The 67,243-nt window shown below is 37.7% G+C and overlaps 2 protein-coding genes across 2 annotated transcripts; both read left to right on the top strand.

Moving 5' to 3' along the window:
* The first annotated feature begins 432 nt into the window (after positions 1-432).
* LOC135735527 (uncharacterized) lies at positions 433-4,489 on the top strand. Its single transcript, XM_065253948.1, has 3 exons — positions 433-457; positions 1,978-3,151; positions 4,277-4,489. The coding sequence occupies exon 2, from the start codon at positions 1,989-1,991 to the stop codon at positions 3,126-3,128; it is 1,140 nt and encodes a 379-aa protein (XP_065110020.1). The 5' UTR covers positions 433-457; positions 1,978-1,988; the 3' UTR covers positions 3,129-3,151; positions 4,277-4,489.
* A 2,608-nt stretch (positions 4,490-7,097) lies between these two features.
* On the top strand, positions 7,098-53,150 carry mtnr1aa (melatonin receptor 1A a). Its single transcript, XM_065254558.1, has 2 exons — positions 7,098-7,486; positions 51,068-53,150. The coding sequence occupies exons 1-2, from the start codon at positions 7,303-7,305 to the stop codon at positions 51,934-51,936; spliced, it is 1,053 nt and encodes a 350-aa protein (XP_065110630.1). The 5' UTR covers positions 7,098-7,302; the 3' UTR covers positions 51,937-53,150.
* Positions 53,151-67,243: the final 14,093 nt, after the last annotated feature.

Genomic DNA, 67,243 nt, shown 5'->3' with positions numbered 1-67,243 from the left:
TGATTGAAGTTGATTTTTTTCTGCACTTTTTGTTAACCTGAGAGAGATGTTGACACATTTGTAGCTGTCACAATGAAGTTATCCAAAGTGTTTGTATGGAATGGGCAGATTTTATCTTTACCATAAAAATGTAAAAAGTTAAATACAATTTTACATTAAATAATGATATTGTGTATTATGACAACATTAACAAAGGACTAGAATACAAAGATAATTTACTTACATTGTTGGCAATTTTATATACATAAGCAAAATGTTTTTATTTATCGTGTTTATAATTTTATTTGATTGCTTTTTCTTCACTGAAATTGTTAAAAAACAAAAATATGATAAAATTGCTATATTTTATATTGTAGTGTTTTTGCTATGCTATGTTCACTTTCTGTTACGGTTAAAAATTAAACGCATTAGTGCGCATCATATGCTTGTGAGTGGCGTGCGCACGAGCAGGTTGACGGTAAGCTCTGTCTGTGTTGTTTATTTGCTTTTTTTAGTGTTTTCCCGTATGTGATTACGAATGAGCGTGATATTTTGAATCTAAATATCAGTTTTATTGTTTCAGATGTAATCGGTGATCCGTGAAACTGTCGCGATGTAAGAACAGCAAACATACTGAAAGTGGAACTAAAATGAAAGCGTTCTGCAGGATTTCTCGCTTTAAGTTAACGCAAAGTACCCCTATATTTGTCAATATAGAGGTCTAATGGTGTATTATGTTCGTTTTGTGGTGTATTATGTTCGTTTTGTAGTTATTTATCACTCCGCAGGGTGTGGTGTGCCGCAGAGATGACGTATTTTGTAGACAACACCCAGAAGCGAGAGCCATAAAAGTCTCTTTAGGGAAGCCTTTAGCCTATGCTTAGCTTAAAGCACCCATTAAATTAAAAATAAGTTTTTTTTTCTTTTATTTTAATAAATACGTTAGGCTTAAGAGTAAATATAAAGTGGTATGGTCCAAAACACTGACAAAATTCTCATACAGAAGATAAGCATTCAAAACATACAGTTTGGCATTATGTGCAAAAATAGTCTAGAATTTTTATGACATCACCTACACTTCAAATTCTCTTCCTGTCCAATCAAATGCTGTTTAGATGCGTCCTGCACCCCTACATTTTGTTACAATACGCTATTGGTTATTTTACTATAAGGGGAAAGGTCTTCTCGATAGTTCCAATGTTTCAGTTAAACTGACGTCAGCTCATTAAATAATGCTGCAAATTCCAAGGCACTTGAGTGGCCCTTAAAAATACTCCAGTACGCAGGGAAGGAGACCAGAGTCTGCTTTTAATGAAAGTCAGTGGAGGCTTCAGTAAGCTAAATAAACCACTTTTGTGAGTCAAAACCACATCATTTAGTGAATTGACAGCCAGTTTGTTAATCTTAACATGTTTTCCACTAAACAAGAAAATTGTTGGAAAATGTTTTAGGCTTAACTGCGGGGGGAACTTGAATTTGCATGCAACCTCTAAATCAAAACATTCATTAATCTGTTACTTCTCTTTTTATCTGTTTAATATGCACAAAGTTTCTGATAGGGTTTTGATCGTGTTAAAAAAATCACAAGAGAGATACAACTATGCAAATGATAAAAATCGAAAGGTAAAAATTAAGAAACCGAATCCCACATTAGCTGTGATGCATGCGGCTGCCACATTCATGATGTATACCGGTCCAAGTACTCATAATGGACCCAATTTTGAATGTGATCCACAGTCGTCTTCTGTGCACTTTGAGGACTTTGTGGCGTTTAATGGATTCTGCCAAGAAACCGCTATTTCTGAATGGCCTGAGGCTAAGATTAAACAGATTTTAATTTAATGAACATATACGAGCCAAAAGCATTTGGTTAGTATCATCATTTCAATTTTGACAGATGTGATGTTTATTGGCTTTTATTGGCTTTTTCTGAACTCCTCATATTTTACTTATATAAATAATAAGCTCTGAATATGTCTGTGTTTGATTGTGTTGCAGGTAAAGGCACAATGGCAGGCATTATCCCCAGGAGCAAAACTAAAGGTGTTGACATCTGTGCAGGGAAAGAGCACTGTTATATAATCCGCTCTGATCTCGGCTGCTATATGCAGACAAGTGATTTAAATAAAGGTTCAAACATCAGTATTTTCAGTCTGCATCCCTCCTGCCAGAATGGAGAGCATTATTTTGCTGATATGGATGGCTACTTTTACATCATTAAGGGAGAATCGTACCGCAGAGTCAAAGACCTGTCAACAGATGCCGATGCTGTAGTTAAAGACCTTCATCCTGAGTTGCAAGGTGGAGACCACTACATGTCGATTAATAACAAATTTTTTATCATCTTCCAAGAAAGTTTAACTATCAAAAAAACATATCACCTGAATAGATTTAGATACATGTGGCATAAAATATTATCTAAGTCTTTCACTATTATTTTCCCTGAGTCAAACCCTAAGTTAAAACCTAAGTTAAACCCTAAATCAAGGGATGGTCTTTATTTCTGGGGTCTGTCAGATGACTGCTGCTTTCTGAAGCCGGTCTCAGAGTGGGGAGTTGAATACGGCAGAATCATTAACTTAGAGGAAAATGGCCATCTTCAAATGTTTTCTGTTCACCCTGATGTTGTAAACTTTCTGCCTGGTGGTCTGTCGATAACTAGAGGCCCAGCCTTTGGCAGGTGGGAGATTATTAAAACTATACGAAATTACAGTGACGCAACAGGGAAATGGGGGCAGAAGATCACTACAAAGGTTGGATACAATGAGGAGACAATAAAACAGATCACAAACAACTGGAAGATAGAAACGTCTCTCTCATCGGAACCTACAAGTCTTGCAGCATTAATTACAAAATGTCAGCTCTCATTTTCTGCAGAATATGGAGGTTCACGTGTGGACACTACGCAGAAAAGCTGGAATAAAGCAATTGAAGTGGAAGAGGAACTAACATTGGAGCTGAAGCCCAGGCAGTGTATTTATCTTTGGCAGTACATACTGGGTTTGGGTGATGAACCGGTGTTGTTCTGTCGTGATTTAATAATTGGTGATCAGCCGACCCCTCCAACTGATGTCCCACTGCCACCTGCAAAACCACAAGAAAACCTCAAATCTGAAATATCTGCACACATTGCTAAAACAGACAAATAGAAAGGCTGTTACTGAATTGAACTGTAAGTGTTTATTTAAATTACAGTAGATACACTGGCATTAACAAAACATTAAAGGAATATTCCATTTTCTCAAAAGAAAAATCCAGATAATTTACTCACCACCATGTCATCCAAAATGTTGATGTCTTTCTTTGTTCAGTCGAGAAGAAATTATGTTTTTTGAGGAAAACATTGCAGGATTTTTCTCATTTTAATGGACTTTAATAGAGCCCAACATTTAATAACTCAACACTTAACAGTTTTTTTCAACTGAGTTTCAAAGGACTATAAACGATCCCAAACGAGGCATAAGGGTCTTATATAGCAAAACGATTGTCATTTTTGACAAGAAAAATAAAAATATGCACTTTTAAACCACAACTTTTCGTTAAGTGTTGAGTTGAGTGTTAATTGTTGGGCTCTATTAAAGTCCATTAAAATGAGAAAAATCCTGCAATGTTTTCCTCAAAAAACATAATTTCTTCTCGACTGAACAAAGAAAGACATCAACATTTTGGATGACATGGTGGTGAGTAAATTATCTGGATTTTTCTTTTAAGAAAATGGACTATTCCTTTAATGAGTCTCATTCACTGATTATTGTGTACATAATTCATATTTATGAGTACACTTAAACATTTAATTAAACATTCTTCTTAATTTACAACTCATGCATACACACACACACGAATTTGCCCTTAACCTCGTTTAGAAAAAGGACAATTTCAAGGGATTTTTAAGATTATAATCTTGTAAGCGCACATGGATGATTACACCAGACAGCGAAACCACATACTAGTAGTGATATTACAGTGGCATGAGATCTTACGGAAACACGTCCCAGCTAACATGCCTGTGCGGGCCCCTGTGGGTTTACTGTGGGACAGTGTGGACCCAAGTTATGGTTATGGGTTAGTTATCTCATGCTCACTGTAAGCTTGGCACAAAAAAACACACACTTGCTCCATATGGGTTAGCCAATTAGGACCCCCCCCCCCATACTTTTGCTCTTTCCATAAGTGTTTTCTATAAAAGAGAATCTAATATATAAGACCATTGCATATTATAGTTGTACAAGTCAATATTCTTTGTCACTACTCTACAAATTTTGTAATACATACTGACCTGTTTATGGCTTTTTTTCAGGTATAAAAGCATGCAACGTTCGGTTGGTGAAGCTTGCTCTCTCTCATTGGCTGACACTGGAAGCATCCTAATCAAGAGTCTTGATTATCAAGTTTGATATTTATAATTTGGGATTGGGATGCCGTAATGCATTCAGGAGCAGTACAATTAGTATTACAGAGAAAAATATTGCTGTTTTTATTATAATTGTCTTGGAAAATGGATAACCAAATAAGCTGCACATTTGTTATAAAGATATCAGTTATGTGCTATGTACTGTACTGAAATAAAAGTGTTATATCATGTTATATTTGTATTTTGTTAAATGGTTAGTTCCAGTCCTTGATTCTGATTGGTCAATAACAGTGTTTCTTTATGATAAAACACAGCTACAGCCGCTGCACCCTTTGATTATGTGTATCACGGTGCAGAACTTTTAGCAACGTAAACATCTAAATATTCTGTTGCTGTTCACAGTCTGGACAATTTTTCCAGCAAAAGAAAGGCTTTAAAGGTGGTCTGTGTACATTTTTGCGGCATCTAGTGGTGAGATTGTGATATTGCAATCAACTGCTCACCCCTCAATTTTAAAGAGCACCTATTTCACTGCTAAAATTTTTATTTTGTGTATTTGGTAAAATACAATGTGTTTGCATGGTTTATGGTTAAAAAACATTATTTTCCGCATACCGTACATTTTTGTAGCTCCAGATCTTCTGAAACGCATGGATTTAAAAAGCTCCATGTCCCTGATTGGCCAGCTAATCTGTATGTTGTGATTGGCCTGAATACCTCTGACGTCAGCCGGAAATGTGACGCTAGCATGTTTGAAAGATTCGGTGGCTAAAAGGAGTTACCTTACAGGCTGTGAGTCCGAAGCGGGAGGATTTATGATAATGTCGGTCTTGTCTACATCACCAATCCCAGGAGGTAAAATGTTGCCTACAATCCGTGTGTATGTTGTAGTCCAAGAAAAGAGATTTATGTTGGAGATGATAAAGGAAATTTAAAAACATGAATCGGACAATAGGTGCTCTTTAAAATGCATATGGTAGCAGCCACAGGACAAACATGTCCCAAATGGTGATCTTCATGTTGACTTTCGGACTTGTGGCCTTAAATTGTTGCCTTGCTGCCTCATGAGGCAATGACTTCAGAGGCATGAAGGCAGCTCGGAGAAACATATTCGGACAGACTTCATAGGCAGCAAATTAAATTCTGAAATATAAACAGAGAGCGCCTTTGTGATAACTATTTCCATATTTGAAAGGTGTATAAAATGAAAATCTAACTTTATTTACACTCAATTTGTGCTCCAGCCGCTACCTTGGCCGCTACTTAATTTTTTCGAACTGCAACTTTGGGGCAGCTGCAATCTGTGTAAAAAGTGTGTAAAAGTGAAAAATAAAAAGTTGAAAACATTTCCATATGGGTTTAATCTTCATAAAACAAAAGATAACATGTTAGTTTTATCCCCCTGAAACATTAAACTGTCCAAAGCTGGAAAAACTATTTAAAAATTAGGGTTTTACTGTTAATAGTTGAAGGGTCAGCAATAAAGACCTAAAAAGAGAATGAGATAAATGGTTGTCACAAATGTAAAACATTAATCCAATTTGAATTATTCTTTTTTGTTCTCGGGCCAAAATGTCCTCTTTTAATGTAGTCTGTTCACTGTAAATGTGGTAAACCATAATAGGACCACCTGACAGTTCTGGAGAGGGAGAGAGAGAGAAAGAAAGAAAGAAAGAAAGACAGAAAGAATGAATGAAAGAAAGAAAGAAACAAGAGAGTGAGGTACAGTAATTAATTAACTGTTTTCATGACTGGAGCCATTAAAAGCATTTCATTATAATGGCTGGAGGCAGACAGCGGCTCAAGAAGTGAGAAATTAATCTAAGTTCGGCTGGGGATAAAGTGCTGATGGGACATCTCAAGCTCAGGTCTTTTAACTAAAGGTGAGGAGAAAGTATTCCGGTTAAACAAATTAATGAGGCTGAGAATCTTCTTCTCATCCTTCCACGGACCAATTATTATTACTCTGCATCATACAGTAAATCTCTGTCCTTGATTTGACTGGACAATTGGCATTCAAATAGTGATGATATTTTCCACTGGCACTAGTTTACTGTAGTTTATCTTACTTTAGATTTGCTCAGAACTACAGTAACTTTGTTAGCGGAAACTGGACAAAATAACCATATTGCAACTAATGTAAGTTACTAAATATTAACTTTTTGTGTTATAGATCTACTGTACTGTATACTGTAAAATCAACATGAGCATGCAGCCGTATGCAAGAGTGCTGTTGTGCCGAATAACTATTATTACTTTTTCAAATCATACTTAAAAACCTTTTCTATTCTACAACTGCTTGGTTGTTTCAGGCTATGGTTTGGTAAAATATGGACATTGTAAATTTAATTTAACCCAACGTTCGGTTTTTGTCGATTTTTTTAAGCAACCTATAGGCTGAAACAAAACTATAATTTATGATTTTCTATTTTGCATTCAAGTTAATATTAGTTAACTTTTAATATTAGTTCAAGTTAATTATAGACAGAATTTCTGCTATAAATTAAATTGTAAATAAATATCAATAACCTTTAGTGTCTATCACGAACGAAACGACGATAAACTGAATAAAGCTTTTTTTAAGTGTAAGAATAATGAATGAAGACATGAATTAAAAAGCGCTCACGGAGCAACCACGGGTGAATGAAAGCGCAAAAACTGCACTGCTGATCACGACCACAGGGTGGCAGCAAACACAACGCTGCCGTGAATCTCGTGCACACAGGAGCTTTGAAGTTGCCCGTCGATGACATGCAACAGCATCGTGATGGGCACGCACATAGCCATAAATGTGCAGACCCCGACACACGAAAGCTTCAACGAGAGCGCGGACGAACAATGTCCAGGGCGCACAACTTATCCAGTCCTGACGGAGAGATGAGAGTCCATCGGCGAGACGCGCGCCATCTGAACTACACGAGCGGCATGCGCGCTTATTTTGTTGATTGAGAAAAGTTTCATGAAGAGATACCATGTTTATGAATGGGAGTTCTTTGAACAGTTCTGCACCGGACCCTAGCGAGCAAACGCTTCATCGGCCGCCCTGGGTCACCACTACTCTCGGATGTTTCCTCATATTCACTATAGTAGTGGATATTTTAGGAAACCTGCTGGTGATTTTCTCCGTCTACAGAAACAAGAAACTTCGGAACGCAGGTAAGTCGCGCGCGCGAGCGGGTACAGGTGCGTTTCCGTTCCGCACCTGTGTCGCGTTTATTTGCATTTGCTGCACAAAGGTTGATGTTTTAGCGATACACCAAACAACATCACAGAGAGACAGCAAAGATGAGGAGACCGCGCATCCGTGACGTGATTCCATCTCATGAAGTTGTGCGTTGGGTTCGCGGTTCTTTAGTCGCCTCGACGGTTTATAACGCATAACGCATACATTCAAGATTTTGTTTCTTTGCCGTATTTGATTTCACATGCAAACTGTTTAAACTCCAGATGTGTCCTTGTTTTTACGCAGGACGTTTTTACGCAAGGTAGGCTACATTAAAATAATCCAACGTAAATACCAGCACTGAAGTTTAGGAAATAAAAAGTCAGTGTGTTTGTTGGTGACAGCTACTACATGAACATTATTTTACATCAGCAAAATATTACGAGATAGATGTTTACTGTCAGCCCAGCCTTACTAGCTGTACACCTCTTATTTGCAATAATCCGTGACATAATTGTAATGTCAGTTGTTGGAGCATTACGTTAGCAAGGTCTAAATATATAGATTAAATACATTGAATTTTCATATTACAAAGTTTTATTGCGTTTGTATTTATATGAGTTTTGCTTTAAGTCAATAATTTTGGTAGTTTACTTACACATCTGTGTAACTGTCACTCACCAGATGTGACTGGACCGAGGGGCTGCTTAAGCTTTATTAGAAAAAAATGAACACATTCGTTGTATTTGATTGACGTGCGTGCCCGTTATATGGAAGTTTATTTTGGCATTCATCCAACTTCAGAAGGGCCATGGGACTGTATCTCATCTCATGTCAATCACGCAGTGGAAAAATAATACGGACATGCGGAGGGTATACCTTTCGCGTCATTTTTTGACGAACTGGGGACTTCAATACTATTAAGTCCGTTGCATTCTCTTTCCTATTTTCTTACCATTTTCGCCTATTTTCTTACCATTTTCGCGTCGGTTTAGGGTTAGATTTACATAATGACATCCCTACCCAAACCTATCCCTAACCCCAACGTCAGGTGACAACTGTTTAATTTCGCGTACCTAATAGTATTGAAGTCCCCAGTTCGTCAAAAAATGACGCGAAAGGTATACCCTCCGCGTAAACTGTTGACGCATGGTCAAGTGTCGTCAAATATTGACGCCATGGGATGAGGATGTGTTGCAGCATAACGGTCAATAAATAATGGAAAACCTGATTCACATAGGAGTCTTAAGAAAAACAACGGAGTCGACTTAATTAAACTTTGACCTACATTGTGGAAATTGACATTTATCCCAGGCGCTCATAAGCATGTGAATAAATAATCATTTTTGCGCGTGAGCATCTAGGTTTGCCTGCTCGCGTGCATTCAAGTGCTTATGCGCTAACCGCGGATCACAACTTTCACCATGATTCCATTTATTAGTAGGCCTATTTTAATCCTTCATTTCATTATTCATCTCATTTTTAAAACACCCTCTTATGTAGGAGAGCGCTTGAGGGATTTTAAACATTAAAGTGATGGATGGATTGATTTGTCAGGCTGTATTGTTCCACAAAAAAAACCTTTAACATCCACAATACCTTTTTTAGTCCAATACATCTTTTTTTTACATTTGTCAAATACCTATATTTTTATTGTTTTGCTGACTAAAAAGCATGTTTACAAATAGACCCAATATAGTCCGGCTATGAGAACCCCACTTCTACCCTAAATAACCTTGAACTTGGTTACATACCTGTTTTGCCAAAATAACGTGGAGAAGTACTTTATTCCATCATGTAAGCAAAATCAACAGGTGTTCAAGGTGTTTGCTTTCATATCTTTTACATGTTCTAAACGTATACGCCTCATCTATTGTTGGGCTATGGTTAGACTTCTATTAGACTCTCTGAAAGCCCAACTTTTGTCTTGTCTTAGCCAAAATTGGATGGGTTTGCGCTTGGAAGTTTTACCTTAAAGGAATATTCCATTTTCTTAATAGAAAAATACGGATAATTTACTCACCACCATGTCATCCAAAATGTTGATGTCTTTCTTTGTTCAGTCGAGAAGAAATTATGTTTTTTGAGGAAAACATTGCAGGATTTTTCTCATTTTAATGGACTTTAATAGAGCCCAACATTTAATACTTAACTCAAGACTTAACAGTTTTTTTCAACTGAGTTTCAAAGGACTATAAACAATCCCATACGAGGCATAAGGGTCTTATCTAGCAAAACGATTGTCATTTTTGACAAGAAAAATAAAAAATATGCACTGTTAAACCACAACTTCTTGTCTAGGTCCTTTCCTGCGTGACCTAACGTAAATGCATAGTGACGTTGAGAGGTCACGTGTTACATATATGAAACGCACATTTGCGGACCATTGTAAACAATAAACTGACACAAAGACATTAATTAGTATCATTCGACATACAACAACGTCTGAACGGTCCTCTTTCTTAACACTTGTAAACACTGGGGCGTAGTTTCGCGTTCGTCCTCTGTGACCTCTTGACATCATGACGTATTGCGTGGGGTCACGCTTGGCGCATCATGACCGGATCTAGACGAGAAGTTGTGCTTTAAAAGTGCATATTTTTTATTTTTCTTGTCAAAAATTCTAGATAAGACCCTTATGCCTCGTTTGGGATCGTTTATAGTCCTTTGAAACTCCGTTGTAAAAAACTGTTAAGTGCAGAGTTAAGTATTAAATGTTGGGCTCTATTAAAGTCCATTAAAATGAGAAAAATCCTGCAATGTTTTCCTCAAAAAACATAATTTCTTCTCGACTGAACAAAGGAAGACATCAATATTTTGGATGACATGGTGGTGAGTAAATTATCTGAATTTTTTTAAAGAAAATGGACTATTCCTTTAATATTGGAGTCACACATGGGTTTACACAGCAGCTCAAAAATAACATTTTACCACTGGCCTTTCTGCACTTGCTGAGATTGCTTCACATCAATGGAATGCATGGTAACACCATGAGGAACACTCACACATGATAAAAAAATCACCTTAGAGACAAGCCTCCAATCACAAAGTCCCTCCTTCGAATTCCCAATAATCACAGCAGCAGTAACCGCAACTGCCGGACATACTGTATGGCTGTCCTCCAGCACCAGATGAATAGGTTTATACTGTTGGGAGTGAAGTGGCACTATCTGTGATTTCAGGTTTCGGTTATCTGGGCTGTCTCTCACTTGAGTCATTGTACGTGTAGCTGACAACCAGAGTCTTGTTTTTGGGTCAGAAGAGGAAGTCTGCGGTGTGCGGTCACAGAGAGCTCTTACTGTATGCAACCCACAGGCTAAAGCACATGGCTCAAGTTTGTTTTTACAATTGATGCCCTATCCACAAACACACTTTTACTGTGGCAGAGTAATAGAAATTGCGGAGTGAAAACATTGGTTTGTTTTAATCGAATGTCAATACTTATGTATTGCTGTTCTTGTGTGTTGCTATAATTGCTTCTATTGTTTACCTCATTTGTAAGTCGCTTTGGACAAAAGTGTCTGCTAAATGACTAAATGTAATGTAAATGCAATACATTTGAAACATTTTCACAGTGCTGTTTCAAAAATAGCAATAAAATGATTGATTTACGCTTTTAAAAAACTATACAGTATCGTTAAAGAGACTCCCTTTCTCTTTTTGATAAAAGGATGATACTGCTTTTTTATGATTAAAAGAGCATACTGTAGATGTACTGTATTAGCTTGGGTTGTTGACAGTGTCGTCCTACTGGTATTCATACTATTAAACTTGGCATAATTTGTTTGTCACATATTTTAGCTGTTTGTCTTGGACGACTCATATCCTGTTTATCTTTTCTTTGCTGGTGTACAGCTTGGATATTTGTATAAACAGCATTTAGATTACTGTCACTGACTCTATTGTAGATGTTTAATACTGTTGAATGTTGCACTTGTGTGTGTGAGTGGCTGCTTTGTGTGTTAATTGTGGAAGGGGTTTGCTGGCTCTCATAACATTAGTGTATAAGCGTTGTTTAAATGAGTTCAAGTATTGGGCATTTTAGTGTAGTTTATTAGGTACAACATGCTGCTAGCAATGTTAAGGTCATGGGTTTGATTCCAGAGTACTGATATACCTTAAATGTTCTCTAAGTCCCTTCAAACACATCAATCAAATGTATAAATGCAAATTTAACGCTGTCTGGAATACTTTATTCTGATATTTTTAAATATCCACCGAACTGTATATGTGCCCATTCTTGACAAAAGCAATAGCTATGTTTACATGCAAATATAAATACGTTTTAATTGTATTGATGGCTCACTCGGATTGAAAAGCCTTCATGTAAACACTATAGTCAATACGATTGAGGTCGATCGGATGCAAATTTTTACCGTATTGAAAGTAGTGGTGTAGTCCGAAATGTGATCCGATCTTTGGGAGAATGCATGCAAACCCGTGAATCATATTTTCTCAATCGGATGCAAAAATACCTTTAGACGAATTGTGCATTCGTTCACGTCTTATATTTTCCTCTTACTTACTTATCACATGATTCTTGTCACAGAAACACACATTATGCGATGGCAAGACAATGGCAACACGCATTATTAAGGTAGTTGAGTCCCTCGCTGTACATTTTGCAGTTCATGTGTCCTTTCATAACATTACATAAAGCAATAAAATAGCGTTGTGCCTTTAAAAAAAAAATCATTGCCTATATCTGAAAACAACTTAAGAACAACTTTCTCCAACACAACTTTACATTTATCCAAAGGCAAAGTGTGATCTCAACAAGAGATGCTGTGTTCAGCGTAGCGTTGCCAAGTCCTCTGCTTTTTTGGACTTCAGATTTGGGCAACTTTTAAACTGTTAAAGTTAATTTTTGTCTGCAGGTTAAAGATGAAAGGATTTTGTTGATAAGTTATTGATATTTGGGCTGTGGACAGTCATTGGAATGCTTTGGCTAGTTTTGAATGTCCATTGGGAAAGTTTTGATATGCAAATTTGGCAACACTGGCTGTGCGCTTGTGCAGACGTTTGGTTCGGATTATGTACGAACGTAGATTATAGAATGTATGTAGATGTAAACAAACATTTTAAACAAATTGCAATGTTTAGGGTGCATGTAAACTGCAATCGGAATAAATTCAGTCAGATTGACAAAATGTTGTGCATTTATACTAAACATAGCTATTGTGAGTTTAAATGGTCTCTACAGCTACTGTCTTGTAAACATGTCCTTGGTTGGAGGGCAATGTTAATTTTAATGTAGAAGTAAAAAAAATATATTTGAGAAAGACATAAAAGTATCAGTTAAACGTTTTGTTCACCTTCAGAAAAAAGGATGAGCACAGTCGCATTAGATGGATGTACTGTAAGCACTAAAGTTTACACACTGACAGGGCTTGCAATGACAAAGTGACCACAAGGTGTCAATTTTAATAGGATTTGGCAATTTCTGCAGGCATGAGTGACAGTGACTGTTGGAAAAAAGTTGAACTTTATGCAAAGTACATCTCAGCTTAATTGTGTCCTGTGACTCAAAATAACTTTGAAACAACTTTCTGATAAACTGACCACAAGTGGCCTTCAATTGAGGAACGGAGACAAAACTGATGATGCATTTTTATCTCTTTTTTTTAAGTTAAAATGAAAGGCAATGTGTATAAACATTTGTTAAATTATTCCTCGCAACATTTTAAAGCCATGATATACATGTACATCACACAAAGATATAACAAAAACATTTTTGATAACTAAACCTAAAAAATAACAAGTGTGATCCTGCCTGGAAATTCCCGGCTAAGTTCATTGATATTATTTAATTTTGAGATTTAGCGCGCCAAAGTAGTTATGACAAAAAAGACAAATGACATATAATTTGTTATTGTTACTGTAAATAAAAAACCTAAGCTTTATATACAATTCTGTTAATGTAATTTATAAAAAAAGAAAAATCTGATTTTCAGCCCACCAATAACAATGTCAGGTAGCAACCCACAGTAACATCTCCAGTAAGTATCAGTGGACATGTAAATGTTTCGCCCTTTAAAAATTGAAGTTAGAAACTTCAGAAAGTGCCCTGACACCATCAAACTATTTTTGTTTACCACAGTAATATTGCAGTGGGAAATCTACCAGAAAGGCTCCAAAAATACAGAATCTCCATTACAAAGCTGTTTTCTTTACTGACAGGTAAAAATATTACATTACATTTATTTACTTAGCAGACACTTTTATGCAAAGCGCCTTACTGTAAGTTACAAATGAGAGTGCTTTCAACATTTTGTCAATGAACTAACAATAGGTGTAGTCTACGATATATAGGGAGGGCACTCGATCCGTCAATGTACTCTTCCTTTTTGTTTTGAATGTTTGTATGTAACACTAGTAATGAGCAGAGGTCATTAGATTTTTAGCAAGCGTGTGATGTGCCCTTCTGTTATTTCACATCCTGCTGCGTTTTTGTGTCTGTGTTTGTACACACAGATGCATCTGTGAGTCCCTTCAGAGCTCAGGTGGTCTGTTTTACACATGCAGTACAGTATGTGTACACACACATATGGATCAAAGAAGCATAAATTAAGATGCTTAAAAAGTACACTGTCAAAAATAAAGATAAAAAAGCTGTCACTGGGGTTATACCATTTCAAAAGAAGTACACCTTTGTACAGTAAATATATGGTGCATATTAGTACCGGGGAAAAAAACTAATGCAGGGTTAGTTGTAACACGGACTGTTTACTTTGTTGCACGAGGTTGAGCGTTTTATTTTTCTGGTATTTTTTTCATGCTGGCAAATTATTGGAAATGTATAATGTTTTTCCAGAGAGTTATTGATGAAAGAGTGTTTCTGTGGCATGTAAGTAAGTTTTTTCATCATATGTTTTTTTTCGGTTTCTAAGTTGGGTTTGTAAGATACCAAATCTAATGCTATGTCATATTAATCAGTTTAGTCAGTTGACTAAAACATAGCATCATTTTGAAATATGTCTGCAGCTCTTAGCAAAATTTTTGGTGGGCTTGAAAATATTTTGACCCAGCGGGGTTAATTGTAACGCTGTGTTACAACTAACCCCTCAGCACTTACGATATGAAAACAGCTAACGTTAGCGTATTTCTTGCCGTTGTTTTAAATAGGCTACACACAAATGATTGCTGGCTACAAACAAAATAAATGTGCCTGTCTTATCAAAAATCGAGTGTCACATTTATTTTTGTTCATATCTTAATATTGATTGAATAAGGTCACGTCAAAGATTCAAATCATAATGAAATGAATGGGTAAAATCAGACTTTGATGCTCATTATCTCAGAATTTGATTTTTGAAACTGTAGTATGGTTATTACAGACTGGGTCACATATAAAAAAAAAATTCATAATTTTTCTCACATATTTAGACATTTGTATCCATTTATAGTTGAACCATTGTTAGAAAAGGACTGGATGAATAAATACAGTGTGGATACCTGTCTATTATAGACAGATATATAAACAATATCCACTTCAACAATATAGACAAAATAGTATTGAAATATTTGCCTGCAAACTTAATTTTTAGCACATGTTACAACTAACCCCCTGTCTGTTACAATTAACCCCAACTATGGGATAAGTTGTAACGTTTGCACTTCTGGCACGTTTGGTGTATTTGTCCAAGAATGGTAAGTACTAGAAACAAATTTCAAATGGTCATATGTAGCAGAGATGTGTGTAAAAATATAATAAAGCAAACTCAAATATTTTTTGAATGATTGAGCCAAAACCAAAAAGCGTTAGGTTGTGCTTTCTCTCCCCTACTTCAAAGATACATATTGGTACCTCAAAGGTACCGTCCCAGTGACAGCATCTATACTTCTATTTTTTGTTCTAGAACTATCTATAATACAGTTGATTTGCAGTTGATCTTTTGCTGCGTTCCAGGCAACATGTAACCCGTAAATCACGACTTCAAAACCACGACTCACGACTCTGAACTGGGAGTACATCGATCTAGTACGAGTTCACGGGTGGGAAGTCACGGGTTTGACTGCCGTTCCAGTGCACTTTCACAGGTAGAAGGTTGTAAAAACACGGGTTACAGGCTGCCTGGAACGCATAGAGTCGTGAGTCGTGGTTTTGAAGTCGTAACTCACAGGCTCAAAAACCTACCTGGAACGCAGCATTAATCTGATACTGAGTTTAGGGTCCTTCGGGACACTTATGCATATCCACCTTTTGCAAGCCAAATTTTACCTGTTTTTTCACCACAGGGGGACTTTAATATATACAGTATTAAGCACAGGAAATGATACATAATTTATTTAAAGCCTTTGGCTATATATAACCTTATGCTAAAACTATATAATGATATCTGAACCTCTGTATTATGGTGTAAATTAATAAGTAATTAATAATGCGTTAATGTGTTAAGTCAATAACAATGCAAACCTGAAAATAGGAGGTCATAAATCATAAATTAGTGCACTGACTAAAATGTACATTGTTGTCATAAAACAAAGGAAACATTTTAGATTATATAAAATAAATCTCAATATTTTAATTATATAAATGCAGTAAAACACTTAAAGGAATAGTTTAAAATGTAAAAATCAAAATTTGCTCAGTTTAATCATTCCTTTTGCCTTCCCAGATGCATTTGACTTCCTTTCTTCTGGTGAACACAAATAATCAAATGTTAACTCTTTCCCCCGCCAGCGTTTTTAAAAAAAGTTGCCAGTCAGCGCCAGCATTTTTCATGATTTTCACAAAAGTTTAATGCCTTCCAGAAAATGTTTTTCTTTAAATATATAAACAAACAATATATCAAATGAAAGAACAGACCCTCTGCTTTAAAAAAAAAAAAAAATTCATCCTACCTTCATTAGTTCATTACTTTTTATCACCTCTCAAATATGGGTAGGTTTCTTCAAAAACACCAAATTTTTAGCAAAAAAATTAGATTATTTCCTTTTTTTTTGAAAGACTTTTGATAGAGATCAGATGCAGAGTGATCTTTAAAACATACAAGAAGTTCTTTCTCTTTCATGTGAGGCGCTACTTCCGGGTTGTATAAGTTGCGGAAAGCCGGAAATTCTCGTCATTGGCAGGGAAGAGTTAACTCTTAATTGACAAGTTATCTCATCAATAGCGGCGAAAGAGTTGATGGGTTTCATATTTTGATCTTATTTTAACAGTCAGTGATAATACTTTGAGCTTGCAAAACTTTCATCTGGCTTTCTACTAAAGTCGTTCAGATTATTTTTATGATGAATGTATGAGCTCTAACATTTTGGGTCCCATATAAGAAACTAAAAGGATGGCATTTTAATATAAATTAATTCCTCTGTGTTCAACTAAAGAAAGGAATTCATATATATCTTGGATGGCATGAGGGTAAGTAAATTATGAAATATTATTAATTTTTCATATTTCAGTGAACTATTCCTTTAAGACAACATTAGTATTCATGTATAGGATCTCTGACCTATATTCCAGTTGCCGGGTCCATGTTGTTAAGATCAACATGATTATCTCTCCTAATGTGCTCTTGGTAATACGTCAGTTATGGTTTTACTCCCGCTTTGAACAGCGGCTTGATGCGATTAGGTTTTTGTACTTGGCAAGGCCCGAACTTACAGTATGAATGAAGTGCATGTCTGTGGCATAATATGATTAGTGCTAATGGGGCAGTGTGTGAATTTTTGAACGAGTACATGCATCCTAATGGTTGGGGGTGTGCAGTAGTAGACTTTTGTCTTTGTGCATACATTTGTGTACAGTATACAGCTGAATCAGGAAAATAATATGTGTGCGTACAGCGGCCAGAATGTGAGAGACAGTGACCCGTAAAGCAGTCAACATGACAGGCGGTGAAATCACTCATGCTTGCAGTGGGCATCACTGGATGTGATGTTCTTTAAAAGCACAAACACGTAACACATTGCCGAGTGTGTTCTCAAAGACACTGCTCTGACATGCACGCTTGTTTACTTGTCCTCAGGACCCCTCGCAGTCTTTTGGCTTGCATTTGTTCTTCCACGAGCGCCTGTTTGCCTCTCTCTCTCTCTCTCTGTTTTTACCTTTTTGTGACCCCCCCCTCTCCATTTCTGTCGCAGCTCAAGCATATTTTAGTTGGGGTTTCGCTCATTCTTTGTGACATCTTTGTCTTTGTGCATCACTCAGTCTGTGCCCCCCTGCTGCTGTTGAAAGTTAATGTGTTCGCATGTGCACGCACACGGATGCACCTGTAGAGGAGTTCTGCCAATTGCATTTGCCATCAACACGATCTTCCCCACAAGCTGTTTTAGTTAGGAAGAGTTTAGTTTAGGTCATATTCAAACTAATGAATAATTTGCACACACTCACTCTCCCTCTCTGTCAACCCCAGCACAACACTACAGATCAAAAGATAACTCATTTTTTTGTCTGAGTCGTGGCCGTGTGGTTGGTGCTACAGACATTTAGGACTTTGGGTGACCCAAGCCCCAGTTTACGGTCCTTTTTTGATTCTACTGCCCTCTTTCCTCCATTGTCACTTCCTGTCTTTTTCTACTGTCCCCTCAAAAATTAAAGCAAAAGAGCTAAAAAATAATATACCTTAAATAAACCTTACTTTAAAAAATGTTTCTTTAAAAAAATCTCAGAAAAATGTACAAGAAGGTAAAAACGTTTTTCAAGTACACTTTTGTATCTAAAAGGTTCATATTGGTACCTCAATGGTATCTTAACCAAAATGCCAAAATGCTACACTGTCCCAGTGACCACTTTTGTACTTTATTTTGGAGAGACAACAATGTACTAAAACAGAAAAGTTTTTTATTTGCATTTGTCGAATACAATCCCTCTTCACAAAAAGCCACAAATACTAAAAAGGCTGTATTATGCATGCCAGGCCAGTAGTTGGCGATGTCACACAATGTCTGAAAGCGTATAAAGGCATGGGCAAAATGTCACTGTTTTCACAAATCTGTATTCCATTCAGCCAAAAATAGCAAAAACAACATTTCGGTGTTTGGGCAAATAACCAAAAACATTTCACCAAACAATAATGTTTTTGTTGATGCAATTAACAGTCCCTCCAGAAAAACGTGATTATGCGATTGCATGATTCAATGCATAATCAGCCAAAGTCTGCATATGTATGCGGGTGCCGCATATTTTCAAATATGCCACACTTTCGCAGCATAAATTGCAGATTTCCGTGCACAAAATATGCGGGGCCTGCATGATTTCATAATCCCCAAATTTTTGTAGCAAAAATCACATATTTAGCAGAAAGTTACAAATGTTGCATTTACTTCACACAAGCGCAGTAATGTCCCCTGTTGCCATGGGAACGTTATGGAGTGACGTGATTATGTGACGTGAACATCATTGCAAAAGCTGCAAACAGTTTTTGCAAGTTCCCGCAGTTTTTGCAAGTTTGCGCAATTTTTGCAAGTTCCCGCAATTTCATCGCATAAAATTGCATAAATATCCCACATATTCCATCGCATTTTTTAAGAAAACGTGCCGCAAGATTAAGGATTTTTGCCCGCAACAATCACAAAAAAACTGTGCGTTACTCTGGAAGGACTGGGTTAAATGAAGTCTTAAACATAAGTTCGGGTGGAGCCTAAACATTTAGTCCTGTCAATCACTTTTGAGTGTATATAAGCATGTTAGTCTCCAAGCATTCCCAGTGACGATTTCTGTGGCATTCCTCATGCTCCCCAATCCCCTCCTTTGTTGCTCTTTCCCTATTTCTGTACAGCCCTACTACGAGGGGGTTGGTTAAACTTGGGGTAAGCATTACTTATTATTACTTATCAAGACTGAATGCTCAAGCAAACTAGTGAAATATCAACCAGCATAGCGTGAGACACGTGCACGCTTTGTAAATGCAGCAAACATGTCAGCAGTCTGAAAGCATTTAAAGCGTCTGAGAAAGATACTATATTCCGACATGAGATAGGTGCTATATTCGGCCGAATAGTTTTGGCTGCCGAAGATTATGAGCATCCCTAGTTTACACAGAGACATGATTTTCATAGACTTGCACTTTTGGAACAAATATGGAACCTATTTTAAAAAGTTTGTGTTTTCAGGTCCCCATGCCACCGTTGTGTAAATGAATGACCAAAATGCATAACATTTTTTCAGTTTTTAGTTGAAAATGGTGTTTTGCAAACGACCGGTATTATTTAATTCCTGTAAAGTCTTAAAGGTCTCTTGGCATAGATGAATAAAGAGAGTTCTGTACATGGTAATCACATATTGTAAGCCTCAAACACTATTGTTTCCTCCTTCTTATGTAAACCTTGTGCATCCAAGACCGCTGGAAAACAGGTCAACTGTTGCTGTTCTCAAAGAGGGAGCTCAGTCTCAAGATTGCCTATTCTCCTAGGTAACTTTTAACAGTTTTTAGTATTTTAGAGTGCTTGTGGATTTTTTGTCCATAAGTCAGAGAGAATGGCTCACAAGGTTAGCCAATGGGTGGGAGATCAAGCTTGATTATGAGGAACCAAACACAATAAACATGCTCTGTGTCTGCACGTTTGAGTCTGTTTTTGGCTCTGTGATCCCAACCTGTAAACAGACTCAGTGTTGAGGAACTGCTCATTAGTTATTTTTCCAGCCATTTATTCATCTCTCCAGGATTTTGCACAGAAGGAACATGGCGTTCGGGACGCATGTCAAGTTTTGCATCTAAAACTGTATTCTCTGTAGTGAATGAGGAATGAAAATAGAAGCATAAGAAACAAAGTACCTGTATTTTTCTATAATGGAAAGTTGTTGGGATATTCAAGTTGGGTGCTCCTGTTAAGTTGTTTCTGTCATTTCAGCAGTATGTATGTGTGTATAAGTGTAAAGGCAAACTTGTTTCTTCACAAGCTGTAAAATGTCTGTTCATTATCTGTGAATGTGAAATTGTAGATGTTGTTCTCATCTTTATTCATGCTTTTACTCTTTTTATTCCATTAGTACTAGCTTGCTTTATTTTTGGCTTTTTATGGTTTCTGTATAGGTCACATTACTAAAGACCTTACCAAACACTGCACAACACTAAGAGATTCTTAAAGGAATATTCCATTTTCTTAAAGGAAAAATCCAGATAATTTACTCACCACCATGTCATCCAAAATGTTGATTTCTTTCTTTGTTCAGTCGAGAAGAAATTATGTTTGTTGAGGAAAACATTGCAGGATTTTTCTCATTTTAATGGACTTTAATAGAGCCCAACATTTAATACTTAACTCAACACTTAAGTTGAGTTTCAAAGGACTATAAACGATCCCAAACAAGGCATAAGGGTCTTATCTAGCGAAACGATTGTCATTTTTGACAAGAAAAATAAAAAAATATGCTCTTTTAAACCACAACTTTTCGCCTAGGTCCGGTCCAGCGTGACCTAACGTAAATGCGTAGTGACGTAGGTATCAGTTGACATACAACAACATAGGAACGGTCCTCTTTCTCCACACTTGTAAACACTGGGGCGGAGTTTCGCGTTCGTCCTCTGTGACCTCTTGACGTCATGACGTATTGCGTGGGGTCACGCTGGCGCATCACGACCGAATCTAGACCAGAAGTTGTGGTTTAAAAGTGCATATTTTTATTTTTCTTGTCAAAAATGACAATCGTTTCATTAGATAAGACCCTTATGCCTCATTTGGGATCGTTTATAGTCCTTTGAAACTCCGTTGAAAAAACTGTTATGGACTATTTCTTTAAGAGAAAGGATTATTTTCTTCCATTTGACCCAGATTTCCCTCATCACCTTTAGTTATTACCTGTTTATCTTAATTTTCATCATAATGGTGGATTGTGACATAATTTCCTATTCATCCTCAAAACAAACAAAGACATACAGCTGTTTGCCCTAGGGGGATACTTCTGGGTTTTATAAGTTGCGGAAGAGCGACAATGACGAGTATTTCTGGCAATCCACCTAGTAGCGGTACTACGGATTACCGGAAATACTCGTCATTGGCGCTTTCTCTTAACTCTTTCCCCGCCATTGACGAGATATCTCGTCAATTAAAGGTGCTCTAAGCGAATTGATGCGTTTTAGACCATAAAACATTTTTTGTTACATACCGGAAACATCTCCTCACTATCTGCTTGCTGCCTGTCCGCTGATCAAACTGTAAAAAAACGCGATCTCTGTAGACAGCCCAGGCTTCACAAACGGCAATATCAACAAGTGGCCAAACCTAGCATCACAAAACAAAACAAAGTATTCCAGCCAATAAACGACAAAAAGGATTTGGGGGTGGGGGTTGGGCGCGTTCATGAAAGCACGGAAGGGAGGGGGAGGGGGAGGAGTTAGCTACGCTCCGTCTGTTTGAAAACAGTTTCAAACGTCAACAATAACTAACGTCTTGCAGATTCGCTTAGAGAGCCTTTAAGAGAAAACGCTTCCCCGCCAATGACGAGAGTTTCCGTCTTTCCGCAATACCGCTATTATCCACCCTTCTGCAACTTTTTAAACCCGGAAGTATTGCCCTATGGCAAGCAGCTGCATGTCCGTGTCTGTTTTAAAGATAGCTCTGAATGGGATCTCTATGAAAAGTCCGTCACAAAAATGGAATCATCTCTGCTTTTTGCTCAAAATGTGGTGTTTTTGCAGAAACCTACCCATATTCAAAAGCTGATTGCAAAAGAACCACTGAAGGTAGGATGAAACGTTTTTTTTTGTTTGAAAGCAGAGGGTCTGTTCTTTCATTTGGTTTATTGTATGTTTATATATTTAAAGAAGAACATTTTCTGGAAGGCATTAAACTTTGATGAAAATCATGAAAAACACTGGCGCTGGCTGACAACTTTTTTAAAAAACGCTGGCGGTGAAAGAGTTAATTGACGAGTCAATGGCGGGTAAAGTGTTAAATGCAGTTTTCAATTAATTGCTTACTCTCTACTTTTTGTCTCTCGCTCCTTTTTGTATCTTGCTCCTGTTTCTTCTTTTGGGATTTTGAAGTACTTACAACCTGGTTATAAATCACTAGTGCAAAATGTGAATACTTGTAAAAATTTTTCTGGTCTTAAGATTTTGTTCAGGAATGTATATGTCTCTCATGGTAGTGCTAATGAAGATGCCTAATGGTTTTGTTAGGATAGAGCTGATCTGGAAACAGTAGTAATCTCTGGGTAAAGCGTTTTTCGTACGGTCTGGTGAAGGATGTGTTTGTGTTGTGTCTCAGTGGAAGATCTTTATCCTGACTGTACACAGAGTGGGAGAGAGACATTGAGGATGAATGATGTCTGGTGGGGAGAGAGAGACAGATTTGGACAGTCAGATGATGAATGAATGGAGGGAGGGAGGATGATAGAAAGATAATGAGAGAGAGCACTAGTAATGAATTGCAGACAAATGTGGTATCATTATATTAATACAAGCTTTTCTATTCTCAAAATTGTTCTTTTCTCTATATTGCAGATTTGCCTTTTATCTCATTTCTAAATCAGAAAATTGTTGATGTTTGTGACTTTTTTTGCTTGTCTGTCACTGTCAGTGCTTGTCCAGATCTAGGCACATGTAAAAGAGGCCGAGATAAGCAGATGCGAGGGAAAAACGTATGAGCGAGAGGGATTAAGAGTGAGAGAGAGTGAGGGAAACTGTGATATTTCTTAAAATGAATCATGTGGTGACATATCTGAAGAAACGTAGGGACTTTAGTATAATAAAACATATCACTGTCAAGCTTCTGGGAATTTTTAAAATATTAAAGCATAAATTACTGTCGTTTATTCCAATGTGTCTGTCTGTCTATTTGTTGGTTGGTCTGTCTGTTTATTATTTCCTTTTTTCTGTCTATGCATTGCGTTCTCTTTCACTCTTTGTGTTGCTCCATCTGTCTGTCTCTCTTACTCTCTTGCTATCTTAAGCCCTATAAGGGGTAGATGAAGTAATGTCATTTTACCACAGAACGTCTGTAATATTGATGGTCAATTCGCATGGGATTAGAAATCTCAGCAAAACATTCAGAAGTGGGAGGGGTAACTAGATTACGCAGTGCGTCACTTCCCTTGCACATTACCTTGCTTCCTGATATCACATGTGCAAACACGCAACATGACGAAAACGGAAAAAAATTCAAAATCGGATCAATAGGGAAATCCCAGCTATGTTTACATGGACAATTCTAACCAGTTTAAATGTTTAATCGGAATAAAAAAGCTCCATGTAAACACCTCAATCGGAATAAAAAGAGGCAAACCGATTAAAAATTTAATCTGTTTGAGAGGATAAGTTTATACCTTTTGTAATCGGCTCAAAACGACATGTAAACACTTGATTGGGTTGATAACTGAAACTAGGACCCTCTGCGCATGTGCGTCTTCTCCTTCTTGTCTTTTTTAATGGCGGTTGGCAAACCCACTTAAAGGTGCCTTTCCGCCACCTTCTGGACTGGAGTGCGGAGCATGTGCAATGACTTAAGGGGGTCGCACACCGGACGTGTCTCGAGTCTCGTATAGGACAACTCAGAGGTATCGTACACCGGAAGTGCACATTAAATAGCGCAAGCTTAGTCAGATAGCGTCTACTTCAAAATGCTAAATATACGTTAGCAGCCAATGTTAATTGCTAGCGATTTTGGACAAATATGATGTTATTTAATGTTAAACTATGTGAGTGGCGCTCTGTGGTGCGACAGGGATTTGAACAGTGTCCTGAGTCACAGCGGACAGGCGCCACCTGCGTACACTCATAGAAAACAGGTTCTGTTTTTTTAGACTGGCACGGCGCTGAGCCTCAATTCAATGAACAGCACTAATAAAGCCCTATTCGTATAGACCATTAAATAAAAAAGTTGGTTTAGGGTGTAGTTACTCTTTAACTCTTTCCCCGCCATTGACGAGATATCTCGTCAATTAAGAGAAAACGCTTCCCCGCCAATGACGAGATTTTCCGTCTTTCCGCAATACCGCTATTATCCACCAGGTGCAACTTTTTAACACCGGAAGTATTGCCCTATGGCAAGCTGCTGCATGTCCGTGTCTGTTTTAAAGATCGCTCTGAATATGATCTCTATGAAAAATCCGTCATAAAATTGGAATTATCTCTGCTTTTTGCTCAAAATATGGTGTTTTTGCAAAAACCTACCCATATTCAAAAGCTGATTGCAAAAGAACCACTAAAGGTAGGATGAAACGGTTTTTTTTGTTTGAAAGCAGAGGGTCTGTTCTTTCATTTGGTATATTGTATGTTCAGGGCCTGAAGTTAACTTTTTTGACCACCAGCCACTGTGGCAGGTGGATTTAGAAATCCACCTGCCACAGAGACTTTTTACCAGCCATTTTTTTTTTTGCCCGAATAGTGAATTATAACACTGTCTTTATTGTATGAATTAAATATAATTTTTTTTCAGAGCTACAAAAGTGAATTTCTCTTTGTCTTAGGTTGTTTGATTAACATTAATGACACAGACTTAAGTAGGTTAATTGAGGTTACTGTCTCTTTAAGACCAGCACAGACTGGTTTTTGACTCTCTATACATACACTTAAGACATAAAGAAATGTTTTATTAGAAAATGAATACTGTTGAGATCATTTTGTTTATGTGCCCTGTCAAGAGCAGAAAGATTTTATGTACGCATGCTTTTAGGAACGCGTCTCTCCGATGTGCCCTATTGAGTCCCCTTACCCTGCTGAAAAAACCAGCATCAAACCAGCATGGACCAGCATGGGAATTATGCTGGTCTATGCTGGTTTAGCTGGTGGTCACAGCATACCAGCACCAAAACACAACATATGCTGGTATGTCCAGCATGGGATGCTGGTGTTAATGCTGGTTTAGACGGTGCTAATGCTGGTTTGTTGCTGGTTTAGCTGGTGCTAATGCTGGTGCTGATGCTGGTTTGATGCTGGTTTAGCTGGTCTTCACTAGCAAACCAGCACCAAAACACAACATATGCTGGTCTTGCTGGTATGCTGTTTTTTTCAGCAGGGTAAACCCGCGCACGCACACAGAGACAGAGGGGGCACAAACTGCGCACATAAACGCCGCACATACGTTGTTTTTCATTACTATATTCGCAAAATGTATGTTAATGTACTACAGTATAAGGCATAGTAGCGCAACTCTCTCTAAAGTTTACACATCAAGAGTTCTGATCCGTCACAGCAGCACTACACATCTGTGCAACTGCGATTGTACAGTAGCCTATGTCATCATTGCATTCTCTTCCCATCTCACCAACAGTTTAATACTTACTCGCACATCCAAACGTAGTCAGAGAAGTGCCTCATCTTCTTTCCAATCGCATGAACGTTGCGAAACAGCAGCCGCATCCTCTCAATGAATCACTCAATTTGCATCGGTGATATGCGCAGGTTGATAAGAAATGAGCGGGTGCCGGTTACGAGTCATCCAAAAATATTTTAATGATATTCAGGCCGCGGTCAGTCGGTCAAGTTTAAAAACTATTGTGAACAATTGCGGGCGGGGCGGGTTAGTTGAAAATGTCGGTCTGGAGTGGGTTGTTTACAATGACCCGCGCATCTCTGATTCGCATTGGCTACCCGCCAATGTGGCTGGTAGATTGACAGTGTTACCCGCCAATTGCAAAATCCACCCGCATTTGGCGCGTGGTCGGGTGTTAATTTCATGCCCTGTGTATGTTTATATATTTAAAGAAGAACATGTTCTGGAAGGCATTAAACTTTGGTGAAAATCATGAAAAACGCTGGCGCTGGCTGGCAACTTTTTTTTAAAAATGCTGGCGGTGAAAGAGTTAAGTGCTTCTATATTTGAAAAAAAAAATTCGCAAAATTACAGGAAGTGGTATACATGTAATTTATGTGTATATTTACAGCTAGTCTATTCGCCAGGATTAGTATTACCTGAGGTAATTTCTCCTTTTTACAGAAGGTAAAAGTCGCCGTAATCAAATTGTCTGTAATGATTACTGACATGGAGCATTCGGATGAGACTAAAATTACAGAGAAGCTCTGATAAAAATACTCTCTCTGTCCAGCAACAACAAATACACATAAACAGACATACTCCACAATCACTTATTTACATATGTACGCAAATGATTCCACATATTTGAAGAAAACCTGACTAAACTTTGTGCCAGGTGCCAGGTAAAGAGTCTGAAAGCCTACACATACATCTATACATGAGATTTCATATCACAGCAGTGCAGGTTGGCACGCCAGCACTGAAAAACATTTGGCTTGCACTACTCCATTGGCACCTTAAGCATTTCTAGCCTGCCATCATTATAGGCTACATTAAGCTCTCTGCATGCTTCTCTTACTGCCCAGATGAAAAAGAAGTACACTTCAATAATGTACTTAAAGTGCTCTATTTTCACACAGTAATTTTGTACTTAATATACAAAAAAAATTCTTCAGTACTTCTTAAGATAATCTTAAGAATATCTAAGTGCTATCTGTGCTATTTTGAGACGCCATGAATATGAACTAAAATGTGCCTTCAATTTATTTTAAAAATGTGTTTAGGTACCACTTGTAGTAAACTTGAACCAATCTTTGTATCAAAAATTGGGTCAAGTTTAGTACCAATGGTACCTAAATACCCTTTTTAAAGCAGAGATAGTATGTCTCAAAATAGCAAAGATAAGTACACATAGATGTTCTTAAGATTATCTCAAGAAGTACTAAAGAAGAATTTTTTTATATATTAAATATGGAAATAGTGTGTGAAAACAGAGCACTTTAAGTACATTACTGTATGTAATTGTACTTCTTTACAGATCCTGAGCACATACCTGTACCAAATTTACATATCAGTGTATTAGCCTGGGCATACAGTACGCAACACTGTCTCTCTGTTAATATCCCTATCACCAGACAGGTCATCAGTTATATAATGCCCTAAGTATTTAGCCTCATTGCATACTTGAAGGACATTCCCAGATAGTGAGAAGCCAGGAAATGTTTTCTGTCCTGCCTACTTCTAACAATCATAATATTGCTCGTTTTGGCATTATATGTAATATCTAAATCTAAACCATATTGGAAACAAATCCTCAGTAACTATCGAAGACCAGCATTATATGGACAGAAATCACCAAATCATCCACATACATTAAATGGTTGATAATAGTATTTCCAACCATGCAGCCTGTTCTATAGCCATTGTAGACATTTTGCCTGTGCTTACTGCTTCTAGAGGATGATTCACATATTTTTCTTATTCGCTTATTAACTTTTTTTGTGATGTGATGTGGATTGATGTGTGTGAGTCACACAAGAGTGTAAAAAGATTTTATTTGCTGGCATCACTGCATGTTTTTATTTCAGCTTACTTTCATATTTCTGTATTTATTGTATACATAACCACTGGTTAATGCATCATGTGCATGTGTTCTGGTGCAGTGTGCTTTTTTGCATTGTGGTCAACGTGAAACTGTCACGGCTAGTCTTCTTCTTCTTTTGTTGTTTAAATGGCGGGTGGCAAACCAACTTAAGGTGCATTTACCGCCACCTACTGGATTGGAGTATGGAGATCACGGCTAGTCCGTGTCATGTTTTGTGTCTGTTCCGATTGTCGTCACCTGGACTCTTGTTAATTAATTACCTGCCTCATCACACCTGTGTATCATTAGTCTGTTTTTATATATACCCCTGCCTGTTGTATGTGCACTTGCCGGTAGATTGTCATTGCAACCATGTCTGTTCCCTGTTTTGGATGTTCCTGTGTTTTGTTACCTGTTACCTGCTCGTGTTAATATTTCAGTTTTATCATTAAATGTTATTTATTTTCCGAACTCAGCATTTGTGTCCTCACTTCACCTCCGTGTCGTGACAGAATCTACCGGCCATCATTGGACGCAGCGAGTTCGGGGAGGGCTGCTTCCCCAAGTATTTCGTTGCGTGGGAGTAGTGACATCGGGGCGTGCTCTGCCCCGATGTCTCTTGGGACTCACCTGGAGGGATCACTCGCTCCTGCAGGAGGGGGATCGGCCCAGGCGATCTTCGCTCGGTTGAGTCGCCGTCTCTGGTCCCTCGGAGGTCCACTGCCGTGCCCGTCTTGGGAGCTCGGAACGGAGACCACGCCCGATTGTTTCCCCGGGGTGGTCATCGCCGTGAGGGAGCCCGTTTCCCGCGTTGGTGGGACGCGACTTCCGGGGGCATCGGATCCCCGGCGATTCCCAGTTGGGGGTATTCGTCTGCCTCGGTTCTCATGAGGGTCGCTCCGGTTCGGCCGGCGCACTGCTTTGTGGTTTCATCCCGGCAGCCGCCGGTATCGTCAGGTTCTCCAAGCCCTCCATCCCTCCCCTGGATCCACCCTACCAGACTTTGTTTGTTTTTTGTTCTTGTAGTGAGTGTCTGGTAGCCACTCTTAGAGGGAGGGGTTATGTCACGGCTAGTCCGTGTCATGTTTTGTGTCTGTTCCGATTGTCGTCACCTGGACTCTTGTTAATTAATTACCTGCCTCATCACACCTGTGTATCATTAGTCTGTTTGTATATATACCCCTGCCTGTTGTATGTGCACTTGCCGGTAGATTGTCATTGCAACCATGTCTGTTCCCTGTTTTGGATGTTCCTGTGTTTTGTTACCTGTTACCTGCTCGTGTTATTATTTCAGTTTTATCATTAAATGTTATTTATTTTCCGAACTCAGCATTTGTGTCCTCACTTCACCTCCGTGTCGTGACAGAAACAACCTTGCGTCTTCATGTATTCAGCAAACAGCTTTAGTTTGTCTACTTTTGCAAACCCTTGGTTTAATTGAAATGGGCTGGCACTTAAATGTCTTGTCAAGTCAGTACAATTTAAAGGCAAATTATGTAATTTTACCTCATTTGGTTTATTATACTGTGGATTGCAGTATTGGCATGATGCAATTAAAAATGCTATTTTGAATCATGATAATGATATTGACTGAACACTCTCTGCACTTATTATATGCTCATCAAATACATTTGCTTCAAATCTGCTTAATCCCAGCCTCAGGCCTTTAGAAATTTGTTGACAAAAACCCTTAAACGTAATGACTATTTTTCAGCAAAGTCCTCTAAGTGCACATAAGAAGATTTGGATGAAAGACTGCACACATAAGCCAGTTTTTATCTGGTTAAAGGAGGTTTACTAAATATGTAAGTAATAATTGACAACGGCCCACTAAATAATTTGAAAATAATGCACACCTAATGTGGTACCAGAGTTAGGGTGACCAGATGTCCGGAAAAATTCGGGACAGCCCGAAATCTAAGCTGCTGTCCCGAATCCTGAACCAAAATCTTAATCCCGAATCCTGCTCTATTTCCCCGAAAATTATACTGATGCAAAATCTTGAGTAGTTATTGTCTGATAAAACATGCGCAAGGAGTTTGAGTCATCCTGCAGCCAGCCCCCGCCGGCTGCTCATTGGCTACAGCATCTTTGTTTTATATGCTGCAGGCATGCATTAAGATATGCACTGATAAGGCACGGGAGTGCTGGCCGCAGTTAAATCCTCCGCTGGCGTCGAGCCTCCACAACCTCGTTAGGCTTCTAGGCTATAGCTCAAGTGTGAATTTAAAGTTGTGTTGTTTCTATTAATTTATCTAATTCGTCTATATGCACAAAGACAATATGAGCTTTTTGTCCTCTTTTTGTTTGATAGAGTAGATTAAGAGAGTGAAAGTTACAGCAGCCGCGAGGACAGTTGAAAGTGCAGGCAGTGAAGCTGGAGTCAGATTGGTTGAGGGCGAGGCATTGTGTTAAAAAAACTACTTCTATAAATATTATATAAATGTATAGGCATATGTACTTATATTAATAATAATGTGATTGGTTCAGTAACTTCAGTTTGAAATTCATTGTCTTTTATTAGTACATTAAATAAAGAAAACTATTGGATGATCTAACTATTATTGTATGAAGTATAATACTTCTATAGCCTACGTATTATATATATTTATTTATATGCATTAATATGATTGGTTCTGTTTGAAATTCTTTTATTATTAAATAAAATAAATGAATAAAACTATTATTGGATGATACGCAAATCAAAACACCCCCCAGTGACCTTTGCCCCCGTCCCAAATTTCAGTCAATGTCATCTGGTCAGCCTAACCGGAGTCAATTATTCGCTTACACCACAGTTACAGACATTGCTAAGACATTGCTCTGGTGAGTATTTTAAGACATTTTACAGGTCAGGTGTGTGTATATTGAAAAATTAAATACTCGTGGAACATTTCTCAACCAATCAGCCTTTTACCTTTATTCAGAAAGTGCAGTGAAGAGTGACTTCTTAATCTGGAGACTTCTTTATGGAGACTTTTTAATGTACTTAGAGGGTTTTGCAGAGAATTTAAATTTGTAAATTTTGTAAAAATAAAGCATTTCATTTAATTACTAATAACCTTTTTATTGCCATTACTGAACCAACTCTTTCGCCACCAAGTTGCCAGTGCCAGCATTTTTCATGATTTTCACAAAAGTTTTAATGCCTTCTAGAAAATGTTCTTCTTTAAATATATAAACAAACAATATATGAAATGAAAGAACACTCTGCTTTAAAAAAAATGTTTCATCCTACCTTTATTAGTTCTCTTTTATCACCTCTCAAATATGGGTAGGTTTCTTCAAAAACACAAAATTTTGAGTAAAAAGCTGAGATAATTCCATTTTTGTAAAGGACTTTTGATAGAGATCAGATGCAGAGCGATCTTTAAAACATACACAGAGTTCTTTCTCTTTCATGTGAGGTGCTACTTCCGGGTTGTATAAGTACAATAATAGCGGTATTGCGGAAAGCCGGAAATTCTCGTAATTGGCAGAGAAGCGTTTTCCTAAGTGTTTTTTCTTAATTGACGAGTTATCTTGTCAATGGCGGGGAATGAGTTAATAGCCTGATTAAAAACCTGCTCATTTAAAAGAACATGTCAAACACATAGGAGGGTTTTGCATTTGATGCCCTTCTTTATTCTTTCAGCATTTTAAAGGCTGATTAAGAGATCTGGATCACAGTGCTGGAGTGATGCTGTACAATTAACTCTTTCACTGCCAGCATTTTTAAAAAAAGTTGCCAGCCAGCGCCAGCGTTTTTCATGATTTTCACCTAAGTTTAATGCCTTCCAGAAAATGTTCTTCTTTAAATAAATAAACATACAATATACCAAATGAAAGAACAGACCCTCTGCTTTCAAACAAAAAAACCGTTTCATCCTACCTTTAGTGGTTCTTTTGCAATCAGCTTTTGAATATGGGTAGGTTTTTGCAAAAACACCATATTTTGAGCAAAAAGCAGAGATAATTCAATTTTTATGACGGACTTTTCATAGAGATCCCATTCAGAGCGATCTTTGAAACAGACACGGACATGCAGCAGCTTGCCATAGGGCAATACTTCCGGTTTTAAAAAGTTGCGGAAGGGCGCCACCTGGTGGATAATAGCGGAAAGATATTGCGGAAAGACGGAAAATCTCGTCATTGGCGGGGAAGCGTTTTCTCTTAATTGACGAGATATCTCGTCAATGGCGGGGAAAGAGTTAAAGGTAATACGCAAAAAAAAAAAAAAAACGCAAAAAAAAACCTGTAATCATTTACTCACCCTCATGTTGTTGCAAACATGTATATATTTTTTGTTATGCTCATCGAAAATTACGATATTTCGTGCAATGTTTGTTACCAAAACAGCCTTAAAGCACCATTGACTTCCATAGTAGTATTTTTCTTCTTTAAAAGTCAATGTTGTTTCCGTTTCCTGCTTCTTTACAAATATTTTCCTCTTTGTTCAGCAGAAAAACGACATTTATACAGATTTGTAACAAAATGAGGATGAGTAAACAATGACAGAATTTTCATTTTTGGGTGAACTATCCCTTTAAGGCAAAATTCAGAATTGAAGTGCATTTCTTATAAAGACGGTTCTCTTTATTGTTAAGACTAACCAGCCATCTCCTTGCTGTCTCTGTACTGAAGCTCCCGGCTATGTCAAGCCAGCTGATCCAAGCTTTTTCTTACCTTGACGCAGATGTGTACTCACTCATTGGATATAGAAATCCAGTCAACGTGGCAGAAGAATTCCTTTGAAATTGAAATCGTATGGGACAAAACACAAACATGCAAACACACACACACACCAGTGCATTTTTTTCAAATATAAGCAGATTATCTTTGATCTTCGTAGGTCAACTGAGGCCGACCCCATCGGCTTAATAGAGCAAAGAGTGACAAAAATGACGCAGTCAGCCTGCCAGCCAATCAGACAAGTCGTAGGTTCTCTGGGTCAGTTTAACCTCTAAGTACATAACAGGTGTGAGCTATAAGCTGATAAGGTTTCAGGATGTTAAAGATATGAGCGTGAACTGCATCAAATGCGTGTGGCACATTTTCACACATGCCTGCGTGTGTTTGTGTTTTCCTTCTGTAATCTACATCTTGTTTTTTTTCTGTGTCTCTTATTAGACACTTAATTTTTTCCACATTTCTGCCTGTCATGAAATATCCCATCTGTTAGAGCATTGAATCATTGAAATAATTTGCCACAGGGATAAGATTTGTACAGTGACTGAAAGGTTTTTGCCTTTCTGTGATGACTGTATACTTTCAGATGTTTGTTTTCATTTTTTCAGTCGACTGAGGATCCAGTCTTAATCTCAAGATTTAATCTTTCTTACAATACATGGAAGTTGGAACAGAGTCTATTGACTATCTGCTCATTTCTCTTACTGGAAAATAATACAATTATTACAGTCATAATATACTGTTATATAGGTTTGGCAGCCAATCTGTAGTTAACATTGTATACATTATATAGTACACATTTTGCAGAGTAACGTTAGCTCAGTTGTTTCTATTCTCATAATGAGTAATGGGTGTGTTTTGGGCGTAACGTGCAATAAACCAATAAGACTCTAATCTCCCACCCCCTTTTAAAGCCAGTGGTGTTCACGCCATGCCGATTTCCTATTTGGATGGTGGAATTTGTAAGCTGGAAAACTAAGCGTAGGAAAAAGACGGTTATGTGAATGTCTGACTGGCATAAGCAATTGATCGACTAAGCAATATGATAGGCTTGGTGAGAGGGCTCCCTATTTAACATTATGTGGTGCCCCAGTGTTTAGAGAGCACATTACTTCCTGTTTTCTATAAAACAATTGCATCATAATGACAAAAGCATGCTTGGGCACAGATCGATAAAAGTACACTGTTGGTGCATGCTTGTGGTAAGGGGAGGAATTCGCGCACAGGCACGGTTTGGTCCGGTTAGGTATAATGTGAGCATGCCCTAAGTGGTTCCTTGTTACTGTAAGTGCTTCCTACAGTATATGGAGGGCACTTGAAAGGGTAGCAGGCAAAAAATGTGATTAGTCCAATCTCCGCTCTGCCCCAGTATTTGCAAATTGAAGCCCATGCTGTGGAAATTGGTTTTATGAGTAAATGGGAGCTAAAGAGCTTTGGAAAGAAATCATCAGTGTCCCAAAAAAACGTCACCCTTGTGGCACTCTCTGTTTGCCATAAGACAACACTTTTAAATCTCCAGGTCACACGGCACACACAGACACACGTACACTGATCAAGCCTCACTTTGGGCACCAAACTAAAGTTTTAGCTCATGGCTCTTCTTATATCTACCTAATAGTGATTGAAGAGAAGCTAAGTGTATGTTATTAAAATGGATAAAGGCAAGGACAATGGCGATGAGAGGGGACTCAATAATGTCTAATATAGTAAAGCCTACCCATTGGGCCTGAGGGAGAGAGGGCCCACACATAAAAAGTAGACACCAGTATAAATCATAGGGTCTGGGACAAGCAGCAGTCTTAGGACACATTTAGTAGGCCATACATGTACTGTATGGGTTATGTGTTGGAGCAATAAAGAAAGAGTGAAGTATTTCTATCCTGCAGCTCCTGTGAGCCCTTTCATTTATATTTATGTTCACACAAACACATTGTAAACCCGTAAAAAGCCTGTTACTGTTGATGGATGTAAAGGTTGGAGATTAGAAGTACCTTGTAGTATTAGACATTTTTCAACCTTTCCAAACCTTGGTTTTAGTGTTGTTATGATGACTTTCCCTAAAGTCAGAAGCATGGGAGTGGGAATTTCTCCACACCTTTGACACTAAGCACCTACTAAAGGTTAAAATCTTGGAGCCATACAAGGAATGTTCAGGATACAAGCGCCTTCCGTGTTGTTCATCCCTGATAAATGTGTTTAATGTTTTTTTAGGATCTCATCCAATATAAATCATAACGATTTCTATGGTACAAACACTATATTGTTCATTTCACCCTTTTGTCTCCATGTCACATGACCTGTGGCTAGGGGTCACCCCTTAAAGGGATAGTTCAGTTTAAAATGAAAATTCTGTCATCATTTACTCATCCTCATGTTGTTCTAAACCTGTATGAATTTCTTTTTTCTGATAAACACAAAAGAAGATATTTTGAGAAATGATGGTAAACACACAGCAGTAAGTGACCATAGACTTCCATAGTAGGAAAGAAAATATTTTGGAAGTATTGTGATAAATGACTAAGAAAATATTTTGATAAATGATGGTAAGCACACAGTTGACGGTACCCATTAAATTCCATCATATTTTTTTATTCCTACTATGGAAGTCTATGGTCACTATCTGCTGTGTGTTTACCATCATTTCTCAAAATATCTTCTTTTGTGTTCATCAGAAAAAAGAAATTCATACAGGTTTACTGAGGATGAGTAAATGATGATAGAATTTTCATTTTAAAGTGAACTATCCCTTTAAAGGTGCAGTGTGTAAATTTAAGCGGCATCTAGTGGTGAGGTTGCGAATTGCAACCAATGGCTCAGTCCACTGCTCTTCCCTCGCTTTTGAAATGCATAGAGAAGCTACAGTAGCCACCACAAAAAAAATGTCATCGACGAACTTAGTAAAAAAGTTTGTCCGTTAAGGGTTTCTGTAGAAACATGGCGGCACAAAATGGTGACTTCCATGTAAGGGGACCCTCGGTGTATGTAGACAAAAACGTCTCATTCTTAGGTTATAAAAACATAATGGTTCATTATAAAAAGGTCTTTATACACCCCTGATAATATAGTTTTGTATATTATTTAGCATTTCTGTCAAGAGATCCTTTTAAAAATTACACACTGCACCTTTAATCTGTCAGATGTATAATTGCTTTACTTTAAACAGTGCAGTATGAGTAAATATGCGTATGTCAAAGTGATGGGTTTAATAAACACATTTACAGCAGCTTATAGTGGATTTTGGGTACAGTAGCCTATACATTTTCTCAATACATGCAAGCCTTGGGAATCAAACCCATGAGCTTGGTGTTGAGTTACAGTAAATTTTGCTGTACACTTACAGCTTCCTGAAATAAAATGAAAGAATATAACCAACAACCAGAACTGTTAAGAACAATCTGAATTGTTCAGTTCAGTTACTATTCTCTCATCCCTAGCTGTAAATACACTAAAACAGTCTGTGCTTTTGAAACAGTAGATTGTTTGAAATGTGTTGCTTGACACTCATAGATGTGAAGTCAAACTGACAATTCTGTCAGTGTGGCACTCGTGAAGTATGTGCGTTGTGTGACTTTGGTTTAGACCTGTCATCTATCGAGGTGAAGTGGCTCCCTGTGTCTCTCAACTCCCGCCTGTTATTCTGCGCCTCTGTTAGTCTCCAGCACGGTTCTGTCAGGTCTTGCCAACTTTGTTTCAAACCCGCCTGACGCGTGATACTACCTGTGGTATTTTGTCATCTCTGCATGCTCAGAGGAGACGTTAAGCTTGTGCGACAGGTACCGCCACATCGTCCCACAAGCTTCGGCATAACAACCCTGACACGAGGTTGTGTCACCCTGCCCGCAAATGATCTTTAATATATATTCATATCCATGTCCACTCATTCTCAAATTAATATTACACTTTCATAAACTTTCAACAAAAATCCGGAAAATTTACCCACCCCATGTCATTCAAGATGTTGATGTCTTTCTTTGTTAAGTCAAGAAGAAATTAAGTTTTTTGAGGAAAACATTCCATGATTTTTTTCAAATTAATAGACTTTATTGGACCTCAACAGTTCACAGTTTCAATGCAGTTTAAAATGGCACTTTCAACGCAGCTTCAAAGGACTCTAAACAATCCCAAACAAGGCATAAGGGTCTTATCTAGCAAAATGGTTGTATTATTTGTGGCAAGAAAAATAAAAAAAATGCACTTTTAAATCACAGCTTCTTGTATTGCACTAGTCGTGTGATGCGCCAGCGCAACCTTACGTATTGCATTATCACTTCGAAACTGCAATTTTAAACTGCATTGAAACCGTAAACTGTTGAGGGCCAATAAAGCCTATTAAATTGAGAAAAATCCTGGAATGTTTTTCTCAAAAAACTTACTTTTTTTCGATTGAACAAAGAAAGACATAAACATATTGGATGACATGGGGTTGAGTTAATAATCAGATTTTTTTTGAGTGGAATATTTCTTTAAGATAAAAAGCAAATCAAGATGTTAGTTGACTTTTTATTAAAAGATTTGAATGAAGGTGATCCTGTTGCTCAGTTGGTAGAGCATTATGCTAAAGTGTGTGTGCTCATGCATCATAAAAACGTCTACTGTAGCAATCTAATTCAAACAGGCATGCAATGCCAAGAGGCAAAGTGAGAAGATAAAGCAATGACTGAAGGAAGATGATAGGAATTGCTCTGGCCTTTATTTGAAAAGCTTCATCTGTGAACCCTGATACAGCAAAGGAAACAACATTTTTCTGTGGCTTTAACCCTTTACTGTACTCATCTGTCTTTAGTGTAAAGGTCAGTAAAAAATTAACTCAGACATTCGCTGATAGATGTGAAAAGTCTCTGATGCTTCTGAAAGCACGTGTCATGTGAGATAATATCAAGTTTTTATTTTTTGAAATGGTAACAGTGTGTTAAGTCAATCTCTTAAAATAAATGTAAGGGATTTTCTTGCGAATTTAAAGTTAACATTCAGTCAGTGTCACAAGATGTGGTGTTTTAATGCATGAGAATGCTGAAATCCATGATGAAATCTTATTATAATAATACCGCCTCTTAATCTGCACTTTTCAACTACGGTGCATTGCCATTTAGGGCAGAGAGAGAGAGAGAAAGAGAGAAAATAATTGACAGCACGATTGAGTTTCAATTTTAACAAACTTATCATGGCAATCAATGTTTGCATTTCACAAAACTGTCACACACAAAAACTGCTAATTTTTGCTCACACCTACGAAGTGGCAGTTTTAACATGCTATAATAATTGATCTATATAGTATTTTGAGCTAAAACTTCACAAATGTAATCTGGGGAAACCAAAGATTTATTTTACATCTTGAAAAGTCTTGTGAAATGTTCGCTTTAGGGTCAGACTACTTTACATTGCCACCCTAATAGAATGAAAGTCTCAGAAGTTGTGAAAAATGCAAACGCACATATTTTGACATGCAAACACCTTGGTATTTATTTCTACATTGTAGTAGCAACAAACCAGCATGTGAGTGAAACAGATTTTAGCAGCATTTAGTGTAAACATAGCCTGATGATATTGGGCATGTTGACGGAAAGAGTTTTACATGTGATGACAAACACACACTCTATGATGATATTTATTTAAAGAAATCCAGTTAAAAAATCTCAATGTCTGTTGGAGCATCTTGCAGTTAAAAACAAATGTGTGTGTTTCTTAGTTGTGCTAGTGTGTGACTATCAGGGCTTGACATTAACTTTTTTGCTCACCAGTCAAAGTGGCTAGTTGTTTTCCAAAGTTACTGGCCACTCAGCATTTTCACTGGCCAACATTTTGTTGTTGGTAAAATATATTTTATATGATTAAACTTGACATTGGCATCCTAAAATGGCTTTAATTTGAGTTATTTAAGACTTTAAATGGTAACTGTCGAGAGGGCATTATTGTTGCACAAAGTAGCCTACATTAAAATGATGCGAGAACCTCTCCACTTGTGGGTTTCCTTTGATTTCGGACAAAACTGGGATGTGTGCATTCGGGTATGCGCTACGAATTTCTCCCCGCTCTTGCCCAGAGAGTGTGCACACTTTAAATCTCTTCAATCACTTCCATGCAATTGTTTTATCTTTCCCGAAGTGTACGTGTGTGCACTCAGACTGCGTCCCGTGCATTCGCAAATCCATCAGCTCTCGAACTCTCTCTGGTAAAAAGGTGGCGCTTTGGTCTGCAATGCGAGCCTCAGCTGATCGAGCGCGCGTCTCAACAAACAGTCTCAATACATTGCGCAGGATGCAGGGAGTACTCATGGGAGTTGTAGTTTCCCAGTGTGATTTATAATTTCGCATAACTTTTAAGAAAACTACAATAAAAAATATATTCAACCTGCCAAAGTGGCTAGTGGGATTGGATGTCTTACCATTTGGCGGGTTGGCGGGTGTTAATGTCAAGCCATGGTTGTCCTGAAACACACTGATTTTGTACAAAACGTATTGATTTGAAAAGCTGTGCGTTGTGATTGGCCTGAATACCTCTGATGTCAGCCGGAAATGTGACGCTTTTTACCATGTTTGAAAGTTTCACTCACAATGCAATGCTAACAGGAGTTAACTTATAGGCTGAGTCCGAAGCAGGAGGAATTATGATAATGTCGGTCTTTTCTACATCACCAATCTCAGGAAGTAAACTGTTGCCTACAATCCGTGTGTATGTTGTAGTCCAAGAAAAGAGATTTATATGAGACGATAACTCCCGTTGACGTTTACTTTGGGGTTTGTACCTTTTGCATATCATTAACATGTACTAATACACACCTACACACCAGAGGAAATGTAAACGCGTTAATCGGACAATAGCAGCCATGTTTCCATTTTATGCGCATTTTGAAGTATCGCATTAAAAACAAGTGATGAAAAACGCAAAATGCGAATAATGGTAGATGGAAATGCATTTGCCAAATCAATTCTGACCTAGCGAACATTAAACCCATGGGGCTGTCCATCTAGCTGTTTCCACTAGCGTTGTCTTTACCATAGGCTTGATGTCTTCTTGATGCCCTTGCTTCAAAAATGCTGCATTCCTTCTTCTGTGCATAGTATTTAGTTTGGCAATTACAAGCTGCACTGCTTATAAATTAATAACTTGACTTCATGCATTCCTGTCTCCATTTTCCCAGCGTGCCTTGTTTTGTTTACTGTTGGTTACTAGGTTACCAATAGCACTGTCTTTTGCTTAAACTTGGATACGCACCTAATTCGCATTTGTTTGATTCTCTTTTTCTGCAAATTTTGAAAAGATTTGCTTCATGTTTGGATGGAAACCCAGTTATTCAGGGCTCTATATGATGAACAGGTTTACATCGTGCATACTGTGGTAAACACGGACACTCAAATGCGTATGTGATGCACAAGAAAAACATGCAAGGGGAATTTGGAATAGTAACTTTTACAAGCTTTGTGATTAGCTTTGCGATTAGAGATGTAATTGGTTGCATTGCTCGTGTGAAGTGCGCCTGTTTAAAATGGAAGTTTTAAATCACCATATCGCATTTAGTTAGAAATAATAGTAATAAAAACTCTTCATTATTTTGGCCTATAATACTGTGATATAATACTGTATGAATTACAATGCTGAGCTCACGGTATGATACATATCACAGTGTGACACGAGTGAATCGTTACACCCCTAACAAATACAAATATAAAGATATAGGATGTTCTAGATTGGTAAGAATTTCTTGGCACACATCACATTGTATTTACTCTTTTACATGAAATGTTATATTATCTTTACACACGCTACAATGGTGTGATTATTGTAAATATTGTATCTTTAGAGAAAAACTTGCCTTTGTGTACTATGTTTAAAATTCCCTACATTTGCTGACTTGATCTGGTAGATAACTGTGTGTACAGAGAAAAGGGAAGAGTAATTGGTCCATAATTAACTGAAAATGTTGAGATTTTTAAATTATTGACTGTAATTGGAGCCATTCTGAATAGCTACTCATTGGTTATTTTCCATTTAATGCATCATTGCCATTTTTATTTGACAAAAGGATGTTTGCTGTGCTGTAAATGTTAACCAATGAAGTGTTAAGAATTCTGTATGTGCACACATGATGCAGGGAATTTTAAGGGATTTCAAGGTTGTAACACAAAGACCATGTATAGGCATCTTTGCTAATTGAAAGCGAAATCAGTTTGGTCATGCTGGCACGTCTGAGGTTCTCTGTCTTCATTAGAAAAGCTTTTCACTTCATCAATTTGCTAATTATGTTGTCAAGTGCTCATTGAAATGAACTAGAACATTGTTTACATTCAGAGACTTTTGCTGTATGGGGTTTCCTCTGGCCTTCTGTCCCAAGCCCTGTGAATTTGAGCAATTACTTTGTTTAAATGTATACGTGACAGTTTAATGGTATAGTGTTGTATTTATATACAAAAACATTTTTATTTTAATCGTTCCCAAACGAAATGTTCTGTATGCGCGCAATTACAGCTCTGTCTACCTCTGTTGATGCATCTGTAAAATGACGTGCATTGACATATTGAAATGTATTCATATCTGTGAGGGGTTTATCATACATTAACATATATTATCTTAAGAGGGGCATAATGGCAACACTGTTGTACATTTTGACCTTGTCAATATGGTAACCTGTTGACCAGTTGAACTCATCCCATATAATCTGAGCTCTGACACTAGGCATTTCTGTCTGATTGAGGCAACATGTAATGATATTGGTCATACTTGTATCTCATGGCAGGTGTTTTTGCATGAAGCAACCTTGACCTTTGCATTTCCATACCAGATGAAAGACCCTGAAGAGATGTTATGCACATGCTAATGTGAATCCTTAAAGGGATACTCCAGACAAATATAAAAATTACCACATGATTTATTAACCCTCAAGCAATCCGAGAAACACATGTCCATCATCTTTCAGACGAACACATTTGGAGTTATTTCAGTGTCCTTGCTCTTAGAAAACAGGGAAACAACTTTGGACTCGCTAAAAGTGCATTTATCCTTCACAGAGGTAATCCACACGGCTCCAAGGGGTTAATAAAGGTATTCTGCGGGTAACCGATAAGAGTGCAATACAACAGTTCATTACGATGCGATACAATATCGTTTTTTCTCCGCCAGCGGTGCCATTTTTCAGATTCATTGAACACTTCTTTGGTGCGATAACGGTTTGATTAATTTATCGATAATTTTATGATAATGTCGATCCTAAAAACGCATGGAAACGCTAGGCACGTAGGTTCTTGTCACATGACCTGCAGTGCGCTTGCAGCATTTTGAAAAGTTGAGATGTTTTCTCGATGTGGTGTGGACGTGCCTGGAAAATATGCCGCGTCTCGTCGCTCCCATTATGAGTGGGCAAAAGATGCGCTATGTGAACGGCCCCTTTAGAAGTTACATTTTTACTTACAAATGCAACCAAAATATATAACATGAACATTTAATTAAACTCTTTGAAAGTGGCACAATCTCTGTCCCAATTGGAACATTTTTAATAACAAACAAACAAAAATACACTTTTTTAAATAAAGGAAAATTAATAATGAAAGGTGAAATGTCACATAAAATCAAGCTTATGATGGCCACAATCAAAGTCTTTCAGTATTTTGTGCCAAAATGTGCAATCGTGACAATCACTGAGGTAGTTTTAGAAAAAAATATGAAATTGAATTAATATAAAAAATAAGGCTGTTAAACGTAAGCATTTGATCTGTCTCACAACTTCAGATCTAAGGGGCTGTTTACACTTGGTATTAAGATGTGTTTTCATCATTCGGATCACAAGTGGACGAGAGAGACAAATTACGTTTACACCTGGTATTTAAATCCGTCTCTTTCGTCGAATTTCGACCGCTTCTGTCCTGAATACTGTGAGGGGGTGGTCTGTGAGATGGTGGGCGAGTCTCTCTGCTGTCATTCAAACGCGAGCGGGAGTAATTATGAGTTTATATGGACGCAAACTTATATTATGAGAGCTTTCTCTGAATTTTCAGCACAATTGATGAAATAGGATTGCGCAACTTTCACGCTTTCAAAATGAAACTACGGAGATCCTCCGCTTTAGTTTTATCAATGAAAGGCTAAAAATAGCGCTGTTCACCGTTCACGGCAGAAGTCAAAAAAAGACATAAAACTTGTGTTTATTACCTCAGATTAGATACATGGGCGGAGAGAGGGCGTCGGGTGTGGCTGTTCGAACACATTCAACCACATATGCGTTCCGCAACTCCAAAGCGATCCGATCGAAAGTGGTTTTGACTACCTCTGGATGTGGTTGAAAGTGGTCGAAACTGGACGAGCTCAAAACGTTTTGAACACCGTTTACACCTGGCATTAACGTCGTCCGCTTGTGATCCGATCGACGAAAACGCATGTTAATGCCAAGTGTAAACAGCCTCTTAAAGTCAAACAAGTGCTGCAGTGGTCTTTTGAAAGATATCAACTGATATTTAGGAGAAAGGACATTGCGTTTTGCATGCACACTCTCATGTTTTGTCTCTTTTGCTGTGTTTTCGCTGCTACAACCCTTGCTGAGGTACCTCAAATAGTTTTTATATGTGTGGCAGCGATGCAGTGTATTGTTACACCCCTAGCAATCGATGCAATTTTGTCAGAAAAATATCAAACTAGCTTCTGGTAACAACACCATCTTGCACTCACGCAATTTATGAGAGTCACTGTGCAACATACCTATGGCAACACTGCGCTAAACGCTCTTGTGAATCGCATGAGTCCAAGATTGCGTTGTTTCCAGAAGTTGGTTAGACTGTTACTTTTAAATACACCTTACAACTGTGAGGATAACTATAAAGTTATTTATTTTTAGAGAGGCAGTAATATAAGATGGGCTAAGTTACAAAGGTTTAACACATTTTAGAGACAATACTTACTAGAAAAGTGAGAGACAAAGGAAAATAAAAGTCTTTTGGTATTGAGCTACCTTTTAACATGTTCCTGTCAAGTACGTCTTTTTACTTTATTTTTAATATTCTGAAGGATGTGGCAGGCTGGAGTTAGGAAGTGTTCCAACAGCATTTAAATTAATCAGGAAACTTTGCAAAAGTAGTTTTACATATCGCAGACAGACATAAAATAAACAAATATTGCAAAAATGTATTTATGTTTTATATGCGTTCAGGTAACACATAATACATAAGAGCTGCCCAGCTGTCACTGCAGCAAATGATTCTTTGCTAAACAGAATGTGTGAGGATTTGAACAGCGTTTTGTTATAGAAATAGTCATTTCCATCCATCATCCATATTTCTCCAAACCCACGTATCCTCTGCAAGGTCACAAGTGGGCTGAAGCCTGAAGCCAGTCCCTAAACACACATTTACACACCTATACTAAAGGCGATTTAGTGATATAACTAAATCTTTTCATTTTCAAGCTCTATTGGGCTCACATAATCTTCATGTCTTTGGATTTTGGGGGAAACCAGAGAAAACCCATGCTGACACAGAGGGAACTTGCAACCTCCAAACAAAAAGACCTACTGGTTCAGCCAGACTCGAACATTAACTTTTAATGCTAGAAAGCAACACTGTCACCCACTAAGCCATGCAAAAATTTATTTGTGGCACTTTCTGTACATTTTCATAATTGGTTTAGAAAATACAAACAGGGTATCAAACAGAATCCTTGAAAGTTTGTGAATCTGGGGGGGGGAATTCAAGGCCCTGTGAAGTTTTTGAAAATATACATACATGGATACAGGTCATTGAAGGTGCTTGAACTTTTTTATGCAAGAAGCTTTCTGAAAAAAAAATCCATATTATTCCCTGTGTAGTGTAGGATAATATCATAAAAATTCTAGACTTTTTAAGCACACGTGCTAAACTTTTCACTTTAAATGCTTATATCTTCTGTATGTGAATGTTGATTCATACCAAAATGCTTTTTTGCATAGTTATGTTTGACACATTAAAACGTCTCCGTTTACGTATCTAACTGTTGTTCCGCGAGAAGGGAACCAGACGCTGCGTCTCCCTTGCCATACTTCCTTCATCCCTGTAACGCAGTCTTTGGCAATATTTCAGATAGCGATATACTTCCTGGCTCCTGCGTCACCCTGTCATTGTCTCACTATTGTTGAATTTGATATACACATTCAGATGCACTTACCCTTGGAGGCTTCCGCAAAGTGTCACCGCAGTGACGCAGCGCGCGTTCCCTCGAAAGGGAACTGTAACAATGTATCTTTAAAGGTAACACAATGTAACCTTGCTCTCACTTGAAATGTGTTCCCACATTAAGTCCTTGAATTTGAGGGTATTGGACCTGGAAAGTCCTTGAAAGGTCCTTGAATTTAAAGTTAACTAAGGTGTGGGAAACCTGTACAAATTTCTTTCAGAAATTCTTATGACTTTTAAATGGCAGAGTTTTTAGTAAGCAATGGCGGCCGGTGACTTGTCTTCCGATGGGCACGATTTTAAAATATGTGTTTCGAGTGTCATGTGAAGCATGGGCATCATGCGTCTTTTCAAAATATGTGCCTGCTGCACACGCGTCGAAAGGATTTATTATAAAATACTTGCAAGACAATAACTTAACAGTAAACTCTGATTACACATGAGATTTAAGCAAGTATCCGGCAAACATGAGCGTCTCTTTTATCATAAACCTCATTGGAGCGTCTGCATCACTATTTGGCATGACACATATTTTGACATGAATAATGACAGCTCTGGCTGATGAAGAGCTTGGCATGATGTTTATTGACACAGGGGACTTCAGTCTATGAAGGGCACGCTTGAGTAGTGACAAACAAGATGAGTATTGATGACACTAAATCACTTACATTTTAATCAACATACTGTAGCTGTTTACACAGGAACGCCCCATGTAGTGATGTAATCAACAGAGGTCCATACAGCTGTATATTATTTCATGCTGCACTGCACCCCCAGACACTTTTAATCACTTTCCATTCCTTTTTTCCAAAATAACATGACATATATGACCATTTACAAATGTTGTCTTTCTACGCAATAATTTTTGCTTCTTTGTTCATGTAGAGCTTTGAGTTAGCAGTGGAAAGGTCATGGGTTCAAACACACATACTGATAAAAAGCTATTATGTAATGCTCAGTATGCGTACATGTGAATGGAATATCTTTAAGTCAATTAAAATGATAAACTCACCATGTTAAACATGTCTGTGAATAAATTCAGGGAAAGAAACAAAGAAAAAGGAATTTCTTCCATAAACCAGGGTTTTTACTTCCTGTAAGCTGAATATATTGGTTTGAGTGACACCTTAATCAGTCTGATAACCCACACACTTACAGACCGAAAGCAAAGCAGAGCCGATGACATTACTGTACATTCCCTAGGGACTTAACAGTTTGACTTTGTCAAGGACAAATTTTCGAGTTCCTCCTTCAATCCACAAGTATGAAGACTGCCTAGCCTCCATCATCTTCCCCTCTTAGTCATAAACAAGCTGAGTGCACGGGAGAAGTCGTCATGGAGACAACCCGTTCAACCTCTGCTGTCAGTGCGCATCAGGACTTAACCTGTAACGCTCCATCTCAGCTTCCTAGTTGAAGACAAGTGGTTCTGATGGGTTATGCTGAACATACTTGTTTACTGAACGTTTCAATGTGTTCATGGGAAGGTCTAGGTTTAGTAGATCATCAAGGGGTAGTTTATGCAAAAAAATTTAAGTTAAGGCATTTGGCAGATGCTTTTATCTAAAGTGACTTACAGTGCATTCAAGCCACACATTTTATTAGTGTGTCAGTATGTGTACTCTGGGAATTTAACCCACATTTCGTGCTCCACAAGGTGCCATTCGTTTACTGACTACAACTTCAGGTTGAGTAATTCATAACAAAAGAATGATAGCACTTTATTTTACAGTACGTGTACTTACATTGTAAATATATGGTAAATATTTTGTAGGTACTTACAGACAAATGTGTGGTACATACTTTTGAGTATCTATGGTAATAAAATTCGACAATAAGTATACATACTTATCTAGAGTTACATAATAACTACCAAGTATGTACCACTGGTAGGTACAGTAATGATTCCATTTAATTGCAATGTAGATAGATACTCAGAAATAAGTACCACACATTTGTCGGTAAGTACAACATATTTATCATATATGTACAAGGTTAGTACACGTACTGTAAAATAAAGTGCTACCAAAAGGATTCATTTTTTGGTGAACAATTTCTATAAATGTGGAATATAAATTGATGGTTGAAAGAATGGATTCCTCTGGAGCTCAGGAGATTAAAGGAATATTCCATTTTCTTAAAAAAAATCCAGATAATTTACTCACCACCATGTCATCCAAAATGTTGATGTCTTTCTTTGTTCAGTCGAGAAGAAATTATGTTTTTTTGAGGAAAACATTTTAGGATTTTTCTCATTTTAATGGACCCCAACACATAACAGTATTAATGCCGTTGAAAATTGCAGTTTCTCTCTAAACAATCTCAAACAAGGCATAAGGGTCTTATCTAGCGAAACGATTGTCATTTTTGACAATAAAAATAACAAATATACACTTTTAAAGCACAACTTCTCGTCTAAATTCGGTCCAGCGCGACCTAACGTAAATACGTAGTGACGTAGGGAGGTCACGTGTTACATATATAAAACGCACATTTGCGGACCATTGTAAACAATAAACTGACACAAAGACATTAATTAGTATCAGTTGACATACAACAACGTAGGAACGGTCCTCGTTCTCAACACACTTGTAAACACTGGGGCGGAGTTTCGCGTTCGTCCTCTGTGACCTCTTGACGTCATTGCATGGGGTCACGTTGGCGCATCACGACCGGATCTAGACGAGAAGTTGTGCTTTAAAAGTGTAAATTTGTTATTTTTATTGTCAAAAATGACAACCGTTTTGCTAGATAAGACCCTTATGCCTCGTTTGGGATCATTTATAGTCCTTTGAAACTCCGTTGAAAAAAACTGTTAAGTGTTGAGTTAATTATTAAATGTTGGGCTCTATTAAAGTCAATTAAAATGAGAAAAATCCTGCAATGTTTTCCTCAAAAAACATAATTTCTTCTCGACTGAACAAAGAAAGACATCAACATTTTGGATGACATGGTGGTGAGTAAATTATCTGGATTTTTCTTTTAAGAAAATGGAATATTCCTTTAAATGGCACCCTGTATTCGGGGAGGATCCTCAGAAAAATGACCTCTGGTATTTATGAACAGCCAAGGTTATTTTCCTGAAAAGCATGGGTGATATTTGTGCAAATGGTGATGGTATTGCTTGTGTGTTTGGAGTGTGTACTCCTATGTCATCAGGGAATGTGACTGACAGCCTCGCTTCAGGCCATTGCAAGCTAATCGACAAGTCAGACTACCACTGTCCTCGAATTAGCGCTTCTGTTCTTCGCTTTGACAAAGTGAGGGGTCTGCAAGACAGCTGACACAGCAACACAAGTTTGTGTTCATTTCTCGTTGACTTATCAGAAGGCTGATTTATTTGACTTTAAATAGGATGTATTAAAACTAACTTTTTTGCATTTTTTGATCAAATGACTCAAACCATTTTCGAACATGGAAATAAATGCATGCATGTAAACGTTAGATTTCCTGTTCCTCTCATTGCTGTCTAGTAGAAACAAAGCGGATATGAACTAAATCCTTTTGTGAAATAATTCATAGTCATTTTCAGTGCTTTTGTAATACTGTATATTAGATCTAAATGAGCTGCCTTTGTGTACAATTTTAGAGAATAATTCAATCTCCATTGAAGAAGGTGGCTCCCCACAGTGCAGTTTATCTGCATCTGCCTTTAGTGGTTTCCTTTTGATTACAATGTTAGTTAATTATTCAGCTTTTCACACAAAGTCAAGTCCTTATGCGTGCCGGCAATTAGAAATGTGCATTCATTAGAACCACTTGCGTTTGTTTCCTAGAGCAGCAATTAGCTATAGGCCATGCATAACCATCCACATACCCAACCTGCTCACGAAGAAAGGAGGAACTAATTAAAAACTCTCCATACACAAACACTTTTTATAGAGTGCATGTTGTTGTATGTGTTGGTGTATGTTTGGATTGCATGTTATGCATGTTTAAAAATGGCTGGGTTATTTTTTACCCATGCTGGGTAAATACTGGACAGAACGCACCCCTAGGTCAAAATTGAACCAATGCTGGGTTGTTTTAACCCAACTGCTGGGTTATTATAACAATCCTTGTTTGCACTGATCCACAAAAACAACTAAACAGGCTGTATTATGTGTGCCAGGCCAAAGCATAAATAATACCTGTAAAATGATAAAGCTCAAAGTTCACTGCCAGGCGATATTTTTTTTATAGAATTCCTCTTTCAAAGCCTACAAAGAACGGCCGGTTTGGACTACAGCCCTCCACTTCCTACTTTAATTACGTCACTAGAACAGTTTTTTTTTTTTACTAACCTCCACACAGGAATACGTCAGTCGCCAGCTAAGCTAACGGCAAGCTAAGCTGTTATCGAATCACAACACACTAAACAAACTACACAATCGGAACTCATTACGTATTTCTGAAGGACGGACTTCATAGAACAAGGAAGACATCAGCCCGTTTTTAGGACAGTGAAAACAGCGATATACAGATAAGTAAATTGTGTGAAAAATACCGCGTTTTTTAACATGTGAAACATGAACACATGTTATATTGCGCACTGTAAACACAATCAAAGCTTCAAGAACACAGAAAGAACGGGACCTTTAAGTTTAACTGTTGAAATGTATTTATTCACATCATATTTTAAAGCATAACAGCATGAAACACTTTCAATAGAGAAAATAAACGTACAAATGTATTATCATTTTGCATGAAATAAGACTTTGTTCAAAAGTAAATAATAATAATGCAACTGTGTTTGCATTTTGTCTCTGACGAAAGTCATCATACTTTCTTTTCGGCTGGCTTTCTGGTTGGTTAGGTCCACTGTCTGCCTTGGTTTTCTCTGCTGGTGCCGAATCTCCAATTTTCTTATCTTTTTTTTTTTTTTTGTAATTCAGTGTTTATTGGTTTTGACAAAGCATATAGAACATTTCGCAGAGTAGAAAGTAGAAATAGAAATCCAATTTTCTTTTCATTCTGTGTCACAAACCTATCCCTTGTTAATACCCACTACCGCCTATACCGCCTCTCCACATTAAAGCTTTTGTTCTGCTTCAATTAACATTCTGACGTTAATTCATTCCTGTAGGCTATGGTTTAGTGTGACATTTACTTCACTGTCTGATGTTGTTTTAAGTTAGTTTATATTTAAATGTGTCGTTTTGATTGTATGGTCAATAAATAAATGAATTAACTCTCTCCCCGCCAGTGTTTTTAAAAAAATTAAAAAATCCAGTCAGCGCCAGCATTTTTATGATTTTCACAAAACCAATAAATACCTTGCAGGAAATGTTATTTTTTAAATATATAAACATACAATATATCAAATGAAAGAACAGACCCTCTGCTTTCAAAAAGAAAAAAGTTTCATCCTACCTTCATTGGTTCTTCTTTATATCACCTCTCAGATATGGGTAGGTTTCTTCAAAAAAGATCATTTAATTTTTGTGAAGGACTTTTGATAGAGATCAGATTTAGAGCGATCCTCAAAACATACACGGAGTTTGAAATGTTTGCCCTAAGGGACTACTTCAAGGTTTTATAAGTTGGGTAAGAGCGCCACCTGGGGAACAATAGCGGAAATAGAGATTGACAAAAAAACTCGTCATTGGCAGTGAAGCGTTTACTCTTAAAGAGCAACTACGGTCCGACAGTAAGTGTGTATTAGTACATGTTAATGATGCAAAAGGTACAAACCCCAAGGTAAATGATGACCCCAGTTACCATAAATCTCTTTTCTTGGACTACAACAAACACACAGATTGTAGGCAACAGTTTACTTCCTGGGCCTGTTGACGTGGACATGACGATTATTATCATAATTAGTCCCGCTTTGAATCACAGCCTGTAAGCATTGCATTGTGAGCAAATCTTTCAAACATGGTAAGGAGCGTCACATTTTTGGCTGATGTCAGATGTATTCCAGCAAATCACAACGTACAGAGCTGTCCAATTAGGGACACAGCACTTTTCAGATCGATGTGTTTAGTACAAAATCAAAGCGTTTGAGGATATCTGGAGCTATAAAAAGTACGGTATGTGGAAAATAATGAACCATTTATGGTTTTTGAACCATAAACCACGCGAACACATTGTATTATACCAATTACACTAAAAACACTGTTTTTTAGCAATGAAATAGTCGCACTTTTATTTGAAAGAGTTCGTAGAGATGGGCACAAAAATTACCAATTTTTTTTCCCCTTGGCACGCTCGACTTATTATGTTCCTATTCCCCACCAGTGGGGCCCCACACTTTGAGAAACGCTGTCCTAACCCAAACTCTAACCCCAACCCCAAGCGACAATGAATGGAAAAAACAATCCATAAAATGACATCATAACCCAAGCCCCAAATCTAACCACAACCCCAAGCAACAATGGTTTAAAAAATGTAGAATTTGGCATATGCATTGACAACTTTTCAAATGTGTTTAATTATACGCAATTCATAAGAACAGGAAGATTAAACAACTTGTAAGTCTTGAGATAGATCATACATCTCTAGTGTTTAGTGTTTATTTGCCAACATTTCATAGAGTCTTATCCTCTGTAACTCATCTTTGTCTTTGTTTTTCTCAGGTAACATCTTTGTGGTCAGTCTGGCTGTGGCAGACCTGGTGGTGGCCATCTACCCATATCCTCTAGTCCTCACCTCCATATTTAACCGGGGCTGGAACCTGGGATACATGCACTGCCAGATCAGTGGCTTCCTGATGGGCGTCAGTGTAATCGGCTCCATTTTCAACATCACCGGCATTGCAATCAATCGCTACTGCTACATATGCCACAGCCTCAAGTATGACAAGCTTTATAGCGACAAAAATTCAGTGTGCTACGTGCTCTTGATCTGGGTGTTGACAGTGCTGGCTATAGTGCCTAACTTGTTTGTGGGCTCCCTACAGTACGATCCACGGGTTTATTCCTGTACGTTCGAGCAGTCGGCTAGCTCGGCGTATACGATCGCTGTCGTCTTCTTCCACTTTATCCTGCCCATCATGATCGTTACTTACTGTTACCTGCGAATCTGGGTTCTGGTCATACAGGTGAGAAGACGCGTCAAGCCAGACAATCGTCCCAAGCTCACGCCCCACGATATACGAAACTTTGTGACAATGTTTGTGGTTTTTGTCCTCTTTGCTGTCTGCTGGGCACCGTTAAACTTCATTGGGTTGGCGGTAGCCATTTCTCCAGAGCACGTGGTTCCTCTAATACCCGAATGGCTCTTCGTGGCAAGTTATTTTATGGCATACTTTAACAGTTGCCTCAATGCAATAGTCTATGGAGTGCTTAACCAGAACTTTCGTCGCGAGTACAAGCGCATTGTGGTGTCCCTATGTACTGCGAAGATCTTCTTTCAAGACAGTTCAAATGAGGCACAAGAGAGACTCAAAAGCAAACCTTCTCCACTCATGACTAACAACAATCAGGTCAAAGTGGACTCTGTGTGAAAAGTCATGTTCCAAAAACCAGCTTGACCACCTTAAACTGGTAAATGGTTTGTTGCTGGTCCAAGATGGTTTACCATTGCTACTATACAGCATGAAACATCTAAAAAAAGAGCTAATAAAGCTAAGGCTAGGTTTTCAAGGAAGGCATGTATGTGTGTATTTGTTTATGAGCTGAAGAGAACAACAACAAAATGAATCCTTGCTTGCAACAAAGCAAACAATAATCTTAAAAAATCTGATAACACTACCAAATATGTGTCTTGTCCTGAAACTGTGACATGTTGCCTCAAAACAATCAAAATGAACAGGAAGTTGTTATTATGTCTTTTATAAAGCACTTTGTTTTATCATTGTTGGTCAAATGGACTTATATGTATACATTTAAATGTTTACAGTGATTATAACAGCCAATCTATGTAAGACTTTCTGTAACAGTTTTGTATGAATTACTACAAAGATGCATATATGAGGGTATAAGTGATAAATCACTTTATGTAAATATGAAGAGATTGGTTCCAAAACGCGATAAAAAAAAGAGTTACTGCCAAAATCAATATTGTATCAGGTCAGTATTAAAATGTAAATTCTTAATTTTACGCCAAATCCAATATCCGCTGTGTTATTCTGTAATCTTTTCTCCCTTTTTTCCCAAAACACGATAAACGCCAGTCCTCCTTCTCTGCAGAAGGCAATAAATCCGCTCAACAAATCACAGCGCACCATTCCACGCATTGTAAACTACAATGGCGGCGCGTTAAATACACACTGAATCCTAGTTAACCAACCTGTGGTGGTTTTCTGTGGCTAGGAAAAAACCTAAGCCATCAAAATTGAATAATTTACGTGAGAAGCACTCAGGCGAAGGAAAAATGCCGGCTGTTTGATTTCACATGACAGCATCAAGCTTCTGTCATGCTAACACATTTGACCCCAGGGGATCTTATGAAAAACTTTACATTATTTTACTCATAGTCAACGAAAATCGAGCAGGACCAAAACATTTTACAGCTGATCGCTGTCAAAAAAGTTCAGCGACGACGTCCCGAGGATGACAGCAGCAATGACAGTATTCTTAATATGACAAAGTAAGTGTTTTGATTAATGATATTAATGTCTCTTTTTTAATCAGTGTATACCACTAGTCAACTTAATAAATATAACATGGCACTGATGAATTCACATTTATATATTGATTCAATAGATTTATAGCATTTTGCAGAAAAAATAATCCGTTTTTATAATACATCTTTGAAAATCAAATTATGGATTTGATATTTTTATGTTATTATAACCTAAAGATGCTATGTGAAAGTTTGTAACAGAAAATAGTGGTTTTCATCTTGTCACTTTCTTGGTATAGAAAACACGTTTTTAACCGGAATTAGTCAAAATGGATTCATTGCGTTTTGGAACCAAACTCTTCATATATACCATGTATTGAGAATGTTGAGCATTCGCTGAAGAAAGGACATTATCAAAATGATGCCATGAACATCGGCATTTCTCTACAATGCCTGGTCACAAATTTCTCTACAATGCCTGGACCAAAACTTTACCAACATTCTACCAAAAGAGCTTGGTACTGTATGAGGTTTACTGCTTCGAAATGACCTCATCCGGTTAACACTGTTATTTTGCATTTGAGGAAGCAATACACCTGCATTGCTGCTTTCCCATAAACCTTTACACAATATATTTGAATGTATGGAATTTCTTTTCTTTTTAGCTCTGTCTCTTCTTGCTTTTTGTGTCACTTTAGAAATATCTGTTTTCACTTCTCTCTATTATTTGTATGCATGGATCTAATGACAAATCATATGCAAACTAAAAATATTGAAAGAAGAAATGTTTTGTAAATGAAAAAATAAAATAACTCATGCTGTGTCTTTACACAAATACTTACTGTATATATGGGCATTTTCAACATTGCAGGACTGTTTTTAGTACAGAAGATAATTACAACAGGAAGCTTTTCAACATGGAGAGTAATGCAGGGACGTAGGCATGACATAGTGGCATAGCGAAAACTTGCCTTACTGTAAAGGCCCTGATATACTTCAGATGAAATAAAATAAAGAAGTTCACTTGGGGGGCGAAAAAGGTATTGAATAGCTGTGTGCCACTATACTCTATTCAAACATCTCAACTTCCCTTTGTTTGTGAAAATGTGGTTTGGATTGAGTATGTAAATAGTTGCTGTGCATATCTCCCACAATTGTCACATTACAAATTGAAATTGCGTTTTGTTTACCTTTTAACATTTTACAATGTTCTACACGGTCAATCTATGGGAAACGAAAGGTCGCAAAAGGGGGTCGCACACTGGGAAGTGTACAGAAAAGTGCAGTGGCATTAGTACGACTGACAGTTATCGCACACCAGACATGCACAGAGTCACAGCAAAACACCAAGGATAGATGGCGCTGGTATATACACTCATAGAAAACAATTTAGAAAATAAAGATGTGGAGTGAGACGGCATGGCGATGTGGTGGCATGTAGCAATAACACTAAACATGTTTGCAAACATTATAGCATGTGTGACTGCTTGAATTTTTATAAAATACAAATTTACGACCTTGTTACTGTAATCTGTATGGGGAAAAGTTAGTATTCTTAAAGGACCAATATCATGCCCGTTATTACAAGTTGTAATATAAATCTGAGGTATGCCCAGAATGTAAAGCTTTAGCTCAAAATACCACACAGATCAGTTATTATTACATGTTCAGGTCTGTACCTTTAAATGCAAATGAGCTACTGCTCCACACTCACTGACCAAAAGAGACGGTAAGTACTTTCAGTACATATTGATCGGATTCCTGTTAATACAGTCTGAGACAATATGTCTATCTATTGAGATATTGGACCGTGTACAACTCGCTGAGGGTGTATGATTATTCAGGACTGTCAGTCGTGGATGTGAGCTGGTTTATCAGTGTGATGTCACATTAACAAGAGAATCATCACGGCATGTCTAATGAGACTGCTTTGGTTTACTGTGAATTAAATTATAAGGACACATTTATGTCCAAACACCTTGTAAAAGTGCCTGTTAAGGCTAGTTGCGAGCTTGCCATTTGAATTAAATTGTGAAAAAGATTGAGTGCTAAGAAATAATATAATGAAAAACATAAATAGACAGACATTGCGTGTTTCTATTACCTAGGACTGAGCCATAATTATGAATTATTCAAAAGATTAAAAAATGAATCACTGACTAATTTCTAAACCGTTTTGCTGAATCATTTTAAGTGTTTCCTGAATTAACATCTGACACACTGCTCTTCATTTTTGGTTAAATACAACTAGAAAATTAACATAACCATACAGTATATAGTTACGGTATAATTAAATCATTATATAATATTATATTATATAACTATGGTAAAATATTGTAGGCCTTAAATTATGTTTATGACTAAATCTTAAATGAAATTATAAACACCAATCATTATTATGCTTCCTGTATTTCATAATGCTGTTGGAATTTGGGGCAAAATAGGTCTAGACATCATCAATGCTTAAACCCTTGTAATAAAGTACAGTATTATAGACTGGAGCTTATCTAACAGTTCCAGTTGAACGCTAACGCCCTGAAAGAGTAACATGACATAGTGTGGTAAGATCATCTCTGTTTAATCCAACCCGGCCTATTGAACAACTGCACGACAGAACGAATGTGCAACATTAAAATGTCAGGATTTACACTGCCATGTAACAGAATTATGCACTAATCTGTACTTCAGAGCTTTTATTACCCTCTCCAAACAAGTAATTCCTACATGTGGTGAGGACGAAACTGTGATTTACTTCGGACTTGTCCAACATGAGATTTAAGTTGCAATTCAACGGCCAATCCATCTGTGTTGATTTGCAGTGTATGAAATATATGGGCTGTTTTACAATGATCAGGGTTTAGCCTATCTTTGTTTTCATACTGTAGGATGATATCAGATCTGATCCAGAAATAGTCCATTTAATTTGAGGTGATTTGCAGATGAGTAAAATGTCTGGCTTTCCAGACACAGATTTAGACTATTTAGAGAATGCAAAGGATTTCGAATGGAGAATCACCTGTGCAATATTTGACCCAGTTTGTTTTTTTTGTGTCTAAGGAACCAGCCCCAGATGTCTGTTTATAGTCAAACTGGATGTGCATTGTTTTTGTCTTGTAGCTTGCCATCACACATATATATATATATATATATATATATATATATATATATATATATATATATATATATAGCAGAGATCATTTGTTTTACGCATAACACATTCTAATACATTTCGTTTGTTGCATCCTAAGAATAATTTATGATTGAGTCAGAGCTACAACAGACTTATCTGCATTGGAAGGTGTTACTAAGTGTTAGTCATGTTGATTTGTAATGAGAGTTTCACACACAGACACAAATTACCTGAGATCTTGTAAGGTGAGTCATACAGCCAAATTAATTATGATGTAGATTTATTGAGTCAGTTGAGTCCACATAACAAGACCGTGCCCTCCAGATATGTGCATGTTTCATCATTCACCATTCTTTATTACTAAAGCAAGCACTTTGCTTTAGCAAATTTCAAATTTGCACAAGCAGCTTAAGTTTAACATCAGCATAACTGCATTTTGCTTTTAGAATGACCTCTCAAAAAAAAACTAAAATGTTGCTATAATCTTCTTTCATTGTACGTTTTATGTTTGCATGACATTTTGCACATGTCATTTACTGTAAATGCAGCTCAGTTCTTTTGGTGTGACAGATTACTTTCACTTTTTTGTTCATGTATAGTCCATCACTGCTATCGTATGCGTTCAAACACTATCATGCTTTTATAGGAACTCAATTCACCCACACACCATCAGCCAGTGTTTGGGTATCTGAAGCCTGAACTCTGGTCTGGCCTCATCGCTCTCTCTCTCAATGGATGAGAGAGGGAGAGACAGTGTGAGGTCCAGCTTAGACAGGAACAGATGTAAGAGTTTGCATGTCAAACTGAGGGTTCGCTTAATAGCTCAATCTTTTTCTAACTTGGCTTTTGATGGCAGAAAAGCTGGCAGATCCCTTTAATGTCTGACTTGAAACATGTTTCTTCATCTGTTCTGTTTGTGTGTAACTGTCTTTCTCTCTCTTTTTTGGTTGACAGCAATGGGAATGTAGCAGTTGAAAGCTTATGAGAATTTTAGAGGGATTTCACAACCCTCTAGCAAGAAATGAAACAAAGTAATGTTTTTAATTTAATCTGTTAATTTCTTTTACTTTTGTATGGAGAATATTTCTACCAAACCCCTAAAGTTAAAGTGCACCTATTTCATTGCTAAAACAATGTTATTTTGTGATTTTGGTATAATACAATGTGTTCGCGTGGTTTATGGTATATTATTTTACACATGGCGTACATTTTGTTCACAAATTTTAAAATGAATTAATTCAGTTCATAGTTCATATTTCAAAATTTTGTACTAGTTCACAGTTCCAAAAATGAACTAATTAATAGTTCTTTTTCCCCATATAATTTTTTTAAATTATTGCCATTATAGCCCATATAGAACCACAGACAGCAATTATTTTATCAGTTTTAACACTGAAGCTAAATGTGTCAGATTTCATCTTCATATCCAACTTTAAATCCTTATCCAACCAGGGTTTACATTAGCTTTGACTGTCTTTTAAGTTTTGTATTTGATTGCACATACATTGATAGGCTAGCCGGGTGCTTCAAGAGGGTTTTCCGGGCGAGAAGCGCTGCGAGGCATCGCGTGTAGGACAACTCACACGTGCACGTTAAATAGCGTGAGGTAAGTCAGAGTCTATCAAGATCCACAATATGCGTTAGCAGCCTATGTTAATCCTTAACCGTTAAGGACAAATATGATGTTATTTAATGTTAAAATGTGAGCAGCGTCCAGTGCGTCACCTCCATGCTGCTCTTTGTTTTGATGACGCATGAAACGCGGGTGTTGCCAGATTGGGTGTTTTTTCCGCTACACATTAAGGCCTGTTTACGGTGTGTTTTACTCGGGTTTTCGCCTGGAAGACTCTATAGAAATCTGGCACCCTATTGAAAGATGTTAAACTGAAAGAGCATGTCGTTCACAAGCCCCAGAATGAACGAGTTCACAGTAACGTTCATCAGCCAGTAATACAGTACGTTCAGTTCACGTTCGCCCAAAATATGAACGAGTTCATGAACTTTCATTCAATGAACTCGTTCAGGCACAACACTGACTTTAATGTCATGCGGCAATTCGTCTTTAGTCAAACACACCTATAAGCCACAAACTTATCATTACAACTTCATTAGGTTGTAGGCCTTCTCTGGACGGCAGGCTTGCCTGTATCTAACCCCTCCTACCCCTAAAAGGCCTGTGTAACTCACATGGCATCATCTATACTCCTTTTTTACTTAACACATTTCTACACTTATTGCTTAATTCATGTGACTTTTGCAAACTCTTTCACTCTTGCCAGCAATGCAGGACATGTCTGGGAAATCCTCATGAATATGCAACAAGTGAGATCTCGGAAGGGCTGGCCCTGCATCTTCCAAACGCGATCCCATTTGCACTGATCCAAACAAATATTTGCATATTCATAAATATTCCTGCGCTGACCTAGAATTAGGCGTCACAGTTTGGAGAGTTTCTAAGTCGACCTATTACACCAAACAGATGCGTGAGCAGGAACATGGGATAAATGAATGATTCAATCAGCAATGCTCTTTACTAGACTGTAAAAAATTATTTGCTGCCTCAACTCATATTTACAAGTCATTTCAACTTACTATTATTTATCTTGCGTACAAAATAAAGAGCTGTTATAACTTCATTTTATAAGTTGTAACAACTCATCTCTTGTCAAGATAAATAATAGTAAGACTTGTAAATATGAGTTGATAAAACAAAATAATTAAGGCAGCGAAGAATTTTTTACAGTGTAGTAAAGAGCAGTGTTTTAACCCCAAACAGAAAGATTACTGCTTTGGCTATCACGGAAAACCACGTGATGAGGACATCTGGCAATCTTTCATCCCGGAAATCAAATCGGTGTTTCTGAAATCACTGTGCGGTCTACATTTACTGTAGATTAGGATTAGAAACTCCCAGCGTGGGGCCATATTAATCCTTACTGGAAAAAAAGTGTCTTGTTAATCACTTTCCAATGACAGGGATAAAGGTACCCAATATGTAAAAATGACATGGCTCAAACAACATGATTCACAAAATTATATTCTGGAATGAAGCTTGTCCTTTGCATCCATACTGTAGTGTATTTTTACATGCTTTGAGATCCACAAGGGCAGTCTGATGTGTCTTCAATGCTTGTGCATTACTGAATCGCAAGGCTATGCAGCTGATATCAGCTCTGACCTGCCCTTGAATTCATTCCAGAGGCAAATCTGCAGCGTCCCCCAAGCAGCTGCAGGTGCTATAAGCAGATTTAGGAGTGACAACTATCCATGGATTTCACGTCAAAGCTGAAAAATCTCCCCAAGAAAGTGTCCTTGCAGAAAAACCATGGGGATGGCCTACAGTGACCAAATTGAACATGTTACTTGTGCAATAACTTTTTCTTCTATTATGAGTGATGTTAACAACTAAGTACAGGGTCATCATCATATAGCCTACAGCATTGGTTTTCAAACTTTTTCAGCGTGAGGCCCCCCTTGTGTATGGCACATTCCTTCATGTCCCCCCCAAAGAAAATTTATGACAAAACCAGTTCTAAAACTTAAAATTTGCTCATAAACTCATAGATCATGAGGCTTTAGCCTGGATTTCACAGACATGCTCACGTATACGTTTAGGACCCCTGCGCCCCATATGGCATGTCATTGATCCTGCCCTGTCTCGAGAACTAGTTTTCCACAGTAAGACTCACCTGTTCACTTTGAAGATGGAGACTGGTCTTAACTCACCAATTTTGCCCCATGCTTTGTATCTGATGAGTAGAGCTGTTATGCATTTCGCTCAGACAGACGCTGCTTTAAAACATCACAAACTCAACACAATGCTTAAAATCAGATCCACTTCTGATATATACTGTATAGACTGACACAGAACACACATTTGCCTTTTCAAATTATAGTAGTTACAGCCTCACACACACAAAAGCTTATTAAATTGCACATGACGGGAACCTGGGGGCGTTCACAGAGTCCCCAAACAGCGTGTAATAATCGAATAGAGCACCCAAATTTGATCATCTACATTAGACAATTATTTAGTCTCCCATTATGTTCCATTACAAGTGATATTTGGCACAGGCGAGCCCGTGACTCATTCGTCTACCCCTGTCTCGCTCTTTCTCTCACACACTCTTTCAAGTCCCTGCCGGGGTCTTTCTGCTTCCACAGAACAGAATTCAAGTCTATTCTGCTCCACTGGGTTTCTAATGCTCATGACAGGCAGAATTAATTTATTGGGCCAATTAATTTTTCTAATTCCTTTCCAAATCTAATTCCTTTTTCTGGCATCCCTTTGTCTTTCCTGTTGTTCTTAAGGGCTTTTCACACTGCGCTTAACCCTGGGTTATCTTCGTTCTAAACCCTGCTTTTAACCCTAGGTTAAGGATCGTTTCACACTTGTAATTTAGAATTGGGTTATCCCTGAATGAACTTTAGGGTTATGAAACCCTGCGGTGCTAAACGCATGCAGTGTGAAACAAAGTAGGGTTAGAATGTTATGACCCCAATTAAACACAGCTGAAGCAGCTAATCAAGGGCTGTGTCCGAGGCAAGAAGGCATCAAGGCATGTCCGAATTCAATGTTAGGTTTACTTCCTGTCTCCTGAGATACCTATGCGTGGGCGTACAATAAGAATGTGATTGGTCGCGCGACTGGAGGACAAATTTAGTGTAAAGAAAAGTAGATGTTTACTTTTTACACCTTTTAATTGCATTTCTAGCGAGAAATTTGGATTGTAGTTTTCAAATATGTGATTAGTTATTACAAAGGTGCTCTCTGCTTATATTTCAAACACGCTGCCTTTGAAGTGTGTCCGAAAGTCTTTCTCTGAGCTGCCTTCATGCCTCCGAAGTCATTTCCTCATGAGGCAGCGAGGCAACGAGTCACTGCCTTAAGTTTTCGGACGCAGCCAAGCGCCCTGTCCCAAATGGCACACTCCGGACTTGTGGTCCTCCTCAGAGTCCACACTTTGATGACATGACGTAGTCCAGACTTTAGGGACCCTTGATGCGAGTCCACGTGGGTGCACCGGTGTCGTATTTTGGGACAGACTCGAGCATCACACCGGAAATAGGTAGAGAAGTTGCCCGTCAGTGTGAACTCCTCCCTTCCGTCGTCTGATTGGTCTGATTGCCCTTTCGCAAGGACTTCTGGGTTGGCAAAGTGCGCGAAGCCTGCTGCAGTGCGGGCTTCGCTGAAGACCGCATCAAGGGGGTAAAGGAGGCGCTGATGAGCACACTTCAAAGCGTAAAAATGACAGATGGGACACCCTACGGACTCGTAGACTAGCGAGAACGCGCAATTTAAGGCCACGAGACCGAAAGTCCACATGAAGTGCGCCATTTGGGACAGGGCCAAGGTGTTCAGGGTTGCTTGATAATTACAGACAGGTGTGTTGGAGCTAGGTTGGATCTGAAGTCTGCAAGATGGTAGCTCATCAGGAGCAGGGGTGGAGACCCCTGACCTAGGATTTAGGAATGCACCACAGGAAAACACCACAGTTTTTACTATGTTCTTACCCAAACTAATTAATTAATACATACATACATATTTTTATTCAATGTGTGCACTTAATCTTTGTACAGTGCACCGTGAATGTGTTAGCATTTAGCCTAGCCCCATTCATTCTTTAGGATCCAAACAGGGATGAATTTAGAAGTCACCAAACACTCAGATATAGTCACCATTTGTGACTGATTTTATTTGCCAAATTACATACAAATGCTTTCTGTGGCACTCATACCTGTTGTGTTTGTGTGTGTGTGTGTGTGTGTGTGTGTGTTTGTTTGTGTGAGCATGTGTTTTTTGCATTGCATTTGTGCACAAATATCAGGCCTTCATTTCTGTGTCAAAATTCTCAGATTTATGCTGGATTTATTAATATTTATTATTTGACAAATGAAAAAAAAAATCCATTTCCCATTCACTTTCAATTGGGGTCATATTGACCCCAAGGGACAGATTAATAAAAAAAATTTACATACCATTACAACAACGGAATCAAGCCCAGTTTTTTTGTGTATGTAAATATAGATTATGTAGGAAAAGTCCCAAAGTTTTATATCCCTGAGATGAAGGGAACTTTTTTTAACCAATGAAATGTCGTTTGGGGTCATATAGACCCCAAGGACCATTTGAGGGTTAAAGATGTTAATTACAGCAAGTGAATAAAGTTAACATCTTTTTGAATTTATGTGTAAATATTGTTGCATAGGAAAAGACTGTGTATGAGAAAATGCACTTTGTGTGTCATGGCAAATAAAAGAAATATACAAAATAGTTAATTGATTAAAGAAATGGTTTAAAATGAATAAAATTGTTTTAAATTGTAGTCTTGTTCAATATTATGTCATTCTCTAATTGTAAGTCATGAAAATTTTTAGCAAAATGATGTTTTTGTTTGGTTTATAATTTTTTTCCAAAACTTGGAATTTTGACCTTGGCTGGCGATTTAATTGAGCCATGTGTGACCTTAAGTTATGTGGCCTTGTGTCTGTTACAGGCTAACTCATTCCAGCGTTCTGCTAAGCCCATCACTTCAAAGGATCGTTTGATGAATGGATGCATAACTATATGGAGGATTAATGTAATGCTCAGTCATTGAATCTAACTGGACACAAGAAGAAACATTAACCATTGAAGATTGTCTAACGTCAACGTGTTCTGATGGAGCATAAAATGAGTGTGTATCTAAGCCGTATTAGATAGCTAAATCCTTCTCATTTGTCATCTGCAAGCCAAATCTAGAACACGCACACATGCATGCACACCCGCACGCACACACAGAGGATCAACACTTTTTTAGCCTTCATTATCCCTTTATATCATTTTATGGCTTTCATCTCTCTCTTAATTTTAGTTTCCACTCTCTCTCTGTGCCACAAATCAACTCTAATGCAATTTCTTATGGAGGATCAATACAGATATTAATACTGCCCCGCTCTGATGCAAACCGGTCAGACTGTTAATTTTTGCCCTCGGAATTGAATGTATTAAAATAACCATAAGAGACACACATTGGGTACCCAATGAATGATCTATCTTCATGGGTTCATTCAATGAAATTGGTGACTGCAAAAAAAAAAAAAAAAAAATGTAAGCGATAGTTCACCCAAAAATAAAAAAATAAATGGTTATTTACATACCCTCAGGCCATCTGATATGTTGTTGACATTTTTTCTTCAGAAGAATAAAGATTATATTTTACAAAAAAATCGTAAGCAAGTCAACAGATCTTTCACTTTGAGAGTTCAAAATACATATCCAATACAGAAGTAATCCCCATGACACCTGGTCACATATTGGTGACATATTGACGCCTTGTTATGTCAATCAATCGTTCTTTGTAAGTTATTTTACAAAAATATAACGATTTAAGATATAAAAAATCTGAAATGCTGTAAGAATAGAGGAATACACAAGTGTCTTCAGAATGCTTTGTTGTCTTTAGTGGTATAAATCATGCTCCCTGACCCGGATTCCTTACACCTCTATTTATAATGAGATACCAAAGAGACCTACTTAAAATAGAAAGAAACAATGTGATGAACAGGGTTTATCAACAAGCATAAGTATGTAAGAGTAAAGGCATATGTAACCAGATGTGTAGACAGGATGAGTGACTCTTGGGCCTTTTTTCAACTGGTCACTTCATGTGTTTTCTCTGATCAGATAGCTATCTGATTTGTTAAAACTGTTCCATTTACATTTGGCCACATAAATGTGTCTTGGCAAAACGGATATAAATCCGATCTTCTACTTCCGCGCAAAATGCAAATACACTATTGATTACTTTGCCTTAAAAAAAACTTAAGACGACGTTCATGCAACAAAAGGCAGCACTTACTGTATGTTGTACTGTATTATGGGCAGGGGACACGAGTCTCTAGTACAGAGCAGCAGGAGACTGACGCACAATGATTTAAGGTACAGGTCCATGACGGGGAGAAGCGTTTACAAACTCTCTCTCAAAGTTGTATTTCTTTTTTTAATGTCATTCGAGTTTGTCATAGGACTCTTTTATTGGTTCTAGAAAGCTTTTTTTACCTTCTGCCGTCGCTCCATAAAGCGATAAACATGTCAAGTTTGTTTGTTTGCCTCTTTGCTGGCTTACTTCCGGGTGACGTATTTGTGAGGAGTTATGCACTGACAGATGTGGTTTTATCAACCTGATGTATTTACACTTGTCCAGTTTTGTCTGAAATGCGTCTCAGACCACCTCCTGAAGAGCGATCGGATTTAAATCCGTCTCGAAAACGTTTCGGAGGGCATTTACACCTGGTCTTTTTACGATCGGATAGCTATCCGATGAGAGAAAACGCATGAAGTGACCACGTGTAAAAAGCCCAAAAGTTTGTTAGTATCAAAGCCAATACGGAAGTGATTTAAACTGCAATTCATTGACTGGCCGCTAGAGATTGACTCCAAGACGAGTCAACCCCATAAATCCCCCATGTTAAAATGCCCAACTTTACAGAAGAAATAAATATATTTACAGCTTGGTACAAAAGTATTTTTGGTCTATATACTAATTTTGCCAAGCCTTATAGTTCTGCCTAATTAATGGTGCTAAAAATCTCCCTAAAAATTGCGGCCAATGAAGTGGCTGAAGCATAAATTAAATGTATATAAAGTTATATTTTGAGCGCGAAACTTGTATTGTAGTTTTCAAATATGGGATTAGTTAATGCAAAGGCGCTCTCTGTTTACATTTCAAACAAAATTCCATTTTGCTGCCTATAAAGTCTGTCCGAATGTGTTTCCCAGAGCTGCTTTCATACCTCCGAAGTCATTGCCTCATGAGGCAGTGAGGCAACAAATCAGCTGCCTTAGCTTTCTGATGCAGCCTTGGTTTCAGCAACCAGGCACCTCAGTTCCACCCATGTCCCGCCTCTTTGCCCATTTTTGGTTATCCTAGAGTGATGCGGTCTCAGTCCAGCTCTATTCGATCCCTACAGAGGCATAAGGGTCTTATTTGGTGAAAGCATCGTCATTTTGCAAAAAATTTAGCTTTTTAACCACTTCTCGTCTTACACTAGCCCTGGGATGCGCAACCTAACGTATTACGTAATCACATCGAAAGGTCAAGCATGAGATATGCGAAACACACGTTCAGACCTTTTTAAACAATAAACTTGCACAAAGACATTAATTAGTCCACATACAACAACTTCTGAACGGTTCTTCTTCTCCACACTTGTAAACACTGGAGCGGTACTTTTGCATATGTCATGGTTGTCCTTTCGACATGATTACGTAATGTCGCGCATGCGTATCCCAAGGCTAGTGCAAGATGAGAAGTTGTGGTTAAAAAGTATATATTTTTTATTTATGTTTTAGGTGAAAAATAATGATAGTTTTATTAGATAAGACCCTTATGCCTTGGTTGGAATTGTTTAGAGCCCCTTGAAGCTCCATTGAAACTGCAGGTTGGACCTTCAAACCATTGGGTTCAATTGAGGTCCACTATATGGAGAAAACCCTGGAATGTTTTCCTCAAAAAACTTTTTGACTGAAGAAAGAAACATAAACAACTTAGATGACATGGGGGTGAGTAAATGATCAGGATATTTTTTTATGAAAGATCTTCTGACAATTATTGTTTTAACTGTATGACATGTTGCACAGTATCTCTTAAACTTTGCTTTTAGAGTTTTATAATACAGAACTTTAAAGTAGCTTATTGTCATACAAATATCATTGATCATTTTGGCTGCCTAGCTAGGTTAAAAAACACGTCGTAGACACCATGATTATAAATATCTATCTGTTATCATTTTAAACCAGCTTAATAATATCCCAAACCTCATTATTGAGATTAGGAAAGTAGAACACGCATTCAAATACACATACACAGATGCAATATACAAACAGATAATATTCCCCATACAGGAATGCATGCACTTGTATTATGATGATAAACAACTGCAGTCCATCAACACATGCAGTAAGCGTTCAGATATCACAAATTCACATCATGCTATTTAGTATCCCATACTCTGTTGATAACAGGAGCTCCTGGGTCGGTCGGCTGTAATGCAGGATGCAGATAAGAAGTAATTATAACTGTTATTAAAAAAGATGAAGATAGTCTGCATGTGGTGTCCACGATACTACAATATGTGGTTTGTCCGTTTTATGGTGCCGTTTTAATGCATGTAACTTGTGTCATGTGTGTAATTGAAGTAGAACCCTAGTATATTGAGGCAAGACTCATTTAGATGTTTACTTTGTGTGTGTGCGTGCATAATCTTATCAACTTTACAAATGTTTTATGAGGGTGATGCTTTTTAACATCCACTTAGAATTCATTTCTTCTGCAGAGAACATTGAGCATTAAAAGTACACTAAATGCATGGCCTCAGGCTCTATTGTCTGACGAAGAAAGAAATGCTGTAATTATATCTATAAATAATTTTTCAAATGGCATATAATGTTGAAGTTAGATTGGTTGTTAGGGAAATTGTTCCTCTTGACCTACCTACAATACAACAGAAATGAGTTGAGCACTGTTATGTAGGGTAATCTATAGGAGTGTCAACTTTAACAGTATTGTTGTATGTTCTTGTGCTTCTGTACAATATAGACACATTGTAAAAAAGATAATCATTTACAACAATTTAACTAATGGTACGTTTTTCAATAAATAGTCCTGTTCCAGTTTTGTTGCACTGTGATGCAGACATGCGTGCGGCTGGCACATCTGTCAAAGAAATCGCTTTGCACAAAAGCCAATGAGTTGGCTTTGTGAAAGCTGTCGCACATCATTTTGCAGAAAAAAGCACTGGACAGAAAACATATTTGATGAGAGATATTTGACTTGATTATCAGGAAGTGAATGCGAAGATGTGCAGATGGCAACCTTTTCACTTTTTACTCTATTTGTGTCTTTTTTAATGTTTTTTTGTGTGTGTGTTTGATCTCTTCCCTTGTTAATGAGTAAATACATACTGTAACCGTTTCATATTTAGGAATACCAGAGGTTCAAAGAGGTGTATATTTAGTTTATAATAATATAAGTGGGTTATGTTTGGGTTAGGGTTAGTACTGTACATGCATATAAGAGTTAATATTGCATCACCATGCATATAATAAAAACTTTAGATCCCAACTTTACTTCAA

Source organism: Paramisgurnus dabryanus, chromosome 4, assembly GCF_030506205.2.
Source record: "Paramisgurnus dabryanus chromosome 4, PD_genome_1.1, whole genome shotgun sequence".
In the NCBI taxonomy this organism is placed as follows: Eukaryota; Metazoa; Chordata; class Actinopteri; order Cypriniformes; family Cobitidae; genus Paramisgurnus; species Paramisgurnus dabryanus.
Note: the sequence above shows the minus strand (reverse complement) of the source record. Positions and strands in the feature narration are given on the sequence as shown.

Bases quoted from the DNA above. Each gene is read 5' to 3' on its own strand.
- LOC135735527 (XM_065253948.1), top strand. From the start codon at position 1,989: ATGGCAGGCATTATCCCCAGGAGCAAAACTAAAGGTGTTGACATCTGT.
- mtnr1aa (XM_065254558.1), top strand. From the start codon at position 7,303: ATGTTTATGAATGGGAGTTCTTTGAACAGTTCTGCACCGGACCCTAGC. The intron at 7,487-51,067 runs GTAAGTCGCGCG...TGTTTTTCTCAG, and splicing joins CAAGAAACTTCGGAACGCAG to GTAACATCTTTGTGGTCAGT.